The sequence below is a fragment of the Chenopodium quinoa genome, unplaced genomic scaffold, assembly GCF_001683475.1.
Source record: "Chenopodium quinoa cultivar QQ74 unplaced genomic scaffold, ASM168347v1, whole genome shotgun sequence".
Taxonomy (NCBI): Eukaryota; Viridiplantae; Streptophyta; class Magnoliopsida; order Caryophyllales; family Amaranthaceae; genus Chenopodium; species Chenopodium quinoa.
Genome location: NW_018742410.1, coordinates 1197706 through 1269794, shown reverse-complemented (window position 1 = coordinate 1269794; position 72089 = coordinate 1197706). Strand labels below are relative to the sequence as shown.

Genomic DNA, 72089 nt, shown 5'->3' with positions numbered 1-72089 from the left:
GTTTTGGTATACATTTAACGTTGTGTGCTTTAGTCTTTTGTTACTTATAAGCTTATCATTTAGAAAGATTTTATAGAGAGATATAACTTTCACGTGTTAACATTTTTACTTTTATTTGTATGTTGCTCACTAATTTAGATTCAGTCTCACTTTGAGCGCCATTTTTTCTGGGCAAGATGAATTGTTTCTATTAAAAGAGTATCATGGAATCGAGGACTTGCTTATTGATGCTGTAAGTTTCTTTGGATTGATTGCAATAACTCTATGTGATCTGAGTCATTTGACAAGAAAGATCACCTGAAGTCTGGTCATTAATAGATGAGCTTGTTGTTTTTCATGTGGAACAATCACGTACAGGCTGATCAGATGTGTTGTTGGTTTGTTTTACTAGTTCCTGTTTGATTAATTTAACCAAAAAAAAAAGTTATTTAAGCTCTTATTTATTCACATTCTTTCTCTTTCACTCGTTTTTTTCCCGCTTTGTGGAGACTGCTAGTATTCAGCCAATATTATCATACTTTTGCTCACTTTGACTATAAACAAATCATTGTGTATCTTAGAACTGTTGTGAAGCATTAATGTTATTTGTTGCCTATATTGTCAAAATGCGTATTCTTGGATTTCAGATTGGCTAGATTTAGCTTCTTTTGCTTGCCCGTCTGCGGTGCTTGGCTGCTTTTTTTTTTTAGTCCTTACCTCACAGATAGGTCTTGCTCGATTAAATTATTAATTTTATGTTACAGTCTTAGATTGAAATTTGTTGTTCGCGCAGGACTGAATAATTGGATAAGCTTTGTAGCTAAATCCAGATCAGTTTTTTTTCGTGGTGATTAGGCTAGGTGCATTCCTCAGGTTAGTTTTCGGCAACTCTACCTATGGTGGCTTGGTCAGTTGTCTTCTGTTCCATTGGGATTGTGTACCTTGTTATAACCATTTATTGCCTATCGCTTTTATATTTTCACCACCAGACACTGTCTGAAGTTGTTTACGGAGTATCTTTTAATTTTGATGTTCATCAATTCAGATGCCTAGTTTCCAATCAGGAACGTTTCTCTTTGATCGTACTTGTGTGAAATGTTTATCTTTTTTGTCCTGACATGTGAGCCATCCCTTGGCATATGAACTATAGTATGACATTAGATTGATGAATACATGTTTTTTTTTTTTAACAAAAGACCTAAGAAATAAAAAAAACTAGAACAACAATCACAACATCTAAAAAACAAAGTACAGAAGTTGACGACAATGAGCACAACCCGCAAGCCAATGCGCTGGAGCAACCCGGAGGCGAGGCACCTTACGAACATGACAAACTGAAAGAGACGGAAGCATCAACCGCATAGTCTCTCGTAACCAGAAGACCGAGATGTCCGAGGCACCTTGGGGTTGAAACATCCCAAACTGAGTCGAGTTATCAGTGTAGATCACAATGCGATGAAAACCACGGCGAAAAGCAAACTCCACACCCCAGCAACAAGCCTGCATTTTCGCCTGTAAAGCAGAGCTAGCCAAGAAAGCACGACTACCCCCACCTAAAACCGTAGAAGAATGTCAATCCCTAATGATCCAACCAGCGCCTGCTCGAAGATCACTTCTACTCCATGCTCCATCTACCACTAAGCAAACAGACGGAGTACCACCTAAACCCCTAACCTTCAACACTGGCCAAGAAGGAGAAACAACCGTCAAGGCATGAGGATGAACCTGCACCCGACGATGCCAAGTAAAAGCACAGGAATAACGATGAGACCAATTCAAAGCCAAAGATAAAATCAAGCCAGGCGACCAAACCTCACTCCTAAAACGCAGTGTATTCCAAGATAACTAAATTGCCCATAATGAAAGACACCAAGGACGACCAGTCCTTAGAAGCAGAGAAAAGAGAAATAGAGGAGATAATCCATTTTCCAAATTGGTGGAAAGGCCCAAAATCCTAGGCAAGACCGAAAGGATGAGAAAGCCAAATGGGGGGTAATACTCGAACAACCACGAAAAACATGAGAAATGGATTCCTCCTCGAGACGACAAAACCCACAAATCTGATCCACTGGAAGACCCTGAGAGCGCAGAATGGAAGCCACTGGCAAATCATCATGCAACAATTTCCACCCATACGTTTTTCACTTCTGGAGAATCGGCAATGCCCAATACCTATGCCACCATTTCAAAAGCACACCCATATCACCAAGAGTTGCATCACCATACCCCACTAGAGAAGCATAAGTAGATTTTGTAGTAAATGAGCCATCCCTAGTAAATTCCAATAGACAAAGTCATCCATCGAACTTACAGGCCTATCCAAAGCTAGAATTCTAGTTGTCGTGCTAGAATCAAATAGCCTGTAACCCTTTGAAATATCCCACGCGTAAGAACGCGGATCAAATAAAGAAGAAACATGAGTCGGCTTTCCCGACTCAGAAGATCCCACTCGAAACTGAACATCCACCCCAGGTAACCATGAGTCCTCCAAAATGCGAATCTGAGAACCTGAACCGACCTTCCAGTTCACGCCCTTAGACAACACATCTAACCCCGCAACAACACTCCTACAACCCCAAGAAGGTCGTCGACCCCTATCCGGACTCAAAGAGCACAGTGCAGGATAACGGGAAAAGAGAAGCCTAGAAGCAAGCAACTGTGGATTATGGAGTAAGCGCCAACTCTACTTGGCCAAAAGAGAAGAGTTAAAAGGACCAACACTTCTCAAGCCAAGACCTCCTAAACCCTTCGGTCGATAGAGAGCCGAAGAAGAAGTTAGAGACATCCCACGCCCCGGCCTAGAAGACTTCCAACAGAACCGAGCGAGCATATTGTCGTTGCGCGAACAAATGGATGATGGAATTTGAAAGACTGACATAATATGGTTAAAGGAAGAAATCAGTACCAAATTAATTATGATCAGCTTCGCACCGTCGAAGAGAGCTGCAAAGCCGCAAAACTAGACAACTGAGTCGCTACCTTGTCTAAAAGGAAATCAAACTCTGCACATTTACTCCGACCTAAATCAATCGGAAGTCCCAAATAGGTACCCATCCGGGAATGAGATTGAAGCTTCAGCCGGTTAGCAAGATGATCTCGATAACCTTTTGGTGTATTGGGACTGAATTTAACAAAGGACTTTTGCAAATTAATCATTTAGCCTGAGATCTAACAGAAATTAGAAACAACCTGCAAAACATTATCACAAGCAGAAGGCGAGACCTAAAAGAATAACAGGGAGTCATCAGCAAAAAACAGGTGAGAAACAGGCGGAGCACACTAGCAATCTTGATTCCTCGGAAAAGATCAACATTCTCCGCTCTGCGAAGCATAACAAAAAAGACCTCCATACATAGGAAAAACAAATAAGGGGAAAGAGGATCCCCCTGCCTAAGACTAAATTGAGGCTTGAATGAACTAGTCGAGGAGCCATTAATAAGCACTAAGAACAAAAGCATTCTGACTGTCCGAGATTAAATCCGGAAGAACACGACGCAGACGAGCAGCCAGACATTTGGCTATGCATTTATAAACCACATTACAGAGACCAATAGGACAAAATTGAGAAACCTGCTCCGGATGCTCCACTTTTGGAATTAAGACCAGGAATTTCCTATTCCATTCTTTTAATAAATACCCATGCACAAAAAAGAACTGAACTGCCCGAATGACATGATCTCCTACAGCAGGCCAATGAGTTTTAAAGAAAGTCGCAGAAAAGCCATTTGGACCTGAAGACTTACTATCATCCATGCTGAACATAGTCTGACTGTAGACACCTGATTATGTCTCCCCAAAAACCAAACTCAGTGATGAGTACTGATTAGGGGATTTTTCCCCACCAATCACCATCTGACAAGTGGACCAATTAGGTTCCGCCATGTGTCCGTCACATGGGCCAATAGGAGCCTGCCACGTGTCAAGCAATGATCCGTCCACCATGGACCAATTACGACACGACACGTGTCCTTCCCATGACACCTGGGATAACCGGTCACCTAGGCCCAACTCCCGAGGGAAGCCCAATCAGCTCAAGGTTAACCTAAACCTAGATTGACACGTTTCCCGAGGTTATAAATACCTCCCTTAATCCTCATTAAGGGAGAGAACATGCTAAAAAGCAGATTACACACATTAAACACTCTCACCTAGAGAGACCCAATCACTTTAATTTTCGCATTAATTACTCCTTAATCAAGTACTAACTTGACCGTCGGAGGCGGATCTCCAACCATCCGGAGCATCCGTTTGTTTTGCAGGTACAGGCGTCCGGTTCCAGTCTCGGAATTGTAACTCTCCCGCAGGACATCAGAAAACCCCGAAACATTTGGCGCCGTCTGTGGGGAGAGTACTTCTGAGATGGCATCCACGTCTGTACCGACTCCTGAAGAGAGGCGTCCCCTAGACGACCCTCAAGTTCAGTCGGACCACGATACTGAGAATGAATTTGAAGTTGAAGCTCACACAGCTTCAAACGGGACCCTAAGGGCCCGACGTACCTATCATACCGAAAGGAGGGAACGGGAACATCTTCAAACTGGAAGTGAGCCAGCAGGCGCACCGCCTGTTCGGCAGCAGCCGACTGATGGGTCTGCTCCCATCACAAGGAACGAACTCATGACCTTCATGAGGGACTTCAAGGGAGAAATTCAAGAGTTGATCAACAAGAAGCCGCCTGCTCTGGACAAGGAGCAGTCGGCTAAGAAACCCTCCACTTCACTGAAGAGGAAACCAGTTCAAGGGCGAGAGGCGACCCCTCATCCTAAATCTAGGAAGTGGGAGCCACCTGCCCTTGACTTCACAAAATACCGTTTTCCTACTCCAGGAAATAGGAAACCTATTCGTCATATTCAAGCGGACGGGTCGAGGAAAACATACACAGACGCTCGGCTACTGCTAGAGCAGAAGAAGAGTGACCGATTGTCAGAGTCGGCCTCTACTTCAAACTTCCAAGACAGTCTGCGAATGAGAGTCAGTCAGGCGGCACCTCCCGTCAGTCCGGCTTTCATAGCGACCAGGCGGTACCAAACTTACCGTTTGTACCGCAACAACAGTATTTTTTACAGCCACCTCCGTTTGGTGGACATGCACCAAAAAATGTCCAACCTATGGACTGACAGCTACGGTTGCTTAGACTTGGTGAACAGCCGTCGGCCTTCTCCAAGGAAATTACTGAAGCCGCTCAGCCGGCCAAAGTGAAAAATTTATTAGTAGGCGCCTATGACGGCACTACTAACCCAGAAGACCATCTGATGGCATTCACCAACCTGATGTACCTTCAAGGGTTGGATGATCCCACTTGGTGCAAGTGTTTCCCAGCGACTCTCAAAGGAATTGCACAACAATGGTTCGGCAACCTGCCGACTGGTTGTGTAAATAACTTCAAGACGCTTGCTTACTTATTCACCTCCAACTTCGCCATGAACATCCCTGCGAAGAAGACGACCCTTGATTTAGGAACAATTCAGAAGGGCAAGAAGGAGGGGCTTCGTTCTTACATCAGGCGGTTTAACCTGATGAGAATACAGATTCAAGGGTTACCGGATGAAGTAGCCTATACTGACTTTTTCAGAGGTCTCAAAGACGGGTCGACCTTCAAATTTGATTTGGTCCGAAAGAGGGTGGCGACTCTTCAAGAGGCCTTGATTGAAGCGGAAGCCTATATACAGGCGACTGATCTTTGTAGTACGGTAAAACAGTCAGACGGGAGAAGGTCCGACAAAAGAGAAGGACGACAGAAACAGTCGTCAAACAAAGACGAGAAGAGAAAAGAGGTCTGGGCGGCTGATTCCTCTAAACAGTCGGCCCAAAAAAAGAAAAAAGAATTCAAACCATACTCCCCAAAGTATGTGTTTAACAAGGATAGCCAATTTATCCTAAAGGAAATCAAGGGACGGATCTAAATTGAGAAGCCGGTCCCCATGAAGGGTTCTGCAAACAACCGGAACCAAGAAAAATTCTGTGCTTATCATGAAAATGTTGGTCATCACACCAATGAATGCATCAGTCTCATGCGGTATCTGGACCGCCTGGCTGAGCAAGGTGATCTTGACACTTATGTCAAGAAATCTACGGGGAACACTTCCTCAAAAAAGCAGTCGGCCAAAAAGAATCAAAAGGCCGACAGCTCCGATACAGATGATGCAGTCGTCTACACCATTGCAGGCGGCTTCTCAGGAGGCGGCCCCACTATTAGGGGCAACAAAGACAATATCAGACGGTTAGATGTAAATTCCGTTCACCAAGAACGGCCCTCCAAATATTCATTTCCTGAGATTGTCATCACTGAAGAAGATTTAGGAGGGTAAGAGGGCCGCATGACGACCCTATTGTTATTGAATGTAAAGTGGCCAACCAGAGAGTTGGCCGAATCCTCATAGATACCGGAAGCTCTTCAGATCTCATCAGTAGCAAATGTCTGTTGAAACTAAAATATCAGACTGATTGCATACATCCGGCATCCCACCCTTTAGTAGGGTTTGGAGGAGGAGTCGTCCACCCAGTGGGACGAGTGGATTTACCCATCCGTCTGGGCGAAAAAGGGAAAGGACGACACATGGTAGTCCGGTTCCTGGTAGTAGAAGAACTCTCGGCCTACAACATGATTCTGGGACGACCAACCCTGAATAATTCCAAGGCTGTTATAATCCCATCTCTTATGTTGCTCAAGTTTGAGAGGGATAATGGAACAGTCGGGTCCCTAAGGGGAGATCAGAGGATGGCCCAAGAGTGCTATCTCTCGGATGTCAAGCCCACTGTTATGGCCACTGGGTCGAGTGGTGGAAAAATAGACCTTGACAATGTCAAGGAGACTGCGCCTGTTCAAGAAGCAGGCGACAACAAGAGAAAGGCATCCTAGACAGAAGCTCAACCTGGATGGATCCAATCAGGGCATATCTGACAAACGGTACCCTGCCGGATGATCATCAACAGCACTGAAAAAACGAGCAACCAGTTTTGAAATAATAAAGGGAGAACTTCACAAAAGGGGGTACCTTCAACCCTTAAAGTGTGTTACTTCAGAAAAGGGACAAGAGATACTAGACGATCTTCACTCTGGTTACTGCGCTTCCCATATAGGCGGTAGGACGCTTGCTCAACGGGCAAGGCGGCAGGGCTACTTTTGGCCTACTTTAGAAGCAGATGCGATGGTGATGGTGAGAAAATGTGACAAGTGCCAAAGGTTTGGCAAACTAATTCACCGTCCGGCTACTGACCTCACTACCATTCATAGCCCACTACCGTTTGCTAAGTGGGGCATGGATATTCTGGGTCCATATACGCCTGCTACAGGCGAAAGGAGGTACATACTTGTTGCCGTCGACTACTTCACTAAATGGGTAGAGGCGGAGGCTGTAAAGGGAATCAAGACGAAGGATGTAATTTCATTCATTTGGAAAAATGTCATCACTCGGTTCGGGGTTCCCATGTCTATGGTTTTTTATAATGGTCCCCAATTTGAGACGCCTGTTCTCAAAAGCTGGTTGGGTGACCAAGGAATTGCACACTACTTTGCATCTGTCGGCCGTCTACAGGAAAACGGCCAGGTAGAAGCCTTTAATAAAATCATCTCAGACGGTCTCAAGAAAAAGATTGAACGTGCAGGCGGCCTATGGGCGGATGAATTACCACATGTTCTCTGGGCCATTAGGACGACTGAAAAAGGGGCGACTGGAGAAACTCCATTCCTCCTAACTTATGGTGCGGAAGTTGTTCTTCCAATAGAACACTACGAGCCGACTCTTCGAGTAATGCTATATGACGAAGAGGCAAACTGGGAAGCCATGCGGCTGACATTAGACTCACTTCCTGAAAGGAGGGTCAATGCTGTCTTGCGCCATGAAATTTACCGCCTGAGAATGACTAGATCATACAACAAAAAAGTACACAGGCGTCCACTCAAAGTGGGGGACTTTGTACTTAGAAAAATGGAAGCAGTTGGTAGGGCTAATGAGTCTGGCAAACTAACTCCCAACTGGGAAGGACCCTACCGAATCTATGAAGAGGTCAGGGACGGTACCTACCGTCTGGGAACACCAGACGGACAACCGTTGCCTCGAACTTGGAATGTAGATAATCTTAAGAAATATTTCTTTTGAATGATGTAAATAGTCAAGGGCTACTTAATAAAAGTTTGCATACTTAATATTCAATTTTGTACTAAGAGGGGCACGCCTACTAACAAACAGTCGGCTACTCTCCATGTTTAATTTTTATTCTTACTTAAGAGGGGCAGGCCGCCTATACATTTACAGTCGGCTACTCTCCATTGAGTATTTTACTCTCTTCAGAGGGGCATGCCGTCTGTACCTTTACAGTCGGCTACTCTCCATTGAGTATTTTACTCTATCTTCAGAGGGGCATGCCGCCTGTACCTTTACAGCTGGCTACTCTCCATTGAGTATTTTACTCTATCTTCAGAGGGGCATGCCGTCTGTACCTTTACAGTCGGCTACTCTCCATTGAGTATTTTACTCTATCTTCAGAGGGGCATGCCACCTGTACCTTTACAGCCGACTACTCTCCATTGAATATTTTACTCTCACCATAGGGGCATGCCGTCTGGACATATAGTCGGCTACTCTCCATAAAAGAGGGTCGACTGGTTCCAAACACACAGCCACCCCCCTTATACTTAACTAAAAATGATCAGGGCCTGGCCGACCCTGTGCCTAAACAGGCGGCTACCCTCCTTTTACTTAGCACCTACGTTCACCAAGAACTAACCAAGGCCACAGGCCGAATGATCAGACCAGGCGCCAAGCCAACTGATCAAATCTTCAAAACTAATACGACCTGTCCCAACATCATAGCAGGCGTCCGGCGGCATCCCTCCGGATGAAATTCGTCGCAGAGAGCAGCTCCCTTTTGGGTGGAACATTGCTCTATAAACTAAATACACGGCACCTATACGACTGCCCCAAGGGCAACCACGTAGCCGTTTTTGAGACAAGGATAACTCTATCACTAACCAAACCAGTGGTAGCAGTTGACATCTGAGTCAGATGACCGCCTGTATTACTTGGGATAAATGCAGGGGGTACCTCTTGAGTTAATAGCCAACAAACATTGGCGAATCAAAAGGTTCAACCGGCCTCCGCCGCCTGGTACCTTTACTACTCAAGCAGGAGTGACGGCGACTGAGTAACACCAAAGTTAACTCATAGTCACTCTCTCAAACTTAGTATGGAGCCTAAAAGGTATGAGTCGTCCGCCTGTTTTTAGCAAACAGGGGCTCTCAACCACTACTCCTGCTAGGTTAACAACCTATGAGTTAAAAGCCAACAAACATTGGCGAATAAAGAGGAACAACCGGTACCAACCGCTTGATACCTCTACTACTCAGTTACTTGGCGACTAGGTAACAATCATGTTTACTTGGTCAAACCACTTTCCTACTTGGTTAATTTTACAAATGACAGGACCGCCTGCCTAAAGGGGATCCAGTCTTTAAAATGGTTCGAATACCGATTGGATAAATGGCCGACTGATCGTCTAGCCTGGAAACAGACTACCAGTCGTCCAGGGGCATAGGCGGCGGCGTGACTAACTATCCGTACCTGTCTGCAACTATCGGTCATGTAAAACAGTCGGTATAGTGTACAATTGGATATCAGAATATTCAATACTTAAACAAATTTGAAGCAAAACAAAAAAATTCATTAAAAAGAAGCCGGTCATTAAAGACCGGCAAAATATTCAGAGCCCCGGCCCCCTGGCCGGGTAAATACAAACAAATGGCACGCAGGCCGTGGAAAGAAGACATAAAGCTTCAGAAGGGGGCAAATCTTCAATATTAGCAGTTGCCGCCTGGTCAGCACTCTTCTTGCTGGACTCGGCTTCAGCTGCATCCTTTTTTGATGCATTACCCCCAAGCGGCACAAGCGCCACTACCGGCTGCTCCTCCTCCTCCAACGCCTCCTCCAACGCCTCTTCCTCAGCAGCCGCCAGGATCTCTTGATTATATCTATCAGAACACTGGCGGTACGTTTTTTCCCATGAGGCAAAGTCGGCATTGGGGAAGAGGCGGCCCCAAGTCATGCGCTGGATTTGAGCAGAGTCTTCCATCATCTCCCGGACCAGCTCTTTCTTTTCTTGCTCGGCCTTTTCCGAGAGCTCCTGAGTAAGACTCTTCTCCTGGGTCACCAGGCGTACCTTTACGCTCGCCAAGGATTTCTCCAAGGTTTCGTATGAGGACATCTTTTGGCGAAGAGGTCTCAGCTCGGCCTTGAGGTTGTTGATGGTCGCCTCCAGCTCGCTATTCCTCTTCTGGGCCGCCTCTAACTGAGCCCGGATAGCGGCGGTAGCCTGCGCCTGATAATAAAGAATATCAATGGTCAGAACTTCATTTTGGGCAATTTGAAACATTGCCTTATCACAGTCAGAGGCGGCCATAGCTTTTGCAGCCTTTACCTCTTTGTTCTTCCGATCAAGCGGCTTGCGAAGGCCGTTCACTCGGAGCAGGGCCTAAGTAAAAAGGGAACAGGCGTCAGTTTCCAAACAAAAAAGAAAACAGGCGTCCTGGAATTCAAATACTCAAAAATATACTAAGTATACCTCAGCAAGGACCCCTGCAATCCCGTCTAGGTCAAGGGTGCCGACACCCCTGACCGCCTCCCTTTCAGCTGGAGGAACGACCTTGATCATAGACTTGGACACCTCGACCAAGTCAGGCTCCTGAGGGCCGGCTGCATCAAGCATAATCAAACGGATTAGACCTATTAAAGAAGGGAGCAAGTCTAAAATTTACAAGGACAATTTCATACTTCTAGGTGGCCCAGCTGGAGTTTTAGAAGAAGTGGCCGGCTGTTTCTCAGCCGCCACATGTTTCCTGGCAGAACCAGGAGAGCTCGCAACAGTCGTCCTCTGGGCCTTGGGGTCCGGCTGTTGGGAAGAAGAAGCTCTTGGAGCGCCCGTCTAAAAAAGAAGAAAAGAGTCAGTATATGCATAAACACAACTCCAAAAAGAGGGTGAAAGGTTCGAAGCCCACCAAGGGTGCCCCCTTGTTGGGGAGTCGATTGAAGACTGTTGCATGATGGAGGCCCGCAACATGGTCGCCGCAGTCTTGGAGGCGGTAATTTTGCTCATGGCGTCCGCTGCAAAAACAAATAGCAAAGTTAATAAAAGACATAACAAGAAATGCACAGAAAAGCAGAGTATTCGACAGGCCGGCTACCTCTTGAGCACCGACTGCTGAGGCCACAGGCGGCCAAAAAGTACTCGTCGTAGAGCCATTTGAAGCTCGGGACGCAGTGCGGGGATACTTGCTCTCGTACCCCTGAAGTAGAGTTCACCTTCGACTCCACTTTGAAGAGTCCTTTATCTAGGATCTCTTTCTTAGCCTTGGGGGAAACAGGCGGCATGCTGCGGCCGCCTGCAAGAAGGGGCGGATTCCTGTTCCACCTGTTGAAGCGCTTGTTCAACTCTGTGTCTGAACTCTCAATGATGAGGAAGGTGCTCCGCCAGTCCTTCCATTTGTTTGCTTTACCTCTCGTCATGAGGTAGCCCCTGTGGCTCGTCAATTGATACCAGCCGGTACCGCCTGCCTTAGGGGTCCGGCTGAGGTAGTTCATGTGGGCGAAAGCCTCGAAGCTCGGCTCCACCCCGTGCAGTTCGCACCCGGCCACATAGCCGAGTACGTTGACCCTGGAGTTCGGGGCTAACTGCCATAACCCCAACTCATACCCATCCAAGATCCGCTGAACAGCCGGATGTAGTGGGAAGCGCAGCCCAGCCTTGATGGCCGCCTCGTAGCAGCCAAAGCAGGCGCCATCATAACTGGTACCAGCCGGCCAGACGACTGTGTCTTCTGGATCCGGCACGAACACTAAAAAGCCGGGGCCCATTGTGTGGTTTGCGATAAAGCTCTCCACTTTCTCTTGCATGGCTGTGATCCGGCCCCGAGGTACCGTGCAGTAGTAGGGGGTATTTTGCTCTCGGTGAGAGGCGGATGGCTCCGCCCAATCGTCCCCCTTCTCAACTGCGTGAGAAAGCCTCGCCTCTTGTAGGCGACTGTTTTTCTCTTCTGTGTCCAGGGAAGCATGGCCAGAAGAGCTAGACTCGGAATAGTCCTCTGACGAGTCCGAAGAGGACGACTCCTCCCCTCTCCCGGAGGGGCCCGCCTCCTCTCCTTTAAAAGGAGCAGGAGAGAATGTAGAATTGTCAACTGTAAAATGGGAAGGGGTCACTTTGACTCCTCCCTCAGAACTGCCGGTTTTCAAGCCGCTTTGTTTCACTTCCACATCTGGCGCCTGGTCAGATGTTTCACTAATCGGCACCCTGTGGGAGGAGCCATCTGAGTTTGAGATCCTGGCAGTCTTTTTTGTTCTGGCCATCATGCTCTGCATAGACACAGATACAGTCGGACTTTGTATAAAGGGAAAAGATGGGTCCAGAAAAGGGCAGGCGGCACTCCTAGTCCTAGATTCAGCCGTCCCCGGTGACCGGCTGATCACTAACCTAGGTCGTGTCGTGTGCTTCCGTGGTGCCATTTCAAAAAAGAATAAAGTAAAGAGAAAATTAAGAGTAAGAGAACCGACGGTTACCTGAACGAGTGACGATTGATGAAGTTCTGAAAATCCTTTGCAGTCGGCTTGTCAGAGCAGGCGGTAGGCAAAAAGGGTCCAAAATGTCAGAGCAAGTTCAGGGGTCCGAATGTTCTCTCACAAAGTTTTCAAGTGTGAAAATGACCGAAGTCAACACTCCTTTATATAGGCGAAGTGAGAAGGCGAAGGGTCACTTCCAGAATTCAAAATTTTGGCGGGAGAATCTCTCGGCCTCTCGCCGAGTGACACCTGTAGTAGGCCGTCGCCTGTTACAGGGCGATACCTGTCACAGGTAACACGTGACCAGTCACGTGCCACCTGTGAGGGGCAAATGATTAGGGGATTTTTCCCCACCAATCACCATCTGACAAGGGGACCAATCAGGTTCCGCCATGTGTCCGTCACATGGGCCAATAGGAGCCTACCACGTGTCAAGCAATGATCCGTCCACCATGGACCAATTACGACACGACACGTGTCCTTCCCATGACACTTGGGATAACCGGTCACCTAGGCCCAACTCCCGAGGGAAGCCCAATCAGCCCAAGGTTAACCTAAACCTAGATTGACACGTTTCCCGAGGTTATAAATACCTCCCTTAATCCTCATTAAGGGAAAGAACATGCTAAAAAGCAGATTACACACATTAAACACTCTCACCTAGAGAGACCCAATCACTTTAATTTTCGCATTAATTACTCTTTAATCAAGTACTAACTTGACCGTCGGAGGCGGATCTCCAACCATCCGGAGCATCCGTTTGTTTTGCAGGTACAGGCGTCCGGTTCCAGTCTCGGAATTGTAACTCTCCCGCAGGACATCAGAAAACCCCGAAACAAGTACCTTTCACGTCTTTAATTATCAAGTTAGGTGAAGAGTTGAAAATTCTAGTGAAGTTCCCTTTAACCTTGACCATTTCTAACCTTTCTTTAAATGTTTTAAGCTGAAATAACTCATTTCGTGTCTTGAAAATCATTCATTTCGTGTCCTCTTTATAAAAATGTCCAAACCAGTTTATTTTGGTCCATAATTCTGGTCCAATAATTGTGTAGTTGGATGAGGTTTGAAAAGAGCTTTCCAACTATATATTATAAGTCCAAATCCGAGTTATAACGAAGAAGTTATTGCCAAAATACCAAACTGAGCCCAAACCGAACCTTACGTACGTCCCAATGACCATGCGGAGGGTCCATTAACCTTAAATATCATTCCTAAATCCCTTAGGATTTATTATTAGCTTCTACAATCCTCTAGAAGGTTCTAATTTATCCTGTTTTTGAAAAGATAAAGACTTAGAATTTTATATCGGATAAAACACTTGTCTTTTAATGATTTTAATTTTGATAAAATTAGAATACGTACGGATACACGGTTAACCCAATTTGATAGGAAGTCGAATTCCGTACGGATTCTATCTTCCAAAAAAATATCATGTCGCGACTAAAATATCGCGTCGCGACGGAAACTTGTTTTGCTCCGAGTCGAATTCTGACCCTTTTTTTTTTTTATCTTTCGACCCTCTTTTTTCTTATATATAGAGGTCGTTTTCCTCCGTTTTGATTCACCAACAATCATCAGCTTAATCTCTCTTTAAGCTATAAGCTTCTCTCTCTCTGTCTTAGCCTTAGCCTAAACACATCACATACCATATGTCTTTTGCGAGACTTGAATACTCCAAGCCCTTCTCGTAGTTGCCTTCAACCTCGACGTGAAATGTTGATTATTCTGAGAGTTTGGTCCCTAATCTATATTTCAATTCTTATTTGATTTATTTCTTTCTTGAAGTTACTAACGTGTTTATTGTTTTGATAGAAAGAAGTACGAGGCATTAAAGTGAGTAGATCTACAATCCTTATGCTTTTGATATAGAAATCATGCTTAGAATATTATTTTAATTTTCTAGTATCATGTTAGGATGTTTTCGTGCTTTCTAGTATCATGTTAGGGTGTTAATTTTAATATTGCTAATATCATGTTCCTAGTATCATTTTTAGGCTAAAGCTTTGATTTTTTAATGACATGTTAGGGTTTGTTATTTAATCCGTTTAGTATCATACCTAGGATCTTGCTATTTATTATTATGATGATGATGATTTGTTGTGTCAATATTAATAATTACATTGCTTGATTATTTATTATTCTTGATCATTGTTATTGCTTGATCACCCCTTTCTTGCAGGTTTAAAGGAAATTTGTACTTAAAATTACGCCTAATAAGATAATTAATAATTCAAGTGATCACCAACAATAGATTTATTTGTGCATCAATAATCAACCAACATAGATTAAACAGGTTTATGGCTAACTTGTTGTATGTATGTTGATCGGAAATCGCACATGAATATCATAAGAATTAAGTAGAGGCCGATTTAGGGCGGGTTCAATCTCTTGTAGGTTGGATTCGTACCATCATCCCCGAATATCCAGTCATGTTTCAGGACCACTATGGAGTTAGCAATTTCCGTGATCGTGAATGGGGTATAACCTTCACACCCGTAAACGGTTTACAAGTTCCTAAAACTTGTTGACGACTTTTTTATCTCTATCTTCTTTCCCTTTGGACGCCACCATGCTTAAATACATGATCACAGTGGGGCTCAAACTTAATGTTTGAAATATTCCCTACACTGACTAATATCTTTCGGCGAAAAAGGAGACATCAAGATCTGACAATGACCCTTCGACAACGACGGAAGGGAGAGACCTTCCTAAACAACCTGAGAAACCGACGGACAATCCGAAGTACATCTATACAAGGATTGGTAGAAATGCTAAACCAGAGACCGAATCCCACCATCATCGGAAACCTAAGAACCCACATCGTTCTTCAGACTGAGAATAGTCTTGCGCCGCTTCCTAGCTGGAACCATCGAAAATAGCAAACGAGTATGAGAATCACCACAGGCATCCCATTTAATATTTGCTCTTTGTTTCCAGAAAAGGAATGCTCAACATGGATGATACATGTATGTTTAAATCAGTATGAGTTGCTTTTACCTTATAGGTCTGATTTTGCGTTCAGAGGAAATAAGTGTTTTTAAACTTGGGTTGGGTGATAATGGGGTGTTACTTGATTTAGCCATTGCCATTGTCATTGTAAGGATAATGATCTGATTTTTCTTGTTTTAAAATTTTTGGGTCATAGTCATATCAGTATATTGCTAACTGATTTTGACTCAGAACTCGCTCTGAGTTTGTGGTAGATCTTAAAACTTTTAGCTTCTCCTTTGAATATGACTTACCAAACTTTTAACTTTTAGGTTCCATTGTTAAATTTCTTTTTTCCTCTTTCTGTTTATTAGAACTAATCTATATTGAGCTACCAAAAACATAGGAATTGGTTTTAAATCTGTTAGCCCATCGTCCTAATCAACCATTCAAGATCCAACCCAATTATGACCCACCTGATATGGACTTGGACCTGCTATAAACTGGCTAAACTTATTATAATCTAGCTTGCTTCAAATTAAATTAAATTTGACTTGCCCAAATTATAACCTTTCTTGATTTTGACATAATCTATACTAATATATTAAAACGTCCATATGCCACGTAGATCCTTTTAAATAAGGTCACGTCACTTCACACGCCACAATACCTACCCAACATCTCTTTATGCCATATCACCACTGAATTATCCTTAATCGTTATGCCACGTCACCCAAGCAACCCACATTACTTATAAGGTTAAGGGGATTCGATCACCCAGCCACTTATAACAACGTTGACTATTTAACCATTTTAGCCCATTATTAAGCATGCTATATATATGAAAAAGAAATGTACTACCTCCGTTTCATATTTTTTGCAACTTTGGCATATTATTTGTGAGATATAAAATATTTCAAAGTTGCAAAAAATATGAAACGCAGGTAGTACATAAATGTAAACCACATGATTCAATTATTAAAAAAAAACAATAATGTCGATTTCAGATTTCAAAATCCTTTAAAAAAAATCTTAATTGCACGATTACAAAAGTATCAACCCGGGGCAACGCTCGGGCTACTTACTAGTTTGATTTGAAACATTTATCATTAAAGTTATTCCAAAAGTACACGTGTCACATCCACGACAAAAAAGTTTCAAGTAAAAAACATTTTTTTCATTTCTTTTTTCTTACAAAATAACATGATAAAAAAAGTTAATGAAAATTAATTTACAGCAATTTTAAAATTATTTTAATTTATATTTGTAAATAGTAAACACGAGAGTTTTAAGGGTAGACATTTTAAAAAAAATCAATTTTATTTTAAATGGGCCCTTGTACATTCATTCATACTCACATTGTTAGACTAAGTTTTCAACATGGCTCCACAATCCATTTCTTTTTAGTCGATGTGTTAAAGTCAAAGTAAGTCAAGAATTTTAATTTTGGGTGAAATAACGTGTGAGCTTCTCTTTTTTTTTCCCGCCTAAACTATATATATATATATATATATATATATATATATATATATATATATATATATATAAGGGAAATACCAGTGGAGAAGAAAATAGTACTCGCAAAAAATTATGACAAAATTTCCAAAAAAGAAAATAGAGCAAATAATAAAATACGGACGCAAAAAGAAAGTGGAACAATTAATAAATTAGGAAAGGATTATTATTAATATTCGCAAAAGAAAAAGTGGAACAATTAATAAATTATGGAAGGATTATTATTAATTTTTTTTTTTTTTTGGTGCTCACGTAGGGCTAGGCTCCAAAAAGAAAACAAAAGCAATAAAAAACTACGAGGTATAAAACGTGATAAAGCCACCCCTACTACATCATTATGTAAAATACGACCTAAAGCTAAAGAAGGGACTTGAATCAACTCAATTCGGGTGTTCTGATTGATTCCTTAGTTTGCTAACTAGTCAGCCGCTTTGTTTCACTCTCTATAGATATGGATAATCTCTACTTCCCACCTTGGATCAGCCATTAGTTTCTTGCAATTAGGTATGCTATGCACGCATTCCCCACCATAATCTTCTTCATTTTTTAGAATTTGAGTTACTGTTAGATTGTCCATTTGGACTTGAAGCCTGCTAACATTCATTCTTTTAGCTAATTCAAGCCCATATTCAACTGCCAGCACTTCAGCCTTAAACGCATAGCAGTCTCCTAGCTTCATTGAGTAAGCATAGCTAAATTTCCCCGAAGTGTCACGAATTATTCCTCCACCACCAGCAGGTCCAGGTGTCCCCCTATTAATCTTAAAAAGAGGGAAAAAAAAAATACAGAAACAAGCAAAATCTAACAATTGGGCATAAACCATATAAGAGAAAAGTATTTGGAAATTGTATCACCGCCATCATAGAATGATGTAATTTTTCCGGATGTCATGTCAAAGATACCCATATCGTGTCCACGGACATCGGTTCTGCATGATACAGCCCAATATTTTCTTGATTCATCATCAATAAAGTATATAGCGTTGTTTTGGCAATTTCGAGCCTTTGATATATGAAGAGCACTAGCGTAGTCATCACCAACAAATAACATATAATTCCCCAAATCCTCAAACATTTTCCCACGATAACGATGTGTCACGAACATGCTTATAGACCTTGAAATAAATGGTACGGTAGCAATGTTTATTGTCCCAGAGGTATATATAATCACCTTGAGCATCTTGATATTCATCCAGACTCTCTTATGCGTAAGACTACAAGTAAATCACCAGCTAACTCCACCATATACATCTCTCCAGCCATAAAAAAAAATATCTCGGACTGATGATGGTTCTCTACACAGATTGTAGGGAATGGTAATGAGGAGACCCCAGTACCTCATAGTGAGATACATAATTGTATCTCATAATGGCAAATTGGTAAATAAAATCAACTTTTTTAATTTTTTATCATTTTTTTTTGTAAATTCTGACTTTTCAATAAAACCACCAACATCGTCGTCCGGTGGCTTCTTCACCCTCCTTCACCTTTCCGGCGGCTTCTTCGTCATCCTTTCGCCTGTAAACCCCTACCATCATCGTCGTCCCCTATCTTCTTCACCCCCTTTCACCTTTCCGGCGGCTTCGCCGCCTAATCAAACGAAAAACCCTAACAAAAATGGAGAAATTTGGGCATGGTTAACCCTTAAGGACAAGGTTTATCTTCCTCGAAGGTTTCTGATTGCCATTGATGGAGGTGAGAGGATGGAGGAAGAAGAACGGGATGGAGGATGGAGGAAGAAGAAGAACGGGATGGAGGATGGAGGAAGAAGAAGAACGGGATGGAGGAGGAGAAGCCCAGATTTAATTCAATTACAATATTAACCCCACTTACAAACTCAAAATGACACAAATACCCCTATAAGATACTTGTTACGTTTCTTACTATGAGAAACATGGATTTACCAAATGGTAATATAATCTTTAGCCTTGATAGGATTAGAATTAGCCGCGATACTAGCAATATCACAATATGCAATCGCTGCGTTACGAGATTGATTAATAGGACCATACAAGAAGACTACTTTTCCATCCCAAACCATGGTTTGATGAATAAAAGGGCGGGATGGATTTCGTGGCCATGGTTCAACTACTTCAGTCCATGGTTTGTCTACTGGACGAGCAAAAGCTATACTATCAAATGGGAAATGTATCACAAACACAACTAACTCATCAATGTTGTTGCTTCCAGGAATCTATAATACAATGAATCTTCACACCAAAACTTTCGTAGCCCAGGGATATAACTCTATCATCACAGGATCATCTTTTTCTTCGTCTGATGATCCGTATCCTACACCAGGGACGTAGTCGTCTGAGTAAGTTAGCAAATCATACAAAGAAGGGAAGCTGAATTCAGCTTTAGTTAGAATTAAATAACTTAACATTCTTGTTAAAGTCTTGCATCACAATCTACCCACAAGACGAACCCCAACATCTTTTATTGGATATCTCAGGAAGCATCATTTCGTAGCATTTGTTTTTGCTGATAGTGAATACTTTCCTACGATTAGACTTGTCATCGTTACCCATCTCCGGCTTAGGCTCTGCTAGCAGCAACCAAGGCGTAGTTGGTTTATCTGCACGACTCCACACGGGTTTAACCATGGAGGAGCAAACATGATTCCATGAATGGCATACAGCGGAGAAACAAAAAACTTCCACAATGGAATCCAATTTCAAAGCAATTCCGGCAAGAATATCAGAGGGCAACTAGGACCAATCACCCATCTACATTTAAAAACCAAATATAAACAATTACAAACAAACTAACAGCCACAGTGCACTCATTCTAAGAATCAATTAAAAACAACATTTAAAAATCAATGCCCATTAATTACAAACACTAACATCACAATCCAAACAACAATTCGCATGAATGACATCAAACTAACCCTAAATCAAATTCGATTTTAATAGCATAGAAACCACATTCACATGATCATTTTCGAATAAACCCTATCCTAACTCAAATTCGCAAAAAAAAAAAAAAAAAAGAAATACTCCCTTTGTTTTATAATGTTACTCTCATTTATAATCTTTTGACTATTAAAAATTAGAGAGAATATTCAAAACTTCTCTCAATATACAAGAACAAATATAGTTAGTGGCAGCTGGGAGGTCAAATATACAAAGTTCCACCCATTGCAGATGCACATATAGGTCGCATTCATGACACCCTTAATTGGATAACCTATTACTGTTTTTGTCATAATAAGTGACATCGAAATATACTAGAATAATACTAGGAGATCTCACTTGTTCACAAAAACAGGTAAGCATGTTCTCAAGGAAAAAAATAATCATAGATGGTCTGATCCACATAGTAAAGAATAAGATTATGTTCCCTATCGCATACTTAGTAGTATCAGGCTCGAACTCTCTAGAACATTCATCATACTGCAGTTCTTTGACTTTTTTTCCACTTCACGCCTTTTCATCATCTCCTCTGCAAAAAAGAAAATACATAATAATATAAAAATCAGTAGACAACCTTGAAATTTCAGAAAGTCATACAGTAATAGATAATTTAAAATGGTGACATTCGGACTTTCTTTGTAGACAAAAAGGTTGACATGTCCTCACTCTACAAATGAGAAACAAGCATCCTAATTCAACTAACCTTCATCCTCTTAAATCAAAAGGTGGAAAAATGTAACGATGGCCAGGGATGGTCCAATAACAACAACATCAATACCCCTATTTCCTATATCTTTAAAATGTTTTACCTAGTACAGCACATCTAAAAGAACTAGCCAAGAAAGGGTAAGATACAGAGTAATGGATGAAAGGCCAACAAACAAGGGATGATAGGTTTTGGCAATAGCTTCACCCCTTCCCCAAGCATTGTGAACAGTACAACTCTTTACAAAAAATAAATAAATAAAGTCCAAGAAGCATGGGAAAAAAAATAAATTGTGCATATGAATGATATATACATGCGCGTGTAAGTTTGAGCATGGAGCTTGTGTTACACACAACTGACAATTAATAATCAAGGGGCTACTTTTTTTTTAAGGATAATGATTTTCTTATATATATGTACGTAGTATGTATTGTATAAATAATAGACATTCCAAGACTTCATAGCAAAGCAAAGAAATATTCAACCATTATTTTAGCCCAGAGATATTATGACCCCTCTGCAAAAACAACAAAATAATATATAAAATTGCATCCAAACTATGGCCATACTAATCTCTGTCCTAATCTTTAAAACAAATGGCATAGCCATAATACGCATGAGGCTTCTGGTGGGAGGTCAAATTTACAAAGTTTCACCCATTGCAAATGCATATATAAGTTGCTTTCACGACACCCTTAATTAGATAATCCTAATACTGTTTTTGTCATAATAAGTAAAATTGAAATATGCTAGAACAATACTAGGAAATCTCACTCTTTCACAAAAACAGGTAAGCATGCATGTTCTTAAGGAAATTAATCACAAATGGTCTAATCTACATAGTTAAGAATGAGATTATGTTCCCTTGTCACATACTTAGTAGTACATTCATTAATCATGCATGACAATGGGAGACCATCTAGGAGATTATGAAAGCAAACAAAATATAGAATTTCCAGATATAAAGATAGAATCACATCGACTGGGCTTTGAAGAGCAAAAGGGATGGAGATTAAAATAAAATTAGCAATATAATAAATTCAGTCATTTATTCTTGTTTTCATATAATCAAGAGGAATCAATAGTACACTGCTATATTGTACCACCAATAATGTTAATCACTAATAGAGGAGTGCAATAAAGACAACAAGACATAAAAAACACGATAGTCACAAAATCAACTAATTCTCAATTGTACTCACCTTAATTAATACTAAACTGTGAAGAGCTTAATTAGAATTCAAATCCAAACAGTGTGGTTATCTAACACAAAAATTATTTATAAACGAATAGATTTTAGAGTTACACTTACAATAGATATAATTCCTGCAGAATATGTTTTATATATACATATATATATATAATTAACAAAATATACGTGATATATTGCACATATTTGATACATGTATCAATAATAGGTTATACTATATTTGCATATTATATCTCCCATTTAAATAATTTAATGTTAAATCATTATTTCATTACATTCTATGCATAAATAATTTAATCTACCACTAATATATACTCACAAAATTACTTAATATTTTGAATAACTCAAATATATATTGGGATTACTTTTATTAAAGAGCATAATTTTCTTTAATAAAGCATAAATAACTTTTATTTATAGGCTTCAATAAATTGGTTTAAGAGGCATACCTTGTTGGTACCAAGTGTCATGGAACTCGAAGCAATTATTCAGGTGCCCCGTTTTGACATGTCTTTTCATCTTCTTTGGTTTTAGCATTGTCCAACACTTTTTTTGCCATATAATTGTAAGTTCGGGTAGTGAGAGCTCTTCGCGTGAGAGTGGACTGCTTCAAGCTTGTTATCCATGTAAACATCACAATCGAGCTTAGAACAGCATATACCCTGCCAATTATATTAAATTATTATTAAATGATAGTTCAGTGTAATGAAAATTCAACCTAAATTAGTAAAATACCACATTAACATTTGTAATGACATTGCGCTCGAGCATATCAAAACGGGATGAGCAAAAGAAATCACCATCTTGAAGTTGCATGTCTTCCGTAGCAAACTTTTAATTATGTTTCCATACAATCAAGAGCAATCAATAGTACACTGCTATATTGTACCACCAGTAAACTACAATAAAGACAATAATAGGAAAGTGCAAAGATAGGCACAAATTCTCAATTGCATTCACCTTAATTAATATTAAGCTGTGAAGAGCTTAATTAGAAATCAAATCCAAACAGTGTAGTCATCTAACACAAAGATTATTTATAAACGAATAGATTTTAGAGTTACACTTAGAATAGATATAATTCCTGTAGAATATGTTAAACTAAAATTACTTGAAAATTATCTATATAGATAATTAACAAATTATGTGATATATTGCACATATTTGATACATATAATGTATCAATAATAGGTTATACTATATTTGCATATTATATTTCCCACATTAAATAATTTAATGTTAAATCATTATTTCATTACATTATATGCATTAATAATTTAATCTACCACTAATATATACTCACCAAATTACTTAATATTTTGAATAACTTAATATATATTGGGATTACTTTTATTAAAGAGAATAATTTTATTAATAAAGCATAAATAACTTTTATTTATATTGAGATTTTTTTAAAAAATTATTTTGAGATTACTTTTATTTTTCTCAGTTACCTTTTAATATTTCTAGACAACTTAATAATGGATATCGAAGATTTATAATAAACTAGATTATTCCATTGTTCAAAAAAAAGGAAAAAAAAAAAACTAATTTAGTACCTGCACGTTGTACAGTAGTGATAAGAAAATTTTCCATATTTTATTTATACCTTTTTGTTGCTGATAACTTTTTAAAATGAGTTAGTTTGCTTTTTTTTTTTTAATTTAAAAAAAAAAGTTTGTTATATAAATTTAAAAAATACAGGTTCATAGTAATTTTTTTGAATGGTTATTATTTAATGTTACATTATTATATTTACTTACATTATTGAAAATATACTAATATGATGGCTAAATCAAATAAATTTAATATTGTATTATCTATTAAGATTATACGTTTAGCGTGGAAAATAAAGTAATGTATATAATTAGCTACCAATATATAGATATTGTTTGGTTGATATGGGAACATATTTCCCATAGGCGGTTGCATTTAATTAGAATTAAAATTAGAATTAAATTCCCACATTCATATTCTAGGAATTGCATAAATTTGTATGGTTGCTATGAAGGAATTTGCAAATCATGGGAATTTTGAGTTACTGCAATCCCCACATATTTCATTTTGTTATAGTCAACCAAACAAAACTCTTATTTCTATTACCCTATTTTTTTTGTTCAACCAAACAAGACCATGTAAATGAATATTGTTGTATTGGAAATATCCAAGCACGGAGTATACAACAATATTGATGCCAAAGTCAAGTTTTATATTTTTATTAGTTTCGTAGTTACTTGATCTATTTTCTAGCAAGTAAAAGAAAAGGGCAAAAAAAATGATACTCCCTCCGTTTTAAAATACTTGCTCTATTTCTCCATGTACGGAGTTTTATGAGTAGTTGGAGAAAGTAATAAAATATAGAGGTAGTGGGCCGTGGGGTAGGTGGAAGAATAAAAATTGTAAAAAGCAAAAGTAGTTAAGAGAGTTGGAGGAAAAAGAATATGAAATTAATAAAATATGATTTATGTTAGGTTCACCAGTTCAGACAAATGAATTAAATATTGTAAAAGCTTTCTAAATAAGGAAATGGAACAAGTATTTAAAAACGGCTAAAAATGAAAAATAGAGCAAGTATTTAAAAATGGAGGGAGTATCATTTATAAAATCAGAGAAAAATTTTCTATGAAAACTTAACATGTAACACACTTTATGGAATTGAATACATCGACATAACCTATTTTAGTAATAACAATCATCTGACCCGTCCAATGCATGAGTGTTTAGAGAAAATTGCATTGAAAGATGAGTGAGAAAATACCAATACAACATTATTGTTGCAATATGTAACCGGAAACATGAATAAAGATTAAAATTTTGGGACTTTAATTTAAAATTAGACTTGAAAAAAAGGTAGAAGGACAGAGCATGCACAATGACAAGCAACATTGTCTTGTCACATCATTATTCTCAAACTATATTATTTTAAGGAAAAAATGTAAATAGTCATCCCTCAAATCACCTAAAATTGATTTTATCCCTCCTCCACCCCCCCACCCCCCTTTTGTTTATTTTAAATAACCACTTCTTAAAGTAACAAAAAAATAAAATAGAAAAATAGAAATCACCACCTCTTAACTGAAAGTTATCGATCTTCGTGCCAAAACTTGGTCTATTAAGGTTTTTGGGTCACTTTGGACCCGATTTTAGGTCAAAACACCAAAATAAGTATAAAAAACGCCTCATTTTGAGAGTTTTCTGTATATTGAGGCAATTTTCAACATGCTAAACGAGACAATTTTAATAAATTTTTTTTATTCAATTCTGACATTTAATTGAACCCAAATACGGTACACCGGGGTCATTTGCTCATTTAATCAACACATGAGCAAAAAATTATTTATTTGCTCTTGTGTTGATTAAAAGAGCAAATGACTCTGGTGTACCGTACACCCGGGTGTACAGAACAAGCTCTCACTTGTAGCAAGATGGGATTCTCATGATTGCTCGGAATTTTTTTGTATGGATCCATTTTCGCAGAGCATTGTTTTTCTAGCGTGTTCTGATTTATAATATCATGCCTATTGTTTTTAAAAAAACCGAAAAATAACATAACGAAACAATTGACAATTCAGAGACGAAATCACAAAAGGAGTGTCGTAAGCACTAGGCCCGGCATGCCACACTACTTGCACAGATGCACCATTGATTGAGGCATTGAGCCATTGACCATTGTGTTGCCAAACCATTAAACCAATATTCTAGTCCTCCACGTTCGTCTCTTTCTTCTCATACTACCTTCCTTCCATCTTTCCCAAATTTCCATGAAACCGGCCATATTCCAGCCCCCTCATCCACCAAACTTCAAGATTCCTCAACCTCCATCCCATTTTTATATTATCCCAACTCACAAAGAATCTCCTTTCCCAGTTTTTCTTCTCTTTTCTCCCTCTTTCCAACTCCTTCCCTCCTCCTCCTCCTCCTCCTCCTCCTCCTTCCTCCCTTTCATTGCTGCGATCACACTTTTGAAGCTACGACAACCATCCCTCCTTTTCTGGGTACTCGCCATTTTCATCCTTCTCAAGGTATTCCCCCTTTCCCTAGTCCCCCATTTAATTGTTACTGGGCAATCTCAAAATTTCAATTGCACATTATTAGTATAATTTAGACCTGTTTTGGGTAGTTTTGATGTCGAACTGAAAAGGGTATTTGGAAATTTTGAAGGTTAATTTGTGGGAAGGCAATTGGGAGGGAAGGGTGCTCAGATCTATTTTGGATCGTCCCTTCCCATGGCTTATTATAGTTGGGTGTTTCTTGGGTTTTTAAAACCCCTTTTTATGTGCCTTATAGTTTTGCATCTATGCTGTGTTTCTGTATTTGGTTCTTCTGATTCAACATGCTCAAATGACACCTCTTTGGCCGGTTTTCGGTCCGAGTTTATGATGCTTCAACATCAATTGAGAGGGGTTTTTACCATACTTGATAATTGTTCATTTAGGGTTAGTGAATTTGATATGCTCCCTGGGTCTGATCATGTGCGTTGGTGGGGTGCTGTAGGTGATAATTTTGTTAATTTGACAAATGGGTTTATCATTTCTGATGAGAATTTGGATAGGACTTATAATAATGATAGCTTTGTTGTTCATTTGAGAAGTAATGTTAGTTGGGATCAGATTAAAGTAGTTGCTGTTTGGGATTCTCCCACTGCCTCTGATTTTGGGCATGTTGTACTTCATAACTTGGTTAATGGTTTGGAGATTTCGGCCCCTCCAGCACCTGCACCAGTTAGTGATAGTAGTAGTAATAATGCAACAAATGTGAAGAAATGGCGGTATGAACAGCCTACGATGTTCGAGAACTGTAAGATTTTGTCACCTAAGTATAGGGTTCGGTGGACCTTGAGAGAAGATGATAATGTGATTGATATTGGTTTGGAGGCAGTGACTGGGATTCAGAATTATATGGCATTTGGGTGGGCAAATCCTAAGGCTTCTTCAGGGTACATGCTTCTTGCTGATGTTGCTGTTACAGGGTTTACCGAGGAGGGTATGCCCTTTGCGGAGGATTACTATATTACGGACTATAGTGAGTGTTCAGTAGATGAGAATCATGTTGCTCGCGGCGTTTGTCCTGATTCACTGTATAATGGGTCTGATTCAGTGAATGATACACATTTAGTTTATGGCCATCGAAAAGATGGTGTATCTTTCATCCGGTACCAGCGGCCACTAAAAGCAAACGACCCAAAGAATGATGTCCCAGTGAATCAAATGGAGAATGCGACTGTGATTTGGGCATTGGGTAGGATTAAGCCACCAGATTATCTCCGACCTTACTCTCTTCCCCAGAACCATGGGGGCCCTCAGTTTGAGACCTATGGATATTTACTTCTAAATGTTTCAGAGCATATAAACGATTGTATGGGGCCTCTCGATGCAGTGGACAAGGAAGATCAAGATCTTGTCATTGCAGATGCTAATGCGCCTCTTCTTGTTACTTCGGGGACTGCTTTGCATTACCCAAATCCTCCAAACCCCTCTAAGGTTCTCTACATCAACAAGAAAGAAGCTCCGCTGTTGAGAGTGGAGAGAGGTGTTCAAGTTAAGTTTTCTGTGCAAGCTGGGCATGATGTACCCTTTTACATAACATCTGACCCATTAGGTGGAAATGCTACAGAGAGGAATATTTCAGAGACTATATATGCTGGTAGAGTTGAAGTTGAAGGAGTTCCAGCAAGTCCAAAGGAATTAGTTTGGACACCTCACAGGAACACTCCAGATCTTGTTTATTATCAATCAGCGTATGAGCAGAAAATGGGTTGGAAGGTTCAAGTGGTTGATGGGGGATTATCAGACATGTATAACAACAGTGTTGTTTTGGATGACCAGCAAGCTAGTTTCTTTTGGACCTTGTCTGAAAACTCTATTTCTATTGCAGCTCGGGGTGAGAGAAAAAGTGGATATCTTGCTATTGGTTTTGGTAGTGAAATGGTGAATAGTTTTGCTTATGTCGGTTGGTTTGATGGTGATGTGAAAGGTCGGGTTGATACCTATTGGATTGATGGCAGAGGCGCCTCTGATGTCCACCCAACAAAGGAGAATCTAACATATGTGAGATGCAAATCTGAGAATGGTGTCATCACTTTGGAGTTTACTCGTCCCCTTAATCCATCATGCCCCAAGAAGGATGAAAGGCCTGAATGCAAAAACATCATAGATCCAACTACTCCTCTGAAAGTCATCTGGGCAGTGGGTTCTACATGGTCCAGTGACCCTTTGACCGAGAAAAACATGCATTCTGCTCACAGCAGTCGCCCTGTCAGGGTGATGCTGAATCGTGGTTCAGCAGAAGTAGAGCAGGACTTGAGACCGGTGTTAGCTGTCCATGGATTTATGATGTTTCTTGCATGGGGCATTTTGCTTCCTGCTGGGGTACTCACTGCGAGATATCTGAAACATATGAAAGGTGATGGTTGGTACAAAGTCCATGTTTATTTGCAGTATTCAGGGTTGGCAATTGTCCTGCTTGGATTTCTCTTTGCAGTTGCCGAGCTGAAAGGCTTGTTTATGACCTCCTTACACGTGAAGCTTGGGATGGCTGGTGTTGTTTTGGCCTGTTTTCAACCCATTAATGCCTCATTAAGGCCAAAGAAAGCATCCAATGGTGAATCTCCATCTTTGAAAAGAGTAATTTGGGAATACTCTCACGTAATCATTGGCAGATCAGCCATCATGATAGGGATGGCTGCCCTTTTGACAGGAATGAAACATTTAGGAGAAAGGTATGAAGAGGATGTCAGAAGGCTTACGTGGGCTCTGATATGCTGGTTTTTGTTTGGTGGAGTGACCATCCTATATTTGGAGTACCGGGAAAAGCAACATGGTGATAGAAGCTCAGGAAGAGGCAAGTGGGTTCTGGGTAATGTAGAAGATGATTCTGCTGATCTCTTGAGCCCTACTGGCACGTATGCTGAGAAAGAGGCTCATCTATCAGACAGAATGGAAGTTCAGTTGGAGCCCTTGAACAGATAGCTTTTAAGAGACTCACATTTTTTCATGTTTATACAGACTTGTACTCAATTTTGCATTTTTGTCAATTAGATCCAAAGAAAGAAAAAAGAGGAAAATGGCTTTGCGATATAGGACTATAGGTGAAAATAGCGACTTCATTTGGAGTGAAAGGAAATTTTACTTGTCAAATTCTCATGAACCATGATGTATACTAATTTCGATTTTTGTTCTGGATACTTATGTTAAAAAATCACTGGCTCTCTTATATACCTCTTTTCTGGAGTGCAAATTTCACATTGTACAAGTTTTTCAGCGTTTTTTGCTTATCTGTTGCCTGGAGTCTTAACAATCACTTAAGTACTCCAACTGGTACTTAAACATTTCAGCAGCATTTTGTGCTGTTTTGTAGCAGAAGAGGACTTTAAGGCAAGCAGTAAAACATTAACTGATGCAAATGTCTTGAATGTTGTTGAGGTTTGTGTACATTCATTTTCGAGTTTTATATCACAATTGAGCATTTGTGAATGAACTCACTATTTATTGTGCACTTATATTGAGCAAGCATATATCTGAGTGTACGGATGTTTGATTCAAGTAAATGTAATTTTTTTGTTTTGAATGTTCTAAAGGATTTATAAATTGGCAATGATTGGTGATGAGTGTTAAAAACTGGCATTGATGAGTGATTGCCTCTTTGGATATAACCTCCTCTAGGAGATCAATGGAAGCAGAAAAAAGAGAGTATGCTCAACAAGCCTGCTAAGTAGATTAGCCGATTAGGGGATATGTGCACAACTGCATAAGTCACAAAGCTAGATAAGTAGCTCATGTCTTGTACAATGCTTGTTTAACTAGTACTCTGTACTCCATAGAAACAGGGGCGAGTATGAGTTTTAGTTGGAATTCAATCATTGACTTACTAGATACATTCGCGTTGGGTGTCACTTTTTTTTTATACGTAGTTTTTCCTTTTCTTATTCCCGTTTTCTTTCTTGGCCCGACTCGAATGTTTTGAAACACATTTGGGGTTTTAAATTTTGGCTCAACTTTGTAGTAGAATGCCTGGGCACAGTGCACATTATGTTCAATCTTAGGAGGCTTTGGCTATTAGGTATTTACTAATATATTAGTGTTTTTAATCATAATGGATAAAATTACTTCGTAATAAATTAATCAGAATAATGTGATATTATATTAAATCTTGTGTAATTATAATTATCATTAATTAATAACAACGTACCACCGTTGATAAAATTAAAGTATGTAAGATAAAGAGACGCTTGAGGACTTATATAAATAGTAATATTTTAGAACATGTACATGAGATGAGTTATGATAAATGAACCATTGAAAATATTTTCGGAAGGCAAAAATCTAAATGAAATCGGACGATAAAGTTAACATAAAAAAGTAATTAAACATTGACATGAATCCAATATAGCTTCGGAAAAGACCTTCAAAAATTTATCCAATTCAATAAGTTTATACTCTGTGTATCCAATATTCTAGTCCGTATTTTTTACACATCTCCAAGTAACATTGTGAAAGAATAATGTCAAACATTCTCTATCACTTTGGATATCAGAAAATCAATATCCAAATTGTTGGAGTTTGATATCATACAATTTTGAATCAAACAATCAAATCCAAATCAATAATTTCATTTGAGAGTAATAATTTTTGTATAATTGTTACTTATTGTAACTTATTTCCAATATCCACAAAAAAGGAAATAATCATGATTTTTGATTTTGTTTCCAATAATAATTGATTCACAATACTAAACATGATTTCATTCCAAAATTTACATTCTCATGTACCAAAACACCGTTACATTTTACAAACTCATATAAGGCCCTGTTCACTTCACTTTAAAAAAATAATATTTAGTAAAAATAATTTTACTTTAATAAAAATAAGTTCAGTTCAGCAAAAATAATTCCAGTTCAATAAAAATCAGTAAACACAAAGAAAATTTAATTTCAATTCAACAAAAATAATTTCAGTTCAGTAAAAATAATTTCAGTTCAACAAAAAAATTTTAATTAGTAAAATGCAGTTCAGCAAAAATAATTTCACTTCAGCAAAAATAAGGCTAAAATAAAAAAAATAAAAACAATAGAAATAAGATAAAGTTTAAAAGTAAAGTATATACTAGTATATATATATAAATAAAAACATAAAAAAAAATGCAAAGTCTCATTACTGTGTCTTAACCAAAAAATAATCTAAATCCTTAAAAAAAAAAAAAAAAACAAAAAAAAAAAAAAAACCGAAGTATAACTGTTCTTCTTCTGTCTTTATACTCGTCGGAGAAGGCAACTCAACTGAACAACAGCTAAATTTCACTGAAATTTTTCGCCGTCGATTAATTCGTTGACGGCAGTTTGCATTGTTGAATTCGGAGCTACTAAGGTAATTATTTTGTTCTTAATTTAATCATCGTTTAGAATCTCAAAAATTAATTAGTGATATTTTTTATAAGAATTAGGGTTTTGTATTTCGAATTTCGCTAATCGGGCAATTCGTGATTTCTTAGGGTTTTTTTATGTTGTTCGTGCCGAATAAGCTCGAATTTTTTCTGGGGATGTTATTTTGGTTGATTTAGAATCTCTTGATTTGTAGTTCATGTCCCAGATTGCTTTTGCGAATGCATGAAAGCATAATGCTGGAGAAAAGGAGTTGGGATTTTATCTTTTGATTTTTATTTTTTTTATTTTTTGGCGTTGATATTTGATTAATTAAGTGAAAAATTGTTTTTCTGTTAGTAATAATGGAGATTTTTTTAGCATTTTTAGCTGTCTTTCTTTCAGAAGATCTATTTATTTGGGGCTTTTAGGGTTAGGGTTCTATGGTAAGTAAAAGCTTGAAATTTTGGTGCTTTTATTTTTTGGTGGTAACTTGGTTGTATGAATTTGATGGGGAAGTGTGATAATGTAATTTATTTTCTTGCAGAAAATGAGTAGCTTGGTGGAGAGGCTCCGTGTAAGGTCAGAGCGAAGGCCTGTATACAACATCGATGTATCTGATGATGAGGTGGATTTGGCACGTGGAAAATCTGGGAACCCTTCAGAGAAGCCTGAGAGGATAGCTAGAGAAGATACGGTCTGTGACACTTGATGATTCTTTATTTTCTTTGGTATATTGAATTAAAGCACTCTGTTGGTTTTCAGTTTGAAATTGTGTTGTTTACTGTACATTGCTCAAAACTTACGATCATTACTGTGGTATTTGTGGCCCTGCAATAGTACATAGTAGTTTGTCTTTACTGTTCTTAAAGTGATCTCTGCGTAGTTATGTGGATGGACGTGCTGGTGTGCAAAAACCTAACCTTTCTTCGCATCTTTGTACACAAGTTATAAAGTTAAATACATGACACAAGATTAAAACTCAAGGCTTTGTATCAGGAGATTTATGTAGTGCAGGCTTCTTTGTTACTTGATTGTGTGCATTTGATGAGACAAGATGATTATTTGGTCATTAGATGAAGTGATGCTTCTTTGTCCCTCAGATCGCTCTTCAGGGGAAGGGACATGCCCATTTGATATATATTTCAGGTGTATCAATTTTCTTGCTGTATTTTGTTTTTTCTATGCTATTAATTTGGTTTTCAGGTGCGTGATTGCACATAATGTTTGTATAGCCTCCCATATAGATATATGATTTTGTGTGTAGAGCTGTGTTATCTTGGTTTTGATAATGTGATCTGGACTCCATTGTGTTATTGTGTATGGTATGAGGGTTTGGTTAGAATTATGTCATTCTTTGATTGTGGTGTTCTGTTTGTGGGGCATGAACTGAGCCTTTTTGTGACATTTGTTGTAAATGTACTTTGTATTTATTGTATGTCTTCTAATGGTTTGCAGAAAGAAGATTTATGCCAAACATGTGGAGAAAGTGGAAATCTGCTGGAGTGTGAAACTTGTTCTTATGCTTATCATCCCAAGTGCTTAGTTCCAAAACTGAAAGCGCCCTTCCCTGCTGATTGGAAATGTCCCGAATGTGTATGCTTTTGCGTACAATTGAGTTACTTGTATTAAATTTTTAGGGTATCTTTTGGTGAATGGATTATGTGAAATATTATTGGCCTTGTAGGTTAGCCCGCTCAATGACATTGAGAAAATACTGGACTATGAAACGCGCCCTACTGCAGCTGAGGATGGTGATGCCTCCACGTTGGGTTCGAAGCAAATATTTGTCAAGCAGTATCTTGTGAAGTGGAAGGGATATTCCTACTTGCATTGCACATGGTAATCCCACCCCCCCCCCCCCCACCACAAACACACACATACTCATTTGCTGCATCTTGTGTCTGGAAGCCTATCTGATACCCATTTAAGAACTGATATACATATGTTGCAGGGTGCCTGAGAAACAATTTATTGAAGCCTATAAAACCCTTCCTCGTCTGAAGACCAAAGTGAATAACTTTCACCGGCAGATGTCATCAGTTAACAATTCAGAAGATGATTTTGCTGCTGTTCGATCTGAATGGACTACTGTTGATCGGATCCTCGCTTGCAGGTTTATTTTCTGAAAGAATTGTAAATCTAGTGATGAATGTACCTTCATGCTTTTAAGTACTTTAAATATTTTAAACCATTTTGTTCCATTGTTATGGTTGTCTAGGTTTGGTAAGCATCATTGACTTGTGGTGATCTAGGCTTTAGTTTTTATGGAATATTAACATTTTGTTTGTGCCCCATATCATTTTACGAGTTATCTTTTTTGGCATAGATGGTTATTAATAAGAAAAATCTTTGGGCTATTTTTACAGAATCTAATACTAACCTTCAATTCCTTATGTACACCAGACTTCCATAAGTATTTGTATAAAATATACAGCTGTCTGGAAAGTAGATATGTGTGCCTCACCATTCTTCCAGTTATGGTTGTTCACCCTTCCATTGCCTCAATACTACTTCCGTTCTTTTATATTCCTTACTACATACATATATTTAAGAAATCATTACCCTTAAAAAAAGTAGCCCCTTGATTATTAATTGTCAGTTGTAACACACAGGCTCCATACTCAAACTTACACGCGCATGTATATATCAAGCATATGCACAATTTTTTTTCTCCATGCTTATTGGACTTTATTTATTCTTATTAAGAGCTGTACTGTTCACAAATGCTTGGGGAAGGGGTGAAACTATTGCCAAAATCTATCATCCCTTGTTTGTTGGCCTTTCATCTATTACTCTGTATCTTACCTTTCTTGACTAGTTCTTTTAGATGTGCTGTACTAGGTAAAACATTTTGAGGATCTAGGAAATAGGGGTATTGATATTGCACCATCCCGGGCCATCTTTACATTTTCCACCTTTTTTAGGGTAGTGGGATTTAAGAGGATGAAGGTTTGCAGGACTGAATGAGGATGCTTGTTTCGCATTTGTAGAGTGAGGACATGTCAACCTTTTTGTCTGCAAAGAAAGTCCGTTTGTCACCATTTTAAGCTGTCTATTAATGCATGACTTTCTGAAGCTGTTATGATTTATTACATATGTTTCTATATCAATTAAGTACTGAATATTTTGCTTGTTGCCATTTCTGGCTCACTGTTTTTATTCAATAAGGAAATTAGTGTGATTAATAAATTTGTGTCCTGTATGTATTATATGTTAGATCTAATTGTAGCATGTATTTTTCTCTGTAAAACATGATCTTTGTGTCTTGATTTATTAATTTCAAGGTTGTCTACTGATTTTTATATTATTATGTATTTATCATTTTTTGCAGAGGAGATGATGAAAAGGAGTACCTCGTGAAGTGGAAAGAACTGCAGTATGATGAATGTTCTTGGGAGTTTGAGTCTGATATATCTGATTTCAGGCCCGATATTGAAAGATTCAACAAAATACAGTCTAGGCGTCGTAGACATTCTAATAAGCTGAAAAACGTCCACCGTGATTCTGCAGAATCTCATAAGAAACCAAAAGAATTTCAACATTATGAACAGAGTCCTGAATTTCTATCTGGAGGTATATTAAATTTTTCCTTTTAATGTTTATAATTTTTTTTATACTCCTACATTGTTACTTTATTATTTTTTGCAATTTACCCTCTATGTCTTCTGCTTCCTCTATTGAAATAAACTCTAAAGCTTGATTTGCTTAACTTGAAGGCTCACTGCATCCTTATCAACTCGAAGGGCTGAATTTTTTACGCTTCTCATGGTCCAAACAGACGCATGTGATACTTGCTGATGAAATGGGTCTTGGTAATTTATTGTGATTTTGAATGTGTGTGAGTGTTAATTTTTTTTTCTTTTCTTTTTTCTGTTTTTATAGCTTTTGAAGAATTGTGATGACTGCAGGCAAGACTATTCAGAGTATTGCTTTTTTGGCATCTCTTCTTGAAGAAGGAGTTTATCCCCATCTAGTGGTGGCACCACTGTCAACGCTGCGCAATTGGGAACGTGAATTTGCAACTTGGGCACCGCAAATGAATGTTGTATGTATCCTGGAGTTTCAATCTATGGCCCCAGTACAGGGCTTCCTGCCCCTATATTTCCTCTGAGTATTCATTATGCTTATTGATTGCTAATAAATGCAGATTATGTATGTTGGTTCTTCTCAAGCTCGTAGTGTCATACGTGAATATGAATTTTACTATCCAAAAAAGTCTCTCTCAACGAAGCTTAAGAAAAAGAAATCTGGTCAGATTTCCAGTGAAAGCAAACAAGATAGGATTAAATTTGATGTCCTGCTCACGTCATATGAAATGATCAACCTAGATTCTGCATCTCTGAAGCCAATTAAATGGGAGTGTATGGTAATGTCCTTTATTTTTGCAGCAGATCAGCTTTTGAATCCAATCTGATTTATATAAAGGATGCCATCACCAGTAAAGATTCTGATTTGTTTTAAATTGTCTTCAATTTGTTCTGTAGATTGTGGATGAGGGTCACCGCTTAAAAAACAAGGATTCAAAACTATTTCTTCAATTGAAGCAATATCAGAGTAAACATCGTGTGCTCCTAACTGGAACACCTCTTCAGGTTTTGTTATTCTACCCTAGTATTTGGTGTTATAAATCTTAGCTTAGAGTTTACAATTTACTGTCTGTTTAAAATATGCAACCTCATTTTCAATTTCACAAGGTTCACAATTTTTCTAGCTTTTTATGGTTTCACTGTTGATATAATGATATGCTTGATTGAATTCTGATTAGGTGATACGTAGTCTATAGTCTATTTTTATGTAGCTACGCATTGGTATGAAGATTAGGTGACTTTTTCTCTCCCTTAAAAATGTCTGATTGTCTATTACTTGGATTTTAAAAGAAATGTTAGAAAGAAACTTAGTTATTTTTATAGTTTGCCCATTGATATGTTTTGGTCTGGATACTTGTAGCCTCAAAATTTTAATAATATTGTTAGCTTTATCTCTTCAAACCTTTTCCCTCAGATAAATTCATGCAAATCTCAGGATACTTATCATGTAGGAAGATTTATATTGTGACACAAGAATCATGTAGGGAGATGTTATATTGTGATGGAAATTGTACGTTAGATTTGCATCTCCTCTTTATTCACTCTGGATCTTTTCACGAGAATGCAATCTATTGGAGTTTTATGTCAAAATGGAAGTCCTGAATAATTTCTCTCTTTCTCAATTTTTGTAGATCCATTTATGCTTATTAACCTTGGCTGTTAGCTATCGGCATTGTTAAGTTATCAAGTTGCCATGTTATTCTCATGTCTATAGTTTACATATCTTTTTATGTATCATGAAATGCTTAGATGGCTCTATTTAATATAATACATGTACTCCTTTCTTTTTATTATGATGTTCTTAATAACTATGTGCTCTTGTTTCGAGGAAGTGTGAATCTGTGTGAGAAAAAGGTGGATAAAGTTAGATAGGGTGATTAGAAGGATGGGTGGGTGTAAGAAAAAAAAAATGAATGAAGAAAGAGAGAGTGAGCGGAAAGGTAAAAATATCTCGGGGGAAAGGGGGATAAGATGCTAAGATATATTTTCCAAGTTGAAGTTGGTACATTATATTAAAACACCTCAAATTGAAAGCGGGCAATCCCTCTCTCTCTCTCTCTCTCTCTCTCTATATATATATATATATATATATATATATATATATTCTTTTTTTTTTACACTTTGACCGACTCATAGTTTTAGGTTATTTAATTGACTTCAATATAAAAATATATAAGTGGGGTAGTTGGGGTATTAAAAATTATAAGAAAATATAGTGGAGGTAATAGTATATTAAAAATTAAGGAATGTGAGAGGGTAGAAATAAAAAAAATTAAATTAATAGTGGGTATGTGTGTGGACCATGAGAGGAGAGTCACATATAATAATAATAATAAAATGTAGTAGTTTGTGCAACCAACTAGTGTCTCTCACTCACAAATTCAGATTATATTTCAGGAAGAAGGATTTTTTTATTAATCGTAGCTAAAAGCTTGCGTATAAGGTTTAATGGCTTTAGGCCATAACTCTCCAAAGTTCACAATACAAAATAATTTCTGGACAATCCCTCTCTCTCTAAGGCTAGTAATATTTATACTACTCACTTTGCTACATGATGTGGCATAAAGCCTTAATTGCTCAATTTACTACTTCTTGTCTTCTTCCTAAGTTACCACAGTAAAAGGCTAATAAGCCAAGGCTGCCAGCCAACAGCTTTAAGGGACCGTTGCTTGATCTTGTAGTGGAGGTGTGTTGTGATCCTTCCCCTGCTGCTGCCTACTCTGTCGCCTGCTGTATGTCGGGATTGCTGGTGGTGGTTGTGGGTTCATTACAGTTTGCCAAAAATGGAAGTGTAACCCTTAAAAACAAACTGCCGATTATGGAAAGTGTAACACATAAAAAAATGGAGGGAGTACATCATCATAAATTGTAGGGAGTATACAATATCATGGGTTTTATGGTTTATGAATTTCACTTTATGGTTCAATTCCATTTCTGTCTCTGGTCGATCTTTTTCCTTCTTGTCTGCCCTGATTGGATTGTTGTAGTTTCTTGCTACTAATCCACCTCATGATCTTTTGGTGAATTTTCCAGAACAACCTTGATGAGCTGTTCATGTTGATGCACTTTCTTGATGCTGGGAAGGTCAGTCTTTTGATAGGAGCTTTGAGAGTGTCATTTTGTTATCTTTTTTGAGGAGATCATAATTGTTTTCATAGTTCATTTGTATTCGTCTGTGCTCATTATAAATAAACTGCAGTTTGGAAGCTTGGAGGAATTCCAGGAAGAGTTTAAAGATATTAACCAAGAGGAGCAGATTTCACGGCTTCACAAGATGTTGGCTCCTCATCTTCTTCGAAGTATGAGTCATGAACCTTGTTCTGTTGATGCATTGTTAAATATGTGTGATTTTGCCACTTGATTCAGTTTTTTCTGAAATGAAATTGTTTTATTACGGTTATATAGTATTAGTAGTAGTAGAAGTAGTTAATATCTGATCAGCCATCTGGTGTTGCATTTGTGTTCTATTTTTTTGTTGTCATTGATGATGTTGTTCGCTGTTCTTTCATTCGGCTAGCTAATGTCTTCTTTTTTAGAAGATTGTGCTCATCCGGTTCAAAGTGAACCTGCTGTTGGCATCTCATGAACATATTTTTGTTGTTTTTCTTGTCCCTTCCTCTTCCTCCTGCCTCCTTTTTTGCACCACTTCCATCACATCTTCAATTGAGAAGTTGATCTCAATAAATTAATAGAAAGGTTTGATATGGAAATGGAACTCTTAGTTTTAATCTCTTCTTAATCAGTATTCTAAGATATGAATTATTATATACTAAAATCGAAGTGCTTTTATATGAAATTATGTGAAATATGAACTTTTGTTTAAAAATGTGCTTAGTGTAATGTGTAGTTTACTAGTCTTGGCTTCCACAACTAGTTTTATCCTAGCCAGTTAGTGTATATTTTTTTTTTTAAATTTTTTTGTTTTGTTTTGTTTTGTTTTGTTTTCTGAAACTTGGTTTTTTAATTGGTAGTAGTATGTTTAACAATTACCTTAGTTATTTATGTTGCTGCCCCCCTCTCTCTCAACGCAAAAAAAGCCAAATGAAATAGCTGCAGTCTTATTGGTTAAGCTTGAATGGAAGAGAGATTGCTGGGTTCATTAGTCTGTTTGAACTTTGTTAAAATGTGATGGAGAGGCTATATACTAAGTGAAATTTGGTGCTTAACTTTCATCTATCTAATTTTATAGGTCTTGTTTGTAGATTTGATTATGACTTCAATTTTTGGAATGTCCAGGGGTAAAGAAAGATGTATTGAAGGAAATGCCTCCTAAGAAAGAACTCATCTTACGTGTTGAGCTAAGTAGTAAGCAAAAGGAATACTATAAGGCTATTTTGACTCGTAACTATGAGCTTCTAACTCGTAAGGGCGGTGGGCAGGTGAGGCTACTGCTTTGGCAAATCTGTGTTTTAAGACATGAATAGGATCTAATGTTTGAGTGCTCTTGATTTGCCAGATATCTCTTATCAATGTGGTCATGGAATTGCGAAAGTTATGCTGTCATCCTTACATGCTGGAGGGTGTCGAGCCACTAATACCAGATTCAACTGAGTCCTTTAAGTAATTTTTCATATTTTGCCTCCTAGTGAACCCTTGTCTTGTTTTTGGGATCTATTTTTTTCTTTTGGAGTATGGTCTATTCTTTTTGACATCATCTTTGGACTTTGGTTAACAGGCTGACTTTCAACTTTGAAAATTGCTAACTGCCTTTTTGGTACTGTATGACAGACAACTTCTTGAATCTTCTGGAAAACTGCAGTTGTTGGACAAAATGATGGTGAAGCTTAAGGAGCAAGGACACAGAGTTCTTATTTATACTCAATTTCAGAATATGTTGGACATACTTGAAGATTACATGACATACAAGGTTTTGAAATTGTTGCTTTTTATCTTGATTGGCGGTGCCTTTATTTTATCTTATGTGCTGCATAGTTGGGTTTTCATCTTTTCTGCAGATCTTAACCTTTGTTGGATGTTCTAATTCTGCACAGCCACGTTTCATATGACTTCATGTTTTATGCGACCTTGTTTCTTGCTCTTTTAAATGTGTTGATGTGGAAGTCTGTAGCTTTATGTAGTTCTTGAACAGCATTATATTCTCAATATTTTGATTTATGCTCAACAACTTTTCTATTTAAAGCAAACCTATTTTTCCAAGTAGTCTTTTAGCGGTGGTACTTGATTATATTTTTTTTTCTAGAAATGGCAATATGAACGTATTGATGGCAAGGTCAGTGGAGCTGAGAGACAAATTCGCATAGATAGATTCAATGCCAAGAACTCTTCCAGATTTTGCTTCTTGCTATCTACAAGAGCAGGAGGCTTAGGGATAAACCTTGCTACTGCTGACACAGTTATTATCTATGACAGGTGACTTCTAATTTCCGATTATCAGTCTTGTAATGGCCAAATGCTATGGCTGTGTACTTGTGTTTTATAGCATCATTTTGAAACTCATTTAGGTTACTTGAATTGAGACCTAATATAAAAAATGCTTGAAATACATCAAATTCCAACTTTAATGCTGAAATTCTGGCCAATATCTTGAATTCTAGCACTTTTACACCTGCAAGGCTGCGATTTTAGTTGTTGAATAATTAATTATTTGATTTAGTTTCAGATAAGTAGTAAGATGCTGTAACAAAAATAAATTACTAAGTTGTGGTTCTTTTTTTTTTTTTTTTTTTTTTCCAAAAATAAAATAAAATTAAAAGAGATTAACTTGATCTTGTTCTCTGATTCTGCCCGTGACAGATGTATAGGTAAATCTATGATTGAGGATTGGCTGCTCGCTTTATTGGGATAGCTCTCTGTAGTAAGAAAGTCATTAGATTAGGAACATGTTCCAACTTTGGAATTGGTCTTGAAAGATGTTTGTGGATCGGTTAAGACCACAAATTGGCTGAAATTTATAAAATTAACCTGCTGGTTGAGTTGTTCATGGGAATGATTCATTAAGACTTGTCCTTAAAATTAGGGAGTGCTCTATTAAGCATTGCCGTAAATAGGTAGGGATCCTTGTTTTCTATTGCTAAAAACCCGTTAATGCGGGAAAGGATTTCAAAAGATGGCTGGATATAATTTATGTGGTTGGCTAGCTGCTCTGTGACCTATGTTACTCAAAGTTGGATGTTAGTGTTGGATGCGAGTATGTAATCAGGTTCCTGACCTGGTAATTTTATGAAAACTTTGCATGTTCAGTCTACATTGCAGTGTTAAATGTCCATATTCGTGTCAGGTTCGAGCATCTGATACAGGCATTTAAAGTGTAATTTAGAATTAGAGTAACATAGTTTGGGACTTGACTTTTTTGTTGCTTATGTCATGGTATAAAGGAGGGAGAAGGAAAAGGAGGACTTTGAGTTCGGTTTTGACGATTTAGATGGAGATTTAAAGTAATAGTTTGCATGAGTGCCTGGAGATATAAGATTTGGTGTAGCCTGGAAAGGAGTTGGTGTGCAAGGGCCTTTGGACTTGCTGGAGGTAAATGGAGACCTGATGGTAGTAATATTACAATTTTTGCGATGATTATTTCTTTTGTGGTAATTATTTAGCAGTGTAAATTCAGGTAGGACTTTAGGAGTTTCTTCTTCCCACTTAGTCGTGTTTAATATTTGACTTCTTGGGATCATAAATTTTTTGGGATTCTAATACTTTTGTGGCTTCTGATTAGGCTTGTTTGTTCTTTAATACTTTCGCTGTTTCTATTTAGATGACACGTTCAATTTAGGCACACATATCAAGGAGAAGTGAGATAGACATGTAAAATACAATAATACTCCTACTTAACCTCCTTTTTCCTTCCTCCTACTGACCAGCCATATGAGCCACCACCAGCCCACCCTAACTCCACCCCTCCTTCATCTACTAATTCTAGTCCACCACCACCACCACCACCACCACCCAGATGTACTTCTCCGGTACCACCCTCACCTTCGTCACCACCTTCATCACGTTAAACCCGCAAAATTACTCAACCTTGATAAATATCTAAAAATCCAAAAGCATTCACTGCCCCATCACTCCTACTACCTTTAGATCTCAAGTACTAGAAAAAGTAGACGACGATGACGAAAGGTGACAAAAATAATGCTACAATCAAAGTTCTCGTAATTTAAAATAAAAAGGTTGAAACAAAAAAATACCCTATCTACACTTTATTAGTCTGTTATTACTAGTCTCATTGACGGAATCGAAAGAGGGATGACGAGATTGATGGAAACGAGATCTTAATCTAGTGGGTTAAATCTCGTGGCAATGATGAAGGGTTCTGATGTGTTGAAGGCGGAGGGAGGAGAGAGAATGAGGTGACGGATGAGTGATGGTGGTGAGGAATGAGGTACAATTCTACGATGTGGGTGGTATGTTTATTGGGTCAGGTGAGAGAGAGGAGAGAGATTGGTCTAACAATCTAATATGAGCAGGAGAGAGAATAAGAATAACGGTACAATTGATTATTCACCATAGAAAACATGCCTAAAATAGAAACGTGTCAACTTAAAAAAAAAAAACTTCCCAAAAAGAATACCTGTCAACTAAAAAAAAAACGGAGGTAATATTTAGATCTTGCTGGATGTAATATAATTCCCGAGTCAGGTTATGTTTCTTCATGGTTAACGTGTATTTTATCATTAACCATGAGCTGTTTACTACAGCCTCATGTTTCAACCATATTCTGTTAATTTTAATGTTTCATGTTCTGCATTGATGCAGCGATTGGAATCCACATGCTGATTTGCAGGCAATGGCCAGAGCACACAGGCTAGGGCAAACTAATAAGGTTAATTTTCATTTTTTATCCACTTTGGCAGATTTTATCTTTTATTAGAGCTTATATGGGCTGTCCAATGTCTTTTTAGGAATTTACACTATTGCTGCCTAAACCATCTAACGTAGAGTTATTTGATATTTGAACTAAAAGATGTAGCATAATAGCATTTGGAATGATTTTCTCTTGGATTAAGTTTTTTTTTTTTTTTTTTTTTTTTTTCTCTCATTTTTCATTTCTGCAGGTCATGATTTACAGACTCATAACAAGAGGATCAATTGAAGAAAGAATGATGCAGATGACAAAGAAGAAGATGGTATTGGAGCATTTAGTTGTTGGAAAGCTAAAGACACAAAATATCAATCAGGTTTTTCCCTGTCTGAATTGTCAGATTGACACTTAATTGATGCCTTATGCAAAATGCTGTGGAACTACACCAAAGATTATAATCATCTGTGTTTCAAATCTTCTAATCTCTTTAATGTGAGAGATTATACTAAAATATCTTTGCTGTCATGTTAATATTTTTGGTACTGATAGAATCAGCTTGTTGATAAGTCATTCACTTTGGTTAAGTGCTGAAATTATTTGGGAATAAATCTCGAAGGATTGAGAAAGTAGATGTGATCTTGTGGCATATTATAATCAAGTGTAGGCAAGAAATGCATGCCATGTGTTGGGCCTATCCTAGTGACCTATGGCTTGGTTGATTGTGTTGATGTCTGTGGGTTTGTTACACATTGTAATTTGTTTTCAAACAAGATTGGACTTCACTCTCATCGCCAAACGCTGTTTGACCGAACTTGGCTTTGTGTGCTATTTGGGTGGAACTCGATTCATACTTTCATAGATTTATTAAGTCACTGTCTTTGTTTCTTTGTGACAAGCTCAATGGATCACAAGTGCTACCATATCCATTAGGAACTTGGAAAATCAGTGTATTGTACCATTCTAAGTGTATAATTTATCCATTTGCAGCTTGAGCATGATAATATGGCACCAAATATTGTTTTACAACACTCATAGTTAAGCACTTTCTAACTATCAAGCTGAGTGCATCTACAAAGTTGTTTGCCTGTTGCTTCTTTCTGTAGCTTATAATATGTTGCATGCTGGATGAGGCTGGATTCTGTCGGGAGGTAGTAGTAATGGATTGTAAAGGAGGTATAGCAGCAAAGGAACTTGGTTGGCTCATTTTGAACAGTGTATTTTTTTTCCTTTCTTCTTGTAAGTAGATTTGAGAGGTTCTGAGTGTATGCAATAGAGGTAAGATCAAATTTTTTTATCTGTTCAAATACTTCTTATATCAAATGGCCATAATAGATAGTTTTGGGCAACTTATCATGCTCCATGCTGGTTGCCACTGCGACACGTTACATAACTTCCATTATATACACACAGATACCCCACTAGGACAGATGGAGTAGAAGCTGTGGATACAAGCACACCACGACAGGAGTAGGGAGATAAATGTAACTTACTGTCTTACATATCACTATAAGTTTTCAACGCTGTATAGCTAGTGCCAATTATAGACCCGTTTTTACTTCTATTGCAACCAACTGGTAGATGTTGTCAGTGTCACATTTAATGACCTTGAACTTTCAAGTTAACATTTCAAGAGCTTCCTCACTAAAAAATCTTCACATAAATGACTTTAACAGTCTTCAGTCTAATAGACTCCTCTATTTGGAGAAAACTTGGCCTTGAATCTTAGAAACTTTCAAGAGGTGGACTTGTAGTGAGTTCAATATTGCTAAGTCTCTTGTTTTGTATTTTTGGTGACAGCCTTGACATCTTGGCTGACTAGTACATGCACTTCTAGTAATATTTTTCTTGTACTTGCATGAGCTGATGATTTTTTATTCAATTCCATTTAGTGACCTTGGACTTTGCACTCAAATTTGGTCCTTTGACTACTTTCACCCCTTATTTTTGGCCTTGGATGACCCTATGCTGTACTGTAATTGAGTTCATGATTCATCCTTGTTTGTTGTCTGTCAAAGAATATGTAATTAGGCAAGTCAGTCTTTTTAGGCTGCTTTGATTATGAAAATACAAATGCCAGTGCTGATATTTGGTAGTTTTCAGGAAGAGTTGGATGATATCATACGATATGGCTCAAAAGAGCTTTTTGTTGATGAAACTGAAGAGGCAAAGGCCCGCCAGATTCACTATGATGATGCTGCAATAGATAGGTTAGTACATCTGGTTGTCCTTTTTTCTTTAATTTGAAATCTGTATGTTTGGAGCTATAACGTTTATAATTTTTAGATTACTTGATCGTGAGCGCGCTGGAGATGAAGAGACTACTTTAGATGAAGTGGATGACAACGGGTTTCTTAAAGCATTTAAGGTTTAAATTCTGATTTAGTTTCTGACTCAAAGCCTACTTTTCTTTGCTTGACTATTGATATAGCTTGTAACGGCTTGCTAATGGAAAGATAAATTGATGTTTCTTGTTGATTTTAAACCTCGTGCTTTCTGATTCAATGTATTTACCTTTCTTCTTTAGAGGACTGCTTGAAGTACATTTGCCTTTTCTTTTGTCATTTTGTTGTAAGCTTGTCATGTCCCTATATATTTGTTTTCTGCCAAGACTTAATATTCTGTTGCTAGGATTGAACCACAATTTTAGTTTGATGAGGTATGGTCTGAAGTTAACTATTATGTTATTTAGGTGGCAAACTTCAAGTACATAGATGAAGCTGAAGCTGCAGCAAAGGAAGCAGCGGCACAGAAGGCTGCTGCTGAAACCAAAAGCACTGTGAATAGCTCGGAAAGATCCGTTTATTGGGAGAATTTATTAAAAGATAAGTATGAGGTGCACAAAGTTGAGGAATTTAATTCTCTTGGAAAAGGAAAGAGAAGCCGTAAGCAGGTATTACTTGTGACTTCTAAGCTGAAGATAATGGCTATAAAATATAAATGTGCATTAATTGTGAACCTTCTAATGACTTTTGACTGCTTCAATGCCATCATTAGCTCATTATTATATATTTTTCTAATGTTTTTTGAAAATTATCAATCTTGTAATAGACCTTGTTTTGGGTGTACTACACTATTAACTAAAGAATGCTGTCAATCTTTTATCTCAGCAAAAAACTAGTTCTTGTTTAAGGTAGCGAAAATGAATTTTAAAGTGAATGCAGGATTCTTTGTATATGACATTGGAATGTTTTTGGAAATTTTAAACAGATGCCTATGATGATTAACATATTGCATCAGTAGTCCAGATTAATTGGTTTTACCTGGACTTTTTGCCTTTTTGGTTTAGGTTTGCTAATTTTATAAGACAATTTATATGTTAATGACTGGAGTCTTATATACCTGTAATTGGTCTAATGTATTTCTTGGGTATACCTTTGGTTATACTTATTTGTAATTATCCAATGATGAATTAAATTAGCTTTCCCTTTTAAGTATTTGTTAAATAAATTACCTTTTTTATTCTTTTTTGTTTGTGCCATTCAAAATATAGCATTTGAAGACGTGGACTTTGACTCTGATTATTTATCTAATTATAAGAAAAAACATACTCATGTGCAATCGCGTTAGATTCGCCTTCTCTTTGTGCAGTTTAAAAATAACTTTTTATAATTTTCTAGTTGAAGATGTGGACAATTTTTTGCATTTAAAACTGTGCAAAAAACCAGTAAGGCAAATGGGAAAAACAAAAAGGAATGGACTGTCTTTGTTTCAATATTGTAGGCCACATTTGTCTTGTGTTGCATTTTTTCACTTAGTTATCCGTCCATGTATGGTGCTATTATATTAAATAAATTTGGTGGATTATTCGCAAAATTGTGTAAGATTATTAATTTATTGTCTGACATTTGTAGTGATTGTCGTAAACCACCTGAATCACCTATCAGTTTTTTTTCTTTTCTTTTTACTTTTTTTTTGGTAAAGCCACCTCCTAGTTGTTTTTTTTTTTTTTTTTTTTTAATGAAATAATCCCTTTGAAAAATTTGCGGTGCTAATTTTCTAATTTGGCTGTTTCGCTTCAAGTTGGCAAAGCTTAATTTTATTGTTGTTAAGACCAATTTTAACTCCTTTTGCATTTGAAGTTCTTTTCCATAGGCTCTACACGCATGAGCTGATGGCAATATTGTCAATTTAGGTTCACCAAATTACCATAAAAATATTCTTGTTTCGTCAATCTTACAATTTTTAATCTTTTTTGTCCCCCCCCCTCCCCCCCTCTTTATATTGTTATTTTTTTATTTTTTTTTAATTTTTTTTTATATGAAGAAACCTAATTTATACTTTGTAAATAATTCTTTGTATTGTGAGTAAGTGCTAAAATTAGGGTGAGTATACTGTATTAATTGTGAGTTTATCATTTAGGATCTCTTAAATATAAACCAAAGACAAGTCAATAAAATAAAATTAAGCTTACTTTTATTTTTGTATGTGTGTGTGCGTGTGTATGTTTTTTTTTCCCCTTTGGGGGAGGGGGGTTCGATTCTTGTATTTTTGTGGTTGAAGCCATAATTTGATGGTTTGAGTATATGCACAAGATGGGAAGGCTGATATATGCTTTACACTGTGACATTACCCACCTACAGATGGTATCTGTTGAAGATGATGACTTGGCTGGTTTAGAAGATGTTAGTTCTGATGGTGAAGATGACAATTATGAGGCTGAATTAACCGACAGTGAGACAACTTCATCTGGAGTACCTTCTGGCAGAAGGACTTACAAAAAGAGAGCTCGTGGTATGTGATTCCAGTCTTGTGTTTAAAAGGATGAACGAATGTAAGTTAAAGGATATTGATTAGATGAATATCGTTTGAATAATTCTCTGCAGTTGATGGTATGGAAGCTTTTCCGCTGATGGAAGGTGAAGGGAAATCATTTAGAGTGCTTGGTTTTAATCAGAGCCAGAGAGCTGTTTTTGTGCAAGTTCTGATGAGGTTTGCAGTTAGTTCATACATCTCCCTGCAGTAAAATGAAAATTTATTTTTGTGGCCTGATTGACTTCTACTAATCTCTTTTTATATAGATTTGGCTGTGGCGAGTTTGACTGGGTAGAGTTCGTACCACGGTTGAAACAGAAGACTTACGAAGAAATCAAACAGTATGTATTAATACCCTTTTATAGTCTGAAATTTGAGCTATCATCTCACAGAAAGTGAGGTCCACTCCTTTTGGAAGATCATTTTTCTTAACTGACTTATCATCTGATATATGTCTATTTACTTTTATTGTTGAAATGAATCTGGAATTCTCACAGGAGGTTACGGGTAGGTTGTCGATGGGCCTACATTTGTTAGGATATTAATGAGTACCCTATGTGGGAATGCGTTTAATCTTCTTCAAAAAATGGCCAAATTTCTGAAAAGAGAGACAGAGAGTTGAAGAGATAGTGGAGGTCTTGTTGGAATAAATGATTGCAGATTTGCAAATATCTGAAATGGCTTTGATCAGGATAATGCTAACGACATTTAATTGGGAAATGCTGTTTCTGACAAGGCCTCCTGTCATTGGCCACCGTTATAAGCTTCTCAATATTTGTTGTGTCTGTGTGTTACTGCCTCACTTTGTTTCCGTTTATTTACATACATTTAGCTAATTATCTTTACAGCCTATATAAGCATCTTGTTGCCTTTGTCTGTTGCTGAGCTTGTGTTCGCCAGAGCTTCCTTTTTATGGAAAAGATGTCAAGTGGGCCCAGGTCTTCTTTGCCCATGCTTTGTCTTTCCTATGGCTGTCTGGTGAGCTCTGTCTTTCATGCGCTGCCCTAGACAGGAGATGTGTTGCCCTGGTTATTGACCTTGTCAGCGTGTCAGTTATCTCTCCACTTAATCTCTATGTATCTCTTTCGCTTTAGTAGACAAGTGGAGTTTCTAGTTATTGGGATGAAGGCATAACTTCACAGTCTTGAGCCAAAGGGGGAGCCGAATTCTTATTTTGTTTGTTATGTCCTTGCTTGGTCAGATATAGGAAGATAGTCTCAAATTTACCTTTAGATATTAAAAAAGATTCAGATAGATGTGTGATTTACAGTAGTGTTATATGTTGATGAATGTGAAATTGTGACTGGATTGTTAGAATTGAGAAGCAATTAGTAGTTTAGTACTGTGCTTTTGTGTCCCATCACATGCTATGTGAGTGCAGGAGTGGAGTGTCAATGATTATTTATCATTCCTAGCCTGTGGAATTGAATCATTGTCAGCTCCCTTAGAGTATTTTAGTTCAAGCTATTTCATTGAACGTTAAGTCTTTTTGTGTCTGCTTAATTGTCAAGGTCGATCATGACTTTCATATTTCATTTGTGCATTGGCGGACTGCATTGTTGCTAAGTGTTTTTATGGAGGAAAATAGTTGTTCAGAAGCTCAAAGAAAAGACTGTCGTGAGTTCGTGACCCAGATTTCATAAGATAATGTATTTGTTTTTGGCATCTGGAGTTGTGAAGTCTGTGCACCTTCAAAGGATAGGTTGTAATATTGTTTATACAACAAGAGGAAAGGACCCTATTCTTAAACATATCTTTTAAGCTGGGAGGGTTAAGAAAGTGTATGGATTGAGTGGGCTGGGTTTAATCTTGTAATAAAAAGGTTTTAATTTAAGCTGTAATAAAAGATAACGGAGGAAGCACTTTTTTATATTTCCTGTTTAATTTAATTTTGTTGGCAGTTATTTTACTGATGCCACGTTTATCCAGGAAGAAACAAAGGAAATTTCTCATGAAAGTTTTGTTATAGACCTTCTATGTCCTTTGTTAAAATTATTTAATCAAGGGTGCAAGAGATTGTGTGTATTAGTGTATGTTCAACTTCATGGAAGTTTGTAGTTTGTTTTCCTTTTGTTAGTATGATTCCGTTGAATGTGTACTCCTTAACTTTGATAGCTAGCATAAGTGCTTAAGATTTGCGTAACGTTTGGCTTATATGTTCTGTTAATCTATTGTTTATTTTCTTTTCGTTTCCAGTTTTAATGTCTATTTGAAAAAAATTATGATTACTGGTGTATTGTTTTCTTTGTATTTTCTTTGTACACAGATATGGGGCACTTTTCTTGTCTCATCTCTCTGAGGATATCACGGATTCACCAAACTTTTCAGGTTATTTGCTTCTGCTTTTCTCCATGCATGCGTGAATTTCGGATGTCTTTTAAGAAAATAATATTACTTCCTTTTGTCAGGAATTTACATAACTACTATTCGGCCTTTTTCATCGAGACAATTTGATTTTGGATTGGTCAGTTTCAATTTGCTGAACCCCAATGTTTTGTTTATGCTGATCACAGATGGTGTTCCAAAGGAAGGGCTTAGAGTTCAAGATGTTCTCGTCAGAATTTCAACCCTGATCATGATTAGGGATAAGGTACATGAGATGGCACAAATTTTCTGTTGTGTCTATTTTGATATGCTATGTGCAGAATCCTTATAGGGAAACAAAACGTGAAATATTTGACAAAGAATGGTTATCGTTCTATCATTATAGTGAAGCTACGTGAATTCTGTGAATCATATGAAAATAGCTTCTGCAACTTATACTATGCCAGTCTCTTATTCATGATAAGTCATTTGCTTTACATGTGGTTATTTGAGCCTCTATTTTTGACAATATTGGGCATAGATATCAGCAGTTTCACTCTTTTTCAGTCATGATATGCTGCCAGTATTCTTGATTAACATAATTGTTTTAGCTTCTTAAGTTGATCTGGGTGGGATGATATCCATTATCCCTCATGCCAGATGCTATCTTTTGGTACACAACAGTATACAACCTTATTATTAATGTTCTAAATCTTGATTCATTTTCTGTTTATTGAGCTTGTCTATCCTGAATTATCATACTAAAATCATTTTTTACTGCTTTGTTTTTGTTAATTCCTTTTACTAACCATTTTGCACTACCCAACAGGTGAAATCTGCTTCAGGAAGCCCTGGTGATCCCCTGTTTGCAGATGATATACTTTTGCGATATCCAACTTTAAAGGGTGGAAGGGTCTGGAAGAGAGAGCATGACCTTATATTATTGCAAGCAGTGTTGAAGTAAGTTCTACTCTTTTACTTTGAGCATTAAAAAATTTATCATTTTAGTTGAATACTCTACATGGAATATTGACCTTTCACCCTTAATATGAGAAGTATTAAGTATAGCTTCTTTAGACGTGCAATGACCACTTGGACTTTAGCCCAACCCCTGCCGCGTCTACCTCATCCTTGACCATAGCCACTGGCACCCACTCTACAAAGCCTATTTTTCTTATATTTTCCTTTTTGGAGGGGTTTTGGGCCCATATTAGGTCATAGATTTCATGCCATAGTGCAAATTTAGTTCAGGTATAATTTGGCATGATATATTGAGTTCTTAAAACCTGATCTGATTGGAGAAACTAATTTTGGCACACCCCAATAAAGGAAAAGTAAACCTTAATGAGCCTGACCATATGTGACCCAATAAATTGGAAACCTAAACTCAGATGACATCCGAATTGGAGAAAAACTGTAAACCTTACAAAGACCTTGGAATTTGAGACCAATCCGCATCCAAATGAACAAAACCTGATAACGTGATCTAATCTGATTTGTTATTGACCCAAGCTTAAATAACCCGAAATCATCCAATAGCAATACTAATTCCTAACTGCCATGCTGAGCGATAACTGATTATGCTCTTGAAAGACCCGAGTTGGCCTGACTTCAATTAATACTACCTCGGTACCTACTAAATAGTTGCACCATTTCTTTTTTAAAGATAAAACTTTATAATCTTCTACCATAATTGTTCACTAGTCCTCCCTCTGTTCTTTTTTGTTCTACTTGCTTTCCATCTTAGTCCTTTTTTTTGTTTTACCTACTTTGCTTTATTCTATTTTTGGATTACCCCTTGTACTATTTTACCCCATCAACCCCACAATAACTACAACTTTCCACACACTCTTTTACTTTAATTACTTTTTTCTTACTCAAACCCACCTTTTTACATTCTCTTATTTTATCTTACGCCCTCTCACCTTTTTCAGTATTTTCTTAATTTGTGTATCTATTGTAATTAAGTAGAACATAGAAGAACAGAGGGAGTATGTTAAAGAAAAAATAGTCGAGTTGGATCTTTTTTAATGGTCTTAATGTGTATTTTCAATATACTACCTCCGTTTCTTATTATGTGCAACAAAGAAATATCTTATATTTTACAAATAATACCCCTTTGTTGCACATAATAAGAAACGGAGGTAGTATTAACTTTTTCTAATTTTAACCAATGCACAATCCCAAGATTTTTAAGGTCAAACCAGTGCAATGGATACTGTGTAAGAAAACGAATGATGCAAGGTAGTATTAACTAGAAAATGTCTTGGATTGGGTATAACTCAACCCAAATGCTGAACAATCTCATAAAATGATCCAAATTAACCTGAGTTAGCCTGATCCAAATCTGAAGTGGTTGAATGAAAAAACCCGAGATGACTTATTTGAATATGATTTGAGCAATCACCTGATTAGAAATAGAAAATCTGAGATGACCCGATTCACACACAACCCAAAATAACCTGGCCTGAACTTGGACTCGCCAGATTAACTCCGAATTTCCCAGTATCAAATTCAATTTGATAAATTGGCTTGACTTGAACACCTGAATTGACAGCTCTAGTCTCATCAATTTAATTATAAGGAAGCTAAAGTGAATTCCCTCAAAAAAAATAGAAAATAAGAAAAAAAGTTAAAGTTAATTTGGAAACTACATAACTGCAAAATTGTTGCTCTTGGTCAAAGAAATTTGTACTCTCTTTCTGAATATTATAGCTCCTCATTCCATTGTGGTGTTGTGCTATTTGCTTGTAATGATAATAAGTTTGATAAGTTGGTCATGCCTTAGCTTTATTTTTATTCTGAAGGCACGGGTATGGAAGATGGCAAGCTATTCTTGATGATAAAGACTTGAGGATTCAGGAACTTATCTGTCAAGAGTTGAATCTTCAAGTGATAAATCTTGCTACCCTTGCTGTTGGAGGTAATCAGGCACAAAGTGGATCACAAATGGCAAATAATATAGAACCATCTGGTGACTCTGTGAAGGGCACTGTTAGTCAAAATATTTCAGCTTCTGAACCTGCAGCAGGAGGTGCAGATGCTACCACCTTATTGTATCAGTTTCGAGAAATGCAAAGAAGACAAGTTGAGTTCATTAAGAAAAGGGTGCTGCTTTTGGAGAAGGGCCTACAAGCAGAATGTCAGAAAGAAGTCTTTGTAAGTTCATTTGTGTATTGCATGAACTTTCTGTTATCTCTTATATCTGAGACTGTGGCTGGTTACTGAACAATTGCCTTCTTTATATGGTTTCACGGACTGACGGACCAGGTTCTCTGTCTTGTGCTACATGTATCATAATATGTTTGTGAACCCCCATACTCGTGCACATACACTTAATAATCTACAGTTAATGGCATGGGAGATACAGCCTTCCCGCATGCAACTGATTAATATTTGATAATTATTTTAAATGAGGACTGCCCTTGATACCTGTCACAAGTGAGGCTTCTTTCACCTCAACCTCAGACCTTGCTACTAGCAGGGTCCTTGTTGGTGTTGAAATAAGGAAAGCTGACTCATCCAAAAAGTTAACTATTCCCCAACGGGGCAAACAAAAGTAGCAGAGGGAGTGCCTAGTTTATGTTTCATATGATGGGTTTTTGTCAAATTCCAATAACTAACTAAAATTTGTTTTTGTGAAGCATCACACTGCATGTCTCTCTGGTATCGGCAAATTCTGACTTTATTTTTTAAAATTTAAATGTTTGTAACATAGGGTGATGGGAAGTCTAATGGTGATTATTTTGAAGATTCTGAAAATGGAAACAAAGCAACACACATGGCAACTACAACAGCAGAATATACAGACAAACTTCCTCATATTGAAGTGCTAGGTATGAGCTTTTACTCATTATTATTTCTAGAAGTTGGTAAAAAAAATATAAAGTACTATTTGAATGACAACTATATTTAAACTTTTCTGTTTTTTTGTCCTCTGGAGACTGCAGCACATTTTTACTATTAGCAATTTCCTTCATGTTAGAAAGAATAATGACCATTATTGCTTTTCCTGCAGCTGCAGAAGAAGTATCTTCTGCTAGTCATGATACTGATCCTAAACGCCAGCAGCTGGCTGAACATTATAATCAGGTGACTATTTCTTCAAGATTTAGCTTTTCTGTTCCTATTGTCAGTCTACCAAGATTATGATGTGTATACCTAGCCTGTCAAAAAATTTCTCGTGACTTGTGCTTATGATTTAAAGAAAATAAGAAGAAAAAAAATTGCTTCATCTTTCCCTGATTGAAGTTAAGGATTTTAAGTTGTATTTTGTTACATCTATTTGTGTACAGATGTGCAAGATATTGACTGAAAATGAAAAGATATCTGTTAAAGCTAGTATAAGTAATGAAGCTGATCCGAATTTGGGCAAGACACTTTACCAGCTAGAAGATCTTTGTGGAAAGGTCAACCAAATTTTTGCTATGCCTCATAGTCATCCTACTGCCCATGGACCTGCATCAAAAGATCAGAAACAGCATGATGTAGGTCAGAGTAGTGTTCAAAAATTAGGCCAGCCATCTGATTCTAGCCCACATTTTAAGGCAGAGAACATGGAGGTTCAAGCAACCCAAACTGAAAGTAATCATGGTAACTTACCCGGGCAAGCTTCCGAGGATGTGGAGATGGTGGATGCAGAAGTTGATGCAAAGACACAATTTGATGAAGGACAAGGTCCTGCTACTGATGAACCTGTGCAGAAAGGGGAAGGAAAATAGGGTTTAGATGTTTTAGACTCAGATCTAACCCTATTGTGTATTTCATTTCCTTCCCAAAGTAGTGTATTCAAACAATCCAGAAACTCTTCAAACCACAGGTTTAGTTGATTTATCAAAGGTTACATGAAACTGGAAACTATGTTGTGATCCTGCCTTTTGAGGTTATGAAGCCAAGCTGCTATTATTCATCAATATCTTAGAAGGCAGGATCTTTCTAATCTAAATGGTTGATCCTGTACTTGTCCTATATCATATATGGGACTATGGCAGCCTGCTATAATTAATAGAGGCTCTTTCATCTTTGCATTCTGAACAAAGGAATACTGAATGGGCGCCTAATCACCTATATGGGGCTATGGGTTGCTTCATGATTATATATGTAAAAATCATGTCTTGCAGAATCCTTTTTTGCCTCCTGAGAAGCGGTCAGTAAGCGTTGTAAGAGATTATCATACTTTAAGAAGCAACACAATGGGGTGCATCAACACCCCGATTGTTTACTGACCATGTTGTAAGAGATTATCTTACTTTAAATAGCAACACGATGAGATGCATCAACACCCTTTTTGTTTACCGACCATGAAGAGTATTTGGTAATGAACTTAGATGTAATTTTGCAAGGAAAATTTATGCTACCATTCAGTACCATCTCTTAATTGGTAGTGAATGCTTCTATCTATGTTAAATATAATATATGAGATGGATATGCACTGCCATGAATATTGGCATGAGACTTTTCACAAATTACATATAAATTCATCTACCTTACAACAATTTAGCACTACACTCTACAAAGACCAAAGACCTTGTTCTTTAATTTTGATAGTTCTGCCTTCGATCAACCCTATTAGCTACCGACTGACGCCCCCTCTTATTTTGGTGGTATATAGTCTTTGCTTTATGTACATCCGACATCTTATATGATGCCCAATTATGTACTTTATAGCATAGCTTCATCGTCTTATAAATGTTGTTAGTTTGTTACAAGGTATAAATATTAGTTTCATCCTATGTACCAAGCCTTCAATTCATTTTTTTCTATCATTGTTCGTTGTATTGGGTTCCATCAATTATAAAATGGAAATTTCATATCCATATCATCATATAGCTCCTGCTTCCATCGCGTTCATATCCATTTTCATGCAACCTAAGCAAGTTCTTCAGTATTAAAAGGACTACCTTCGCAGTTTTCATGGCTTAGCTTAGTTAGCTACATTTGCCAGCCAAAGCCGCCGCAATAGAAGACCCTTGTTGTGTGTCACTCTAAGTAAAGATACATACAAGTATTTTAGACTTTTATACGAACTACCAACTACTGCATGCTACTTTATTTTGTGCTAAGAATTTTGGTACTGCGCTTTATGGAGATGTTAGTTAAGGACTTGATTAAGGGTCTATCTATATTAAATCTTGTGACTGATATTAGACCTTAGCAAATATACCAATTAACTATAACATAATAAATAATTGGACATATATTTAATCTTCATAAATTAGGTTTAGTGGTTAAGTTAAAGTCAAATTATTTGTTCTTACATACCTTGTAACTAAATCTAATCAATCAAAGTCTTAATCTCATTAGTGAGACCATCTATATTCTATGTATAACAGTATATTTTATTCTCTATATATCAAGTCCTTGAACTTGTTTGAAATGACAAGTTAATCAGAGTTGTGAATCTAGTGATGCCAAAATTTATCAAATCACATCAAGTATTGCTAAATATCTCGGAATTAGTTGTTCATGCACACCTCTTATAACTAATATTGGAATTCATAACGTAAAGATTAAGATTAAGATTGCTAAGCATTTTTCTAACAAAGTATGGGTTTTATATGTGAGTGTTTATTCTATATGTATGTTTATATTATTTGTTCTATTTTAAACACGTGTTAGTACGTTTCTTCTTTAAGTAATCATGTAGTTTGATATCTGATCAAACCACAATGTATTGACACATACGGGATAGTTGAAATAATGTGGATGTTAACTGAACTTATCGATACTACACCTATTACTAGTTGAACTTTTAGAATCCAACAATTTTGGTTAGCGCAAATGCAAACTTATCTACTACTACGTATTAGATTAAACTTTGAAACACAATATCAACGCAACAGCTACTCGATGGGTACATATACTCGACAGCATATGTACACTCAACCCGGCGAGGAAAGGCAAACACTGCCAAAAAGGAGTGACCAATTTATTTCAATCTATGATCGAATTCACACACCATAAGATAATATAGGAAATGTACAATACAATAGAAGAAGATAGAGATAAACTGGGTATGTTTTAATTCAACCTAATATAATTTATTAGTGTTTAATTAAGTAATAAGATTAGAAAAGAGGGAAGAAAGTGAGAAAAAAGGAAGAAAGGTAAAAAAGTGTAAAGATAATTGTGGGGTGACTGGAAAAACGGCAAAGTGCTGGGAAAGTGGAAACCAAAGAAAGACAAGTTGAGCTTCAAAAACACGCATGCTTTTAACTCAAACAGCAACTCTCTTTGCCAACCTGTTTTTCCAACAAATCACTCGCTTAACTTTGCTGCTTCAATTTCCCACCTCTCTTTTTTCCCCTATTAACAAACAGCCCCTTATTTTATTACTAATTAATCTTTTATTTATTTAGGACTTGATGTATACAAGTATATGTTTTTTCTTTTGTGTTAGTTTTTAGTGGTACAATGTGTGCACAAAAATCATGTTTGTACGACCAGACAGAATCTCCGATTTTTTTTCATAAACTAAACCCAACCTTCTTCACTAAAGTATAAAAAGGTACCTTTATTTTTTCTTCATATCATCTAACATCTTATCATATTCATACATCATGCTACCTCCCCCTCACTCCCAAGGGACTTTGTTGATTTGTTCCCAAACTAATTTGACATGAGCGAGGTTGCAATCTGATAAGACGTCTTCTCCATACATATAATGTCGAATTATGCTAAGAAATATTGTGTTATACACAGTACTAATTGATTAGTCAAAAAAATAAAAATAAAAAAAGGGTACCAATTGTATTATATTGGTGTGATTAACCTTAATTTTATTAGGGAAAAGTATTTAGCAATGATTTTCATATATAGATTTTACTATTTTTATCGACTAATACTATTGAACCGGTAATCAAAAGGACAATTAGTATAGTCGACCGATTGTTGTTAATTATGTATCATGTTGAAATTTAAGGTTGTACATAAGTATTGAGGGGTCTTATATTGTTATGGATAAGGAAAGGGAAGGGATATTAATCAATTTAGAAGGTTGAAGAGCTGTCCGCCCCCATTATCAATTGAATTTCGATGAAATCTCATTTGGTCTTGTAAGAAATCTAAACCCCCATTTTGGAGTCTTTAATTACTCTAATAATTCATCATGTCTTATAAAATTATTGATTAATTAGTCTCATTAAACCTTAATTGCCTAGTGTCTTGGCTTGCTTTAGGGCTAATTAAAGCAAGGCTAGGCAACACAAGGCCAAGACAAGGTAACAAGGCCAAGGTAAGGCAAGACAAGAGAAGACATTTTAAAACATGACGATAAAGAGTGTACTAAAGCATGAATGAGATGGTTTTGAGCACTAAGTAGGACTCCCAAGTCCGTTTGGGAAGCCCTGGATGTATAATCTTGCTTGGTAAAAAATTATTCTTTGAATCCAAATTTGAAGGCTATAATACACGAAATCGGATCAAAGATTTTGGGGTCTGGTGTCGAAAACTCACGAAATTATAAGGAATGCATCTCGGGATCATATAATATTGTTAAGAACCATATACAACGATTAGTGAGTCACATAAAGGCCCATGGTGGCCTTTACCAATGAAAGGAGGCAAAATCAAAGTGGCCGGTTCCAACACTCAAATGATCTTTTGAGGTCTTGTGGGGTCCAAGAAAAACACATTGAGGTCTTTCATTTTCAGTTTTTAAACAGTCAAATATCATCCAAAATGTAGCTTATTATATAATCCACGAGTTTAGACCAAATTCAGAGGTTTCGAGACTCGATGTCGAAAAATCTCGAGATTGTAGGGAATGCATTCCAGGGTCATATAATGATGTTTGGAGTCATGTATGACCACTACTCAACTATTATTATAGATCATGTTGAAATTTAATATTGTGCAAGAATGCTAAAATGTCAAACTATACGTTACATTGTTAGTGAAATGTGAAGAGATATTAACCATTTAGAAGATTAAGGGAAGAGATATTAACCATTTAGAAGGTTGAAGAGAGCTCTCCTTCCCCATTATCAATTGAATTTTTGATGGAACCTCAGCTCCTTTGATCTTATAAGAATTCTAAAACCCTAAAATCATCATGACTTTACTGATTCATTAGCCTCTTTAAACTGTGGTCATACAAGTTATATATGTATAATGTATTAGTCATATTGTTGTCACATTGTCTAAAACACTAACTAACGTTAACATATTTTACATGCATATATGTAGAGTACATTATACTTCATATAAGTATTGAATTCTCAACGTCTCATCATTAATGTGAAACAACAGTCGTGCGTATTAGAAAATACTATTAATTTAATTAGCATAAACTATTATAATAATAATAACATAGGGAAATGTGACAACTCCTTCCGAACATTGTATATCCTTCATATTAAATTACATGGGATGTGACCATCTATCAATTCTGGACGAAGAGAGTACACCTCCATTATATTGGAAAAAGTTGGCGATGGACAACTTGATTGGTAACAAAGATTTTTCGACCAAAGACAAGAAAATTCTTGGAGAGCACCTGTATGTTACCAGAATTTCTTGGGTACTTCAAAACATTGCAAACAAAGCTCGCTGTAACTAGAATCAAAACACTTTTTACAACACCTTTGTCTCTCTTCATTATTTTGCTACTTTTCTGCCTTAACAACTGCATTTGTTTCCCATTATTAACAGCTTAATCACTTATTAATTAAAAATCACTTGGACAACCATAACATTTCATCCTTTATGTATTAAATTTAATTCAAGCAGGTTCATGAATATAAGTTTTGCACCTCAACTTTATACATTATATTTTTATTATTAATTATTCCTGAAATATATATACTTCATTTTTATAATTTAGTGTACAACTATTTTTAGAAAATTATAGAAACTACTCATAGTATATGGACGAACCGGCCACCTTTTAACCGTGCATATCTTTATCTCTGTCAATTTATTAGATAAAATAAGAATAAAAAAACAGTGGGAACCAGACAATAAATAATATGTAGTCAAATATAATTATATAAATTTTAACTTTCATGTCATTTACACAAATATAGGTACAGTACCATGCAAATTCAATGGATTTTTTGCAAGTTAAGGATTTTTTATTTTTATTTTTTAAGGGCAAAAACCATTCTAATTAATTTATTAATACGATAGATTAAACAAAACCCATTAATAGAGACAAAGGTCGGCTGCTAGGAATCTACTTCCCTAGCTACATATCATTATCTTCTACTCAGTCTCTCCTTATATATGTTCATAAACCCTCATTCATCTATATCTCATTAAAACCAAATTATTCATTTTTACTCTATTACATATTACACTAATTTATAAGTTTTATTTAGCAAAAAATCATGGCTAGTGTTTTTGTAACAAAAAAGGTAAATGTATATCCAAAAACCATGCAACCTACCAAAATTATGAAGCTTTCCAATTTAGATAGGCAATGTCCTACACTTATGTACTTGGTGTTTTTCTATAATCCTTCTCATAATCATAATTATAGTAATGATTATTTATTTAGTAGCTTGAAATTGGGTTTAGAGGAGACGTTGTCGCTGTGGTACCCGGCAGCTGGGAGATTAAGCAAAAACCCTAATAATGGGAATAAGCTTGATCTTTGGTGCAACAATGGCGGTGCAATTATGGTTGAAGCTGTTACACAAACTAGGGTTTCGGATCTTGGTAATCTTTTTCAATATAATGAGTTTTTTGATAATTTGGTTTATAAGCCTACTTCTGAGATGCCCCTTCTTGTTGCTCAGGTAATTTAGTCTAATTTGGTATATTTTAACTCTTTATTAGAATATTTACATTTTAATACGTGTATATTATTGCAAGTTTCACTATAATATGTATGTTATATATTACTTCGTATACATATAGTATAACATAAATTAAGTCCAAAGTCCTTGAATTGCCTTAACTCCAATAAAATTTCATTTTGTTCCAAATAATATAAAAAAAGATGAAAGTCAGAAAGGTTTTGTAATTTGTAAGTTTATAGTTGTACTTGATGTGTACCATGAAGGTTATATGATCTTATTAATGTTCTAAAACATACACTTTAGTTTTTAATTTTGTATATAAAAGCTGTTGCGCTTCTTTCACTCTTGTTGATTTGTTTTCTTGTTTGTTCATACCCAAAGAGGAAAATTTAAATACTCCTTATTTTATCAAAAAGATATTCCTACATATAAATTTTTATTATAAATAATGTTCATGACTCATTATTGCAAGTGCAGTATTTAATTTTATTATATTCTCTAAAATTAGACCATATTTTTTAGAAATTTCAAGTGAATCACGTACTAATTAACGAATTCACTTGAAATATTAATATCCATGAATTTATTTGCCAATAGTAAATTATACAAAGTATTTATATGTATACTTCAATGATCTAATAAACGGAAGTATATATACTCTCCGGGATCAGACTATCGATCTAGTCCATACTCGGAACAAATTTATAATATTTTTAATACATGTGTAGCCATGTAGGTATTCTGGGATCTCCCTAACTAAATAGGGCGTTAACTTAATTTACTCCAATATAATCTCAAGGATCAACTAGGAGTTCCTCGATTTAGTTAGAGTTGTGTGGCATACGATTGCATCGTTTGTAACCATACTCTTTACTTGTTTGATTAATCTATGCACGCATGACTTAAAAGTGTTAGTGCAGGTGACAAAATTTGGATGTGGAGGCTACTCAATTGGGGTAGGAACAAGTCATGCACTTTTCGATGGACAAGCAACCTTCAATTTTTTATCAGCTTGGGCTTCCAAAACTCAAGCTACTAAGCTTGGAATTAAGGCACTTGATTGGCATAAACCTGTGCATGACAGAGAAAGATTGTTACACCTCAATTCCAACAATAATAATCCAGAAGCTGCATTAACAAAAGTCGCGGCTATTCAACATTTGTACCAATTGATCACCCAAGCAGCTCCTAGTGGTGGCATGCTTATGAATCCTCAATTGTTTGTGCCGTCGTCTATTAAAGATGATTGTGCTCTAAGGACCTTTCACTTCACCTCGTCGATGATTGATACCTTGAAGAGGAGAACTTATGGCCTTAATAGCTACTCTTCCTCGTCGTGTTCATCTTTTGAGATTGTCACTGCACACCTATGGAAGGTAAGTGTTCTGAGCTGGTCTCAACAATCAATAATTGGTTAAACCTAACTGTACAACTTTGAATTGGATTTTAATATTTTATTATATACTGTTGTTCATGTTAAGTACAAAATGGACGAACAACGTAATGCATTGTCATCTAGGTATTAACTATTAAGTGTGTTTGAATGAATATTTGGTTATCATAAGCATGGAAATCATCTGCTAATAAGCAATTGACTTAAGATTTGCGCAGTTATATTGAAGTTGTGTTACTCTTTGAATTGGTACATGGAATGAGCACGGTAGCACTATTTGCTACCTACTTTTGTTAAACTAGCTTTAGTGTTTAGTCTACAGGTGTATCAGTTTAACATGTATGTACCACGTACCATTTCACACATGTTAGGTCACGGTTTGAGAGATGATTGAACGTAGCTACATTATTAATTATAAGGAAACCCAGAAAACAACATTAAAACGCGAGTTCTGATGAATGCTATATCTATTTATAGTTTGATTAATAGCTAGTAAGATTTATGTTCATTATAAGTTTACAACATTTAAATATTTAATCTTATACTATACGAGTAGCATGTATTATGGACTAATATACAATACTACAGGCAAGAACAAAAGCACTTGGGCTAAGAAGAGAAAGAATGGTATGTCTCCAATTTGCAGTAGACACAAGGACCAGACTCACACCCCAACTCTCCCAAGGCTTTAGTGGAAATGCTTATGTTCTAGCCTCCGTCGCTCTCACTGCCGGTGAGCTTGAGCTCGCAAGCTATGAAACCCTTGTCAACAAGATCAAAATGGCCAAGAACTCCGTTGACAATGATTACGTTAGCACGTATCTCGAGGTACTCGAGGGGTCTGGGGACGCCCTACCATCCCTAAGGGAGCTCACCATGGTCTCAGATTGGACTAGAATGCCATTTCACAAGGTTAATTTCATGCACCCTTATGCAAATTCAGCTGTTTCTGCATGCCCTTTAACTCCTCCTGTCCCACAAGTTGCATATTTTATGCAAAGTCCTAAGGAAGACAAAGGTATTGATGTGAGGATTGGATTAAACTCACAAATCCTTACTACATTTTCTCACTATTTCCTCAACAATATTTCTTAACACCCACAATTTATTTTATTTTGGTTTGTTCATCTAATTTTATTTACTATTGTTACATATTTCTCTTAGAATATATTACAATAGCTACAACTTTATTGTAGCCATCGAAAGAAAAAAAAATTACACTAATTATTAATTAATCTTACGTACTGTTGTAATGACAACAAATATATTGTAATTTGTAACCATTGTAAAATCTTCCGGTGGAATAGATGTTAACGGCTAAAATTAAATGTGTCAACGTATGAATGGGTGATGAAGAAGGTTGTAAATTATAGCCCTAGATAATTTGGCTTCTTTCATGCTTATGTAAGGTGACATTAGCAAATATTTACCCTGAAATTAAATGTTTGTGTACTTTGGCATTATGATTATTAATCATATTGGTGGGATCTTTGCATTGTTGAAAGATAAATCTGACAAAAATGTCTTTAACATAAGAGGTAGTACAAAAAAATTATTGTCTTTATTATTTTTTCCAGTAGATAAATAAATATCTTGTTCAGAGATGGGATATCATTTGATTGCATCTACATGTCAGAGGAGTAATAATGGGATACTATCACTACCTCATCCAATAGATGCCTGGATACCATGAAATCTGTACATTTCGAATCTGACAAAATACATATCAAATTATAATCATAAACATAATTAAAAATGGAAATCATTAAATGTTTAGCATAAAGGCACAAATAACGGTAAGGATGTAGATGCATGTTCTATTCACTTGAAATTCAATTAATTGTGACTTGAATTTGGATAGCGTTTATTTAAATGTGTTTGAACTTCTAGGCCATCGTGTTAACTTAATTGCCTTGAAAAAAGACTGCATAGGACATAGGCGGTATGTTGAGCTTGTACATATAACTTCAAGAAAGTCTAGATGGAAGCAAATTTCAGATATATTCGAAAAACGCGATTCATGTGAAAAGAACAAAACCTTAAATTAGAGAATGGGGCATGGTAAGCATCTGAGTACCAACTAACCATAACATTTATTTAGAACAGCAACTACTTAGCCTAAAACAAAGGTAGCAAATGTATCATAAAATTACAAATAAAGGAGATTCCCTGAATCGGGCTGTGCTTCTCCTGTTTACCTTCTACCATTAAACAAGCCTTCAACTAACTAGGAATACATATCAGATTCAAAATCCCCATTCTTCAACATTTTCACATCCTGTTCCTGAAACAGAAACAACAAATTAGTTTAAAACAAAAACCAGCATTGCTCAAAACATGGTGACATACAAACTACAAGTTAACTTATAGGCATGCTTTCACAAAGGTATGAATTCCTATCCTGCAAAAGGTCTTTCAACTACGATAATTTTGAAAAGGGGAATATAGAACTGACTTCAGTGGCTTCAGACCCCACAGTGAAGTAACAAGTTTTACAGGATAATTTTCAGCACATCAGATTCAATAATCAAGGGTGTGAACCTAGTTCAAGAAGAATACCTGCACAAAGAAAACGAAAGATCATACAGGCTTAAACATCGCAGTCACAACATCTTCCAAAGACCCGGCACCATTACCAGCATTATAGTTGCCCAGAGGCCTCCCTCCTTGTTCCATGAACTGCCCTTGCTTTGTTTTTCTTGTCACGTCAACTGCTGAATTTTGGAGCATCTGGTCATGCTGGGTGGCTAAGCAATCAAACCCCGGTTGTCCCATCATATCATATCCTGTATCTCTATTCCTGCTGCTTGGATTGTATGCACTGTGAGTGCCAGTCACTGAAGGATTCGCCGAGCCATCCAAAAAATCTACATCCCATACTTGCTTGGCCACATGACTCGTGTTCTGCATCATATTCTCACCCATCATGTTCGAGTTCTGCAACCGGTTTTGGATAGAGATATTTGGTGAAAAATCATGCACCCTATTGTCCATGGGACTCATAGAATTTGGCTGCGATTGGACAGCTGCAGGCCAACTGCTACTACATCTATTATGATCCAACAAGTTAGGGGCAGAATTCATGTTCACCTCAAAACTGTCAAGACTTTGTCTTTCTTGAGAAGAACGACCTTGCATCGTCAATGAACTGTTAGGAAGGCTGAGAATTGAATTGCTTGAGCCACTTAAGATGGTATTATTTTTGTGGAGTTGATCAAATTCCAATGATGTCGGCATCCCTTGAAGTACATTGCCAGTATGATCCCCAGCAAACAAGTTGGGGTGGAATTTGGAGTCAGTGATGGAAGAAGTTGGATTTTGGGGCTGGCTCAACTGAATAAGTCCAGAAGGAGGGAGTCCGTGAAGGCCGCCCATCCCAGCTGGAGTGTTCAACCTGCCCAGGACTCCAGGGGGCGGGATGGGTCTCAGAGAGTTGTTATGGAATTGTGGACTCGCATTGAAGCCATGAAAATTCACTGCGTTCATTCTGAGATAATCAGGTCCTCCAAACGCGGCAGCCATGTTAGCTTGCTGATTAGCCACTGCGCTGATTCTTTTCAAATACAATCGATATTTCTAGAAAACACAAAAGAGAAGGAAAACTCTAAGTTTGAGAAAACAGTGTTTTTCTACAAATATAAAAAAACAGAGTTTGCGGAAATTTACTTGGAGATGACTGGCCACATTTTCTCTAGTAAGCTTATCGACATTCATTAACTCCAGGATTTTCTTAGGCACAGCTTCTGCATTTCAAAAAGAATACATAATCAACATTTAAAATTAGAATCTCAACTCTCAAGTACAAAGTACAATAGCTATCAATGATGACAAGAATAATGAAGTTAAATTGTAAATAATGCTTTCCTCAAAAAAAAAAAAAAAAAAAAAATTGTAAATAATGCTACAAGAACAATCTTGCACTACTCTCTGGACCCCTTCAGAGCTCTTGGATCAGAAATGAAGCATTACAATCATCATTATAAGTTGAATTACATATTAATAGCAAAATTTGGTGATAATGTGTCCTCGGTACCTCATGATGTTCCTATGTAGCTTGATAGCTGATACTATAATATAAATTAAGGTATATATTAGGATCAGACAATTCTATATAATCAACCAAGATTGAAGAAAAAACCGAGAATTCCTTCATTGAAGGAGTAACATGCTAGATCCAAAGGAAGTCAATCATATCAACTTCATGGAAATGTAGAATGACCATCAAAAGGAAACTATAGAATCATCATAAATTCTGCAAGAACAGGAGAATAAGAGGGAACATACTCTCAAGACCAAGCTGGTTAACAGCAGCAACAAACTTGCGATGCAGATCCACGGACCAGACAACACGGGGTTTCTTCTGAGCAGAAGGGTCTTCATTTTCATTATCATCCTCATCTTCGTCTTCATCATCATCCGCGTTTTGGTCCTTCCTCTTTCTACAAAATTTCGCATCTTGATCAGAGTTTGCACCTCCAGTTCCATTATCTCCACCGGAATTCTTGTCCAGGCTGTAAGAGCTGTTTCGGTCCTTAGGATCAAACTTCTTTCTCCTGACTACATGCTGCCAGATATTCTTCAGCTCCTCCAACCTCACGGGCTTAAGCAAGTAATCACAAGCTCCATGCGTAATCCCTTTCATTACCAGCTTGGGATCACCATTAGCAGACAGCACTGTAAAGATAAGTTTTCCCATTTTAGCACGTAAACTTGGTGAGAATCACCATCCCAATCACTAATCCATTGTGATTTAGTAATAACCCACATAAAAGGACAATCACTCTAATTAGCCGCTTAAAAGTCGATCCACTATTACATACACCAAGCCTGCCCCAAATATTCCGGTGTTTAAACAAGATTTTCTTACACAAAACCCACTGAAAACTCTATGTTCAAAGTTAGTATTCACATTTTTCCTTAACCCCCCTCATAACTAAGTGTTCACTTTAATTTTGCTTCAACTGTCTTACTGATAGTTGCCTCCTTTAAATTATTTCTCCAACAGTCCAATGTTCTATTTACGTGAGAGTATGTTTGGAAATTCAGTATTAGTCTAACTCTACTTCGTTGAAGATGACAAATTTTTCTAGGCATCCCCAAATAGCATTATGACTTTATTACAAGCGAAGAGAGCATTCCACAATAAATACACAAAAGTTTATCCAAATAAACCCGCCTCCAAACTAACTGGCTTAGAACTGCCCTGACTAACCAATTTGATAAGTCTTTAAAAGAAATCATCAAATTGAAGTGAGGTGAATGTAACCAAGCAAATTGAGCCTACAATCAAGTCCTTAATTTATTTCATATGCAATAATCATTCTGGAAATACACCCCATCAATGCAGATATTCTACATTATTGTATAATAATGAAATGAATCAAATTGATTTCTACAATTAAACATATTTCTATAAGTAGAAGATACACAGAATATGAATTAAAAGGAAATGAAATCAACAATAAAATGATTTTCATAGCTTACTTATAACAGGCAGGTCCATCTCAAGCCCAACAAACTCAAGCAACTTAAAACCATCCATGTCCGGCATATGAACATCGCTAATCACGAGATCGAACATGTTCTTGTTTTCCCTCAGCATCTTCAGAGCCTTAATGGCTTGGCTTGTCGTCGTAACTACAATGTTCAAAACTCTCATACATCAGACCATCATTTACCAAAAAAAAAAAAATTGAATCATGCAGTTGAAACTTATAGACATTGTTACACTGATTTTGCAACAATATTAGCAAATTCCAAATTATTAAAATATGGAAAAATTAAAGGACAAGTCAGTAATATCCCCTTAAAGTTTGCAAATAGATCTCACCGGTCAAAGCTAATTACTCAAAAAATATGATATGGGGTAGAAAATTCAACCCAACTTCACAGATTGTTCATATTACAAATTTAGTTACTGTAGATTATAAATCAAATAAACCCAAATTATAGGCATTCAATCTGAGGATCTAAATTGACAAAAACAAAAAAAAAAAAAAAAAAAAAAAAAAAACACACACACACACACACACAAAGTCACAATCTTTTCAACGCAAATCTGAGAATCTATTGATTGCAAAGAAACTAAAAATCATGCTGAAAATTCACAAATTGGAAAAAAAAAAAATACATATAATATCTGAATTATTATAAAATCATCCAGATGCAAAATCAATAACAAACACACAATAAAACAGGGGGAAAATCCAAAAAAAAAAATTAAGAATTGCATTTCATTGTTAAATTAAGAGTAGCAAATTAGAGCACTTTCAGAGCAATTATTAGTAAACAACACAGAAAATTATTCTAGGGAAAGAAATGAAGTATAAAATTATTACTAACAAATTATACAGAAATCCAAGAAAATCATCATAAATCTAAAATCCCATTATAAGAAAAAAAAAATTAATGAAATAAAAATAACAGATAATAAATTTAAGAAAACATACCATGATATTGGCATTTTCTCAAGAGAGATTCCAGAAGCCTAAGACAAATAGGGTCATCATCAACAGCCAAAACTCTCATGCCCACTGGAAATTGATCAATTGATTCATCTTCTCTTTGTTCAACCGTCATCTTTTTCACCAAATTATCCCCAAAAACTCAACAAGTTCTTATCTTTTTTTTTTTTTAGGGAGATTTGTGAACTCTGCTTTTCTCCTGTTTTAAAACAGAGCAATACTAAAAGTCTAAATGAGGAGAGAGAAAAAAAATATATAAAAAAAACAGTAAGAATTAGTTAAAGTCACTATCAATGAATTTCAACTGAGAAATTTTTGAGAATTTATTTGCAGAAAGAGAAAGACAGGATAATAGGATGGATGGAAAGAGTTAAAACTTAAAAGGGAGTAAAAAGGAAGACTTTGAATTAGGAATATAGGTACTCTGCTTTCTTTTTTCTTTTTCTTTTCTTTCTTTTTTTTTTAATATTTGTCAATCAATTAATTAAAATAATTAATTGATTAAATTTTAAATTATGAGAATTAAATGTTAGAAAATTATATGGAATCTGACTTTAACGTTTAACCATATATGGATGGCACTGCGAAAGCTGGATGAAGCATGCAAGCAGTCAGACTTGCTGAAAGTGTTGCTCCTTTTATTTAGGTTTTTTTTTTCAATTGTAAGGTATTTTTTTATTTTTTTTAATTACGAGTAAAAAATTTTAATTTATATACTCCGTACGAAGTATAACACATGTAATAACAATCAAGTACTCTGTCAAAAAAATATAATTGTATATAAGTATATAATGATTATAATTATAAGTATTATATAAATAATCAAAGTCAATTTCAAAAGCAAGAGGCATGGATCATCCATTCATCTCTAGTCTCTACCTTCATAAGCAAGTGATAAGCTAGTACTAGGACATAAATGCAAGTGATAAGCAAGAGGCATGGATCATCCATTCATCTCTAGTCTCTACCTTCATAAGCAAGTGATAAGCTAGTACTAGGACATAAATGCACACAAACATTTATACTACCTCCGTTTTTTTTTATGTGCAACTTTGGCACAAGTTGCGGTTCACGAGGCAAAAGATTGAAGGGCAAAGATTAAGAAAGTATAATGGTGATTAATATATTATAGGAGTATGTAATTAAGGTGGAGAGAGAATGTTTGGTTAATTAATCAAACCACCCACTGCCACCACCATGCCCAGCCACCACCACCGCTGGCTTTGGGAAATTCTACATGGTGGCTTTCAGGTTTCACTTTTTCTACGTGATAAACTTTTTTCCAACTCTCTCAAGTGGCACCCTGATTTTGCAAAATTAAGTGTAGAGTCCTTTTTTTGGTTTTATGGCTAACTTTTATAATTAAAATGATTAACCTACGATTTTTTAGTTTAAAAATTAATTAAATTATATTTTAAATAATAAAATTAAAAAACAAAAAAAAAAAAAGAAAATTGGCAAGCCCAACCCCTTCCCCGAGTGCCGGCAGCCGCCCAAACCCCCTTCCCTTCCTTCTGGTGCCGGCGCTGCCCCGACCAAATATAGATTGATGCTGATTGCTATGATTATGGTCGAAATTGTAATTGTTGGTGGCTGAATTATCGATTGTGGGTGCGAATTGCTGCAATTGTTGTTGTGCTCCATGGCGAATCGGTGGGAAAGAGTGCGATTAAAGTTTGGGCGGTGATTGGTTGTTGCACGCTGAAGTGTGGTTGCGCGGAGAGCGAGAAGCAGCAGGGCTGCTTTAATGTTGTGGCTGGAGGTGATGGCGGTTGTTAGCGTGTTGGTGGAATTGGTGGCAACTAGAGTGTCGCAAGTGGTTGTTGTGTTGTTGCGGTGGCTTATTTGGTTGTTGCGAGGATGCGTAGCTGCTGTGCGTTGTTATTGGGTTGTTGTGGAGGATGGAGATGGCGAATTTAGGGAGGAGGGGAGCTGCGACTTGGTGCATGTTGGTGTCTCGGGGGTTGGACTGGGAGGTGGTTTCGGTGGTCGGGGGTTGGATGGGAGGTAGTTTAGGTGGTCGGGAGTTGGCTGGGAGGTGGTTTTGGTGGTCGGGAGTTGGCTGGGAGGTGGTTTTGGTGGTCGGGAGTTGGTAGTTGGCCGGATTCCGGCAAGGTTAGGGTCTACGGGATGCCTGGGAATTTTTGGGAATTTTTTTGGTTTTTTTTTTAATTTTATTATTTTAAAATATAATTTAATTAATTTTTAAATTAAAAAACTTTAGGTTAACCATTTTAATTATAAAAGTTAACCATAAAACCAAAAAAAGGACACTACACTTAATTTTGCAAAACCAGAGTGTCATTTGAGAGAATTGGAAAAAAGTTTATCTTCCACGTAGAAAAAGTAAAACCTGGAGGGCACCACGTAGAATTATCGTTTAGTATTTCGTATTGTATATATATTTGATCTTTTTATGTTGGAGTAGTTGCTAATATAATATTATACTCTTTCAAATTGCTACGGAAGTTTTTTAAGGTAATTGTGATTGTTACAATAAATCATCTTATGTATATCAATTTTAGGTTTTGAGCCATTGAAAGACTATCCAAGAAAAGTCAAATATCCAAGTTTAACCCAGATGCTTAAGATTAGAATTTGTGGTCAACTAAATATTTTGTAGTCCAATCAATTTCTCTAACAAATATTTATTTAGAAAGCTTGACGCCAAAATCTTATCTTGAGACTTTCGGTTTCCAAACTCGACCCCAAAAGCTCGACGCCAAATTCTTGTCTTTAGAAAGCTCCACTTGAAACAATTTGTTATGAGATCAAGATGATTATTGATTGTACGACGCCAAAATTTTGTCTTGAGACTTTCAACTTCAAACTTTTATTAAGGATTTAAGGGTACCCTAGCCCCCCTTCAAATTACTCCTCAAAGAACATTTGTATATAGCCTCTTCATCAACATAAACTTAATCTCAGACATATAAGATGAAAACACAAATACTAACCACACAACTAGTTACTTAATTGCAATTGCAATCAATGAAATATACATTGAGTTTTAATATAATGTAAATCTATTTACTGTTAATTGCGTGCATATAAAACTAATTTTAACGACTTTCATAAAGGGAGATAATATGATTTGAGTAATAAACAAAAAGCTACTAGTATCATTGATTGGAGATAAAAATAAAGATGTGAGAGGCCTTTAAACCTAAAAATGGCAGTTTGCGTAGAATGAATGTCTTCCAAAATAGTAACGACAGTCGTTTGTTTTGACATCAATAGTTTTGATGTTTCCGACCATACATATCTCTTTGCTATACGTTTGCCCTCTAATAATGGGAAATCATAAAATATTATAGGATTTAGTTTGCTCCTTTTCATTTTTCATTTATTTTCCTACATATTACACCCTCCATTTCTATTTACGCAACTTTTTTTTTTTTCCTTTATTTCTCTTTCAATTGGAAGATTGAATTGAAGTTTGGAGTGGTTTCACGTAGACTCCTTTATTTTCTCAATCATGTATCTAGTCATTTTGTCTATGCCTCTCTAAGCTAGTCTAAATTGTGTTTGGTAACAATTTTTAGATGTTGATTTGCTCTTTGAATTCATTATCATGTTAAAAAAATTAGTTGACTATATATATAATAGACGTAATATTCCACAAGATTATTCTACTACATATTACTTGTCATTTGGCAAAAACTTGGTGACATAACGTATTCATTAGCCCTTCTATAGTAATGTACTAGATTAAGTCTCGTGTCACGCACGGTTTTTACAAAATTTTATAACGAATTATAATTTTAATTCAAAATCTACCAAAAACTAATCCTCATATTTTTAAATGCAATTGAAAAAGTTTGAATCTTAATTTATACCCAGAATTGAACCCCGAATTCGGATTACACCAAACGGTGAAACAGGTAGAATACCAAAAAAAAAAGTAAAAGATATAAAATAATGTTTTAT

The 72089-nt window shown here is 36.7% G+C and overlaps 4 protein-coding genes across 5 annotated transcripts; 3 read left to right on the top strand and 1 right to left on the bottom strand.

Annotated features, from left to right (window-relative positions):
* Positions 1–25335: 25335 nt before the first annotated feature.
* On the top strand, positions 25336–29012 carry LOC110705855 (cytochrome b561, DM13 and DOMON domain-containing protein At5g54830). Its single transcript, XM_021883789.1, has one exon. The coding sequence runs from the start codon at positions 26027–26029 to the stop codon at positions 28766–28768; it is 2742 nt and encodes a 913-aa protein (XP_021739481.1). The 5' UTR covers positions 25336–26026; the 3' UTR covers positions 28769–29012.
* Positions 29013–30951: 1939 nt separating this feature from the next.
* LOC110705847 (CHD3-type chromatin-remodeling factor PICKLE-like) lies at positions 30952–54981 on the top strand. The gene is made up of 31 exons (XM_021883783.1): positions 30952–31162; positions 31703–31852; positions 32614–32751; positions 32843–32997; positions 33110–33271; positions 34490–34731; positions 34875–34970; positions 35067–35203; positions 35306–35524; positions 35643–35750; positions 37779–37829; positions 37945–38044; positions 38982–39124; positions 39202–39305; positions 39474–39612; positions 39946–40115; positions 42459–42525; positions 42758–42880; positions 44605–44711; positions 44788–44869; positions 45194–45394; positions 47085–47235; positions 47328–47433; positions 47523–47597; positions 49523–49584; positions 49770–49846; positions 50390–50520; positions 52368–52719; positions 53279–53396; positions 53579–53652; positions 53856–54981. The coding sequence occupies exons 2-31, from the start codon at positions 31706–31708 to the stop codon at positions 54279–54281; spliced, it is 4263 nt and encodes a 1420-aa protein (XP_021739475.1). The 5' UTR covers positions 30952–31162; positions 31703–31705; the 3' UTR covers positions 54282–54981.
* Positions 54982–59849: 4868 nt separating this feature from the next.
* LOC110704638 (brassinosteroid-related acyltransferase 1-like) lies at positions 59850–63120 on the top strand. The gene is made up of 3 exons (XM_021882457.1): positions 59850–60299; positions 61223–61678; positions 62284–63120. The coding sequence occupies exons 1-3, from the start codon at positions 59889–59891 to the stop codon at positions 62788–62790; spliced, it is 1374 nt and encodes a 457-aa protein (XP_021738149.1). The 5' UTR covers positions 59850–59888; the 3' UTR covers positions 62791–63120.
* Positions 63121–63712: 592 nt separating this feature from the next.
* LOC110705837 (two-component response regulator ARR12-like) lies at positions 63713–68653 on the bottom strand. Of its 2 annotated transcripts, XM_021883775.1 has the most exons (7): positions 68145–68653; positions 67180–67332; positions 65980–66369; positions 65362–65438; positions 64786–65271; positions 64255–64632; positions 63713–63979 (listed from the first exon to the last, which is right to left on the bottom strand). In XM_021883775.1, the coding sequence occupies exons 1-6, from the start codon at positions 68272–68274 to the stop codon at positions 64276–64278; spliced, it is 1593 nt and encodes a 530-aa protein (XP_021739467.1). In that variant the 5' UTR covers positions 68275–68653; the 3' UTR covers positions 63713–63979; positions 64255–64275. The 2 variants fall into 2 exon arrangements, with proteins under 2 accessions (XP_021739467.1, XP_021739462.1); XM_021883770.1 differs by having other exon boundaries at positions 64255–65271.
* Between the last annotated feature and the right edge of the window lie 3436 nt (positions 68654–72089).

Bases quoted from the DNA above. Each gene is read 5' to 3' on its own strand.
- LOC110704638 (XM_021882457.1), top strand. From the start codon at position 59,889: ATGGCTAGTGTTTTTGTAACAAAAAAGGTAAATGTATATCCAAAAACC. The intron at 60,300-61,222 runs GTAATTTAGTCT...GTGTTAGTGCAG, and splicing joins TGCCCCTTCTTGTTGCTCAG to GTGACAAAATTTGGATGTGG. The intron at 61,679-62,283 runs GTAAGTGTTCTG...ACAATACTACAG, and splicing joins TCACTGCACACCTATGGAAG to GCAAGAACAAAAGCACTTGG.
- LOC110705855 (XM_021883789.1), top strand. From the start codon at position 26,027: ATGGCTTATTATAGTTGGGTGTTTCTTGGGTTTTTAAAACCCCTTTTT.
- LOC110705837 (XM_021883770.1), bottom strand. From the start codon at position 68,274: ATGACGGTTGAACAAAGAGAAGATGAATCAATTGATCAATTTCCAGTG. The intron at 67,333-68,144 runs GTATGTTTTCTT...TGAACATTGTAG, and splicing joins GAGAAAATGCCAATATCATG to TTACGACGACAAGCCAAGCC. The intron at 66,370-67,179 runs GTAAGCTATGAA...TTATCTTTACAG, and splicing joins GATGGACCTGCCTGTTATAA to TGCTGTCTGCTAATGGTGAT.
- LOC110705847 (XM_021883783.1), top strand. From the start codon at position 31,706: ATGAGTAGCTTGGTGGAGAGGCTCCGTGTAAGGTCAGAGCGAAGGCCT. The intron at 35,525-35,642 runs GTAATGTCCTTT...TTTGTTCTGTAG, and splicing joins CAATTAAATGGGAGTGTATG to ATTGTGGATGAGGGTCACCG. The intron at 47,598-49,522 runs GTATGTATTAAT...CTTTGTACACAG, and splicing joins ACTTACGAAGAAATCAAACA to ATATGGGGCACTTTTCTTGT.